General features: G+C 44.0%; 2 protein-coding genes and 1 long non-coding RNA gene across 6 annotated transcripts; all 3 read right to left on the reverse strand.

Annotated features, from left to right (window-relative positions):
• Window positions 1-9,886: 9,886 nt before the first annotated feature.
• On the reverse strand, window positions 9,887-36,650 carry LOC130520174 (ribonuclease inhibitor-like). Of its 4 annotated transcripts, none has more exons than XM_057023751.1 (8): window positions 36,513-36,650; window positions 35,574-35,747; window positions 35,096-35,269; window positions 31,221-31,394; window positions 30,898-31,071; window positions 29,082-29,255; window positions 28,702-28,875; window positions 9,887-10,154 (listed from the first exon to the last, which is right to left on the reverse strand). In XM_057023751.1, exons 1-8 carry the CDS (start codon window positions 36,635-36,637, stop codon window positions 10,013-10,015), a joined length of 1,311 nt encoding a protein of 436 aa, XP_056879731.1. In that variant the 5' UTR covers window positions 36,638-36,650; the 3' UTR covers window positions 9,887-10,012. The 4 variants fall into 4 exon arrangements, with proteins under 4 accessions (XP_056879731.1, XP_056879730.1, XP_056879732.1 ...); XM_057023750.1 differs by lacking the exon at window positions 9,887-10,154 and adding an exon at window positions 27,697-28,173; XM_057023752.1 differs by lacking the exons at window positions 9,887-10,154; window positions 30,898-31,071 and adding an exon at window positions 27,697-28,173.
• A 9,284-nt stretch (window positions 36,651-45,934) lies between these two features.
• LOC130520177 (uncharacterized) lies at window positions 45,935-48,407 on the reverse strand. Its single transcript, XR_008948692.1, has 3 exons — window positions 48,300-48,407; window positions 48,017-48,190; window positions 45,935-47,714 (listed from the first exon to the last, which is right to left on the reverse strand). It is a non-coding gene; the product is annotated as an uncharacterized LOC130520177 (long non-coding RNA).
• Window positions 48,408-49,602: 1,195 nt separating this feature from the next.
• LOC130520176 (protein NLRC3-like) lies at window positions 49,603-52,909 on the reverse strand. Its single transcript, XM_057023754.1, has 3 exons — window positions 52,595-52,909; window positions 51,646-51,749; window positions 49,603-51,225 (listed from the first exon to the last, which is right to left on the reverse strand). Exons 1-3 carry the CDS (start codon window positions 52,804-52,806, stop codon window positions 50,216-50,218), a joined length of 1,326 nt encoding a protein of 441 aa, XP_056879734.1. The 5' UTR covers window positions 52,807-52,909; the 3' UTR covers window positions 49,603-50,215.
• Between the last annotated feature and the right edge of the window lie 1,089 nt (window positions 52,910-53,998).

Genomic DNA, 53,998 nt, shown 5'->3' on the forward strand with positions numbered 1-53,998 from the left:
GCTTCAGGTCTTCTGAGTAGAACATGATGTTTCCTTTCTCCAGATGTTCAAACGCCAGCCGACCCAACTTCAGAAGGAGTTCTTTGTCAGCCTCAGTCAGTTCCTCTGGTCTCTGCTTTCCTCCATACTTCTGCTTCTTCCTCTTTATCTGAACCCTCAGGAAGTGTGAGTAGAGGTCAGTCAGGGTTTTGGCAGCTCTCCTCTCTGGTCTCTGGTCTTCATGTCCTCCAGAACTATAGCAGTGATCCAGCAGAAAACTGGGATCAGACACATGATGTGGAGGCTCTTGGAGGCCTTGATGTGTGAGATGATTCTCTTGGACAGATCTTCATCACTGAACCTCCTCCTGAAGTACTCCTCCTTCTGGGAGTCAGTGAAGCCTCGTACTTCTGTGATCCTGTCAACACACGAGGGAGGAATCTGATAGGCTGCTGCAGGTCTGGAGGTGATCCAGATGAGAGCTGAGGGAAGCAGGTTCCCCTGGATGAGGTTCACCAGGAGCATGCCAACGGACGATACTTGTGTGACCTCAGAGATGACCCGATGCTTGTTGAAACCCAGTGAAAATCTGCTTTCATCCAGGCCATCAAAGATGAACAGAAGTTTCCAGACAGTCAGATCTTCTGCTCTGATCTTCTGTAATGTTGGATGGAAAACATGAAGCAGTGAGAGAAGACTGTGCTGCTCATCTCTGATCAAGTTCAGCTCCCTCCATGAGAGCGGAAGCACCAGACTGATGTCTTGGTTCTCCAAACCTTCTGCCCAGTCCAGACTGAACTTCTGCACTGAGAAGGTTTTTCCAACGCCGGCGACACCGTTGGTCAGAACCACTCTGATGTGTCTCTGTTGCTCAGATAAGACTTTGAAGATGTCCTGGCACTTGATTGGAGTGTCCTGGATGTTCTTCTTGGAGGTTCTCTCAAGCTGTCTCACCTCATGTTGTGTGTCCACCTCCACTTTGTCCCTCAGTGATGTAGAGCTCCGTGTAGATCTTGTTCAGCAGGGTTCCACTTCCTGCTTCATTAGTTCCTTCAGTCACATGTTTCACATCTTCTCTTCAGACTGATCGTATGACCTTCTATCACCTCCTGCAGATCACCTCCTGAAAATAAGTAAACCAATGATTTCCATCTCTCATAAATCATCAACACAACTACAAATTCATGACATCACAAATTAAATCTCATATTGAACAATTTTACTTTGTTTGGGCTTCATTTCAGCATCTCCAGATCTGCTTCCAGATTGTGAACAAGAGGACTCTCCTGGTGGAGCAGACTGGTCCCAGTTTGATAGGATGTGCTCCCCCCTCTCACTATGAAACACATCTCTATTAGTCCTTTGATTTATAGGATGAAAGAACCTGATCAAGACTCAATATTGTTCCAGCATTTATGTCTGAATTCATCGATCCTTGTTTCTAATCAACAATATTCACATTGAGTATGTAACTATATGACTGTCTGAGGTTTAAGTGTTAAACATCTCCAATAATAAACTCACACCTGCTGCTGTTAATGTGACTAACAGCTGGCACACAAACACATCATCACGCTTTAGTTTTCTTACATTTGGTCTGAACTTCTGAAGTTTATTTCCCCTCCTTTGGAGTGGTCACTCTTCAGGGACACACAGCTGGGCACTGTGGACTCTGCTCTGTCCTCGTCCATCCTGAGGAAACATCAGAAATAGTGATGAGACTGATGAAGGTGAATAATCTGTAGAGGTTGTAGTTAAATAATCCCATTCACTGCATTTTTATCAAACAGGAACATTTCTAATACATTCTGGCTAATAACTGAATCAATAAATCAATGATGTATATGTATAATCTTCATGTTTTCAGAGTTTTAGCTGCTTTTTTTAACTGTTCCCTGCAGTGAGAAAAGAACTGGCACCTTTCCAGCCCCTCATCCTGCAGCACTGACTGTGCTCTAAAGTTCTTTCCAGAGCAAACGTCTCTGCACTTGCAGCAACATGTTGTAGTCATGGATCCGTGAGGAGAACCGGATATTCAACTAGAGGACTATTCAACTATAACTAAAGCCAGACTATAAGAAAGTTAAATAAGACCGATTCATTTATAATGTATAACGATGTTTTGTGCTAAAACTTAATATAACGTCTAGTTGATTCAAATCTTGATTTTATCTCCAAACACAAATGTCAATTCTTTTCAATAATGCTCTTCGTTTACTCACCTTGTCGGTCTTCAGTCTTCCTGCTTAGTCTGAAGGAATACTTTGAAAAACTCGTTTGTTGGGTTCCCAGTTTCTGGGAACGTTGTTGCTGGTGTCTACCTGCAGGGGGCGTGGAGGAGCCGCTCATCAGCCGCAGCTGGCCCCGCAGACACACGCACCTGCGGTCTCTCTTCAATCTCCCGTTAGATTTAAGGACAGAACTCCCGTCTGCCAGCGGCGGAGTGTTTTCGGCCTCATCGCCAAACCCTGACTTCTGTGGCTTGACTATTAGTTTTCCTTGCGGACTTGTTTTGGACTCTCTCGAGGTCTCTCTCCGCCTCTCTGTGAACGCGGAACTGTTCTTGTTCACTTTAAATAAAGACGCTTTTCGGACACCATTCTCCACCGTTATTCAACCAAGTTAAATAAATAAGATTTATGATGCCTCACAGATTTTGAAAGACTTGTTAAAGCAGCATTTCTGCAGCCCTGGAGTCCAGGAGGAGCAGAGGTCAGAATGTGTCGGAGCACGTTTAAACATTGTCTGCAGTTCCACGCGTGTCCACCGAGCGGCGGTAAAGCACCACATGATATTTCTCCTTTTTGGAACTTCTTCAGCTGCGTTGAGCTTTAAATCTTCACCTGTCGCTCCCTTTAAGCTCTAAACTTTGCGGTTCTGTGTGTAGTTTGTTGGTTTAAATATTTTTGATGCATTCTGATGACGATGAGTGAAACTGTCAATGACCAATAGAAAGTTCGTCCATTTTTCTTTTTCTACTGTGTCACACATTTTCATTATTTATTGTCATTTTTGGGTCTAAACTGGGCCAGTTCTGTGAGCTGTTTTGCTTTTTCTGTGGACCAGATGTTCCAGGCAGGTTCCATCATGGGACAGACGGATACAGGTCACGTGACAACAGTCAGCCTTTAGTTCTTTATTACAGGAGGATCTGGTTTATATACAGACACGAATCTGCAAAATACTAAAAAGTATACATACACGCACACACGTGTATTAAGTGTTTATACACACGTTTGCGCGTACATGCACACTGTATATTCATCTAATAACTGTTAGTTTCTAAACACCAAAGTAGAGTCACTGAGGCACGGCTTCACCTCCTTTACGCCGAGGTTTCACTGAGCAGGTGTGATGAACTGTTGCAGAAGGAAAAGCATGGAACATGTTAATAATCGGACACAAAAACACTCAGGTTTATTGTCTGGACCTCGCCATCCCTTTGGGGAGGATCATCTCATTCTTCAGCTTTGAACTGTCAGAGTTAAAAGGTTTCATCTTCCTTCACAGACAAGAAAACTTCCGCCCAACCTTCTGACCTCTAGTGTCGTATTTTCATCTCTTCAAAAATTATCATGTTGAACATTTTGTCTTCCAAATGAAAAAGAAAAAAAATTTCACTGCAGACTTTTAAAGCAGCGACAGGAAAACCAGCAGGATCACTAGGAAGAGAGACGGAACCAGGCGCCTGGAGATGAGCTCATCTGAACATCTACCCTTTAACAGCCATCGCTAGTAAATGGTCCTTCAGCCTCATCACTTCGAGGGTGGAAACGTGTTTAGGCCGTCAATAACAGCTTTGTGAAACTACCTGTAGCTGAGGAGGCCTCATCCCAAAGCAGCAGGTCCAGATGGAGTTTCGCTCGACTCCTGAGAGTCGGTGCAATGGGCTTCTGCAGCACATCATGCTGAATCAGAGGGTCTGTGGAAACCATCTTATAGTCTCCCAGTCTGCTAAATGCCACATGTGATGAAGACCATGGAGGGGCTGCTGCTGAACCACCGGAGACCACAGATTTAGAGTCCATTCCAAGAAAGGAAGAAGGTGGCAGACTCTTATGAGCTGGTGATAAACAGGGTGGAAACTGCAGAAATCCTCTGAGGATATGAGATATGCTGCACTGCCAACACGGAGGCTCCGTGGAAGAAAATGGTCACTTAAGTCAACGACCTGGCAGGTGGTGCAAAACCAGCAAAGGTGCAAGTGGCAGATCTTGAGGAAGCTACTCATCACCTGAGGACTTGCATCTAAAGACTACTTTTTCCTCACCATCTGAGGCACAGATAAATACACAATGAATTAATTATTTACTTCTTGATCAGAAGATTTTTTTTTAAAGTGTGCATAGCTCGGGAAAGGGATGTAAAGTCCAAACCGCAGGGCTGCAGCGAAATAGAGGGAAAGTCCGCCCACTAGTGGTGACAAAGGTCACTGCACCCTCAAATACTAACGATACTAATGCAAACCGGTCAAATAAAAAACAACCACATGTCTATGTACAAGCTCATTGGGCCTCCGCAATAACTGCCGTACTAACCTACGGGTCAGAAGGCTCCGCGGGCAGGTCAGGGTGTAAGTTAAACGCAACCGAACCACCGAAATGTCTGAGAAACGCAGAATTAAAAACACACCAGCAGAAAAGAAAACCAACGAAACCAAGAGGCACGACAGGGCAAACAGCGGCCTATGAGAAGCCTTAAAAGAAACGAAGCCAACATGAGCAGTAACAGGCAAACGGCACTAAAACCGCAGCAGTTTACCTGGTTAATTGGCTGCAGCCCGCACGCGTCAACTCCCTCCCCCGATAGCAGTTGCGGGAGCCAACCGGCAGGGGGCGCAGCGACACACCGCCGTAATCCAGCAGACCAACCTGGGACACCAGGGCTGTGTGTGTGTGTGCTGTGTGTGTAAGCATCCCAAATTTAAGACCTATATATAATTATGTATAAATGATAATAGTTTTTATTTCTGTTCCTGGTTGGTAGGGATAAACTGCAGTAGCGGTCCTGCTTTGGGTTTTCCACGCTCCGTTGCCATAGTTACGGGTAAACGGACGCGAGTCGCGTTCGATTTTTGGGGCGTTTTGAACGAAACTGAGTTACCGAATCATCTTCATCCAGGTATGAAGTGATAAAGCTCCAACTCAGCGCTGCCCTATTCAAAATGAGGCTGTAATCTGCGCGTCTCGGGCTTCATAGACCTCAAAGAGGGACGTAAATATGTAACATTTCTACAATTTTGTGGCCAAAAGAGTTTTGCATTGACTTGATTGTGCTTTATCAGGTGGTTTAGGACCGAACCTGGAGCCCCTCCTGTAGCTCCTCTTCAGTACTGGACAGCGGTGGGCTGGAGGTTCTTGGTTCTACCAAACAATCCAGGTGAGGTTTTTCAGGGATGAAAGATCAAAGAAGCTTTGATGGAAAGCAACACATTACAAAGGCGTTAGATTCTATTACAACTGATGTTGCTGGTACGCATTGCCTTCAGCCGCAGCAGCAACTATAGAACTAGAACCCACTGAACTCTTCTCATTGATGTGTCCTGACCGACACCCATCCAGAACCCGGCTAATCTAAAGAATCAGCACCTTCTGCCCCCTCCTCAAACACAATGAAACACAATCAGTGAGGGCAAAACTAGAAAATTCCCATGCAACAACTCCTCAAAAGTACAGACGTCAGCACCGGTTCCTTTGACTTCCACAGGGATCCACCAGCGCAGTGTCATGGTGCTCAGACCGACCCTCCAGTTCCAGCCCTGAGGTTCTGCGGTCAACTGGCTCAATGGACAGGAAACTCAACCAACTACCAGGTCCGGGCCGCGCACGCCACCCTTGTCGTGAGCTTTAGACCGTCTCTTTAAACTAGTTCCACCTTGATGAATGTCCGCTGTGCAAAGTTGGTCCGTTCCAAATGGACTCAAACCCATCAGGACTAAGAAACGTCCAAAGTTTTGCAACAGCACTGAAGCGTGCGGCAGGTTGTAAATATAGTCCGGTTCTGTCTGTTAAATGTTAAATACATCTTATTGCTAAACAGGAGCGATCCACATAATAAGTTAAATATGATCGAAGGGCTTTTGTCTGTGTGGAAGGGGGACGTGGGGATCAACTCCCACCATCTTCTTTGAAGCCTCGCCGGGAGAAGTGGCCTCATCCCGCCTGGAGCTGCGCAACGAGGGCAACACGTCCATCTTCTACAGCTGGCAGCAGCTGGACGTCTCCTCCAGCCTGTCGCACCTGCTCTCACACAGAAGCGCAGCTGCTTCTACTTCAACCAGTCCTCAGGTACGTGCGGCCCCGACCAGCGTCCTGAGTCCCCCCCCCCCGTCCCCCCGTCATGCCGTGTCCCTCCCGTCACAGGTGTGATCCTTCCGGGCGTCACCCAACAATAGACCTGATGTTTAAATCCGGGGTGCCGGGCCTCCACACGGAGTTGTGGCAGCTCCAACCCAACCCGGTGCTGTTGCAGGGGCCTCGGTGCAGGTGACGCTCATGGGGTTCGCTGTGTCCGAGGACAGGACGGCAGAGCTCCGGCGCCACCTGGAGGTGTCGTATGATCAAAGCCTTTGAGCCTTTCAGGTTTTTCCCATCCCGCCGGTCCATTTTACCCCGTTCTTGTCGCACAAACAGACAAGGCTGGAAAGACAGTGACGGAAAAGTTCTGCCGGTCGATGGTGTATAAGATCCTGGAGGGGGTCCAGACCCGAGAGAGATCCAGCTCCCTCGTAGAGTTTTTAATGGGAAGCCCCGAGGTGAGGTGGTCAACAAGTTCTCTTGGCTCAGCAGCAAATTTCTTCTATTCTCACTCTTCACCTTCATCCCTCACAGGAGGAGCGAGAAAGACAAGAAGTGGGGAATGGACGGGCCGACCAAAGCCTGGGCCGCGACTTCGCCCATGACCAGACATTTACGGATTTCACCCCATTTGAGGAGGAAGCCTATTCCGCAGCGTTTGGATCCTTCTCTGGTTCCACATCTCCAATGTGAAATGTATTTTTCCTGTTGCGAAGGAAACAAGAGCAAACACTTGATTAGATCAATAAATTATTCAATGTCACTCATTCAACCGATAAAGCAGAACCGTGTCAAATTCATTGTGCACCGACTGATATATTTAATGTATTTTTATTTATTTTGAACATTGTCAGACCAGTAAGGTCCAGTTGTGCACCAGCATTAGCTTCGTCCTGAGCTTGTGTTTTAGAAATCCCGGTCGGACTGAGGCCCTAATGGACTGGATCCACCGTATTGGCCCGAATATAAGACGACCCTGATTATAAGACGACCCCCTCTTTTTCAGTCTTATTTCAATGCAAAAAACCCGTCTTATATTCAGGCCAATATGGTATTTATAATGACATTTAGTTAAAGTAAATTGAGCAAATTGGCTATTTCAGAAGTGTGTATCAAACTGGTAGCCCTTCACATTATTCAGTACCCAGGAAGTAGCTCTCGGTTTCAAAAAGGTTGGTGACCCCTGCACTAGACTATATCCGGTAATTTTAAAATTTTTCAATGAACATTGGATCAGTCTGGCCCTCAGCTTGGAGCTACATTTTTATTTGGCCCTCCATCCATTTGACTTTGAACACCCCTGATTTAAATGAATCAATATGTTTCCATCAGTGGTTAAAATCCAATTAATGTGATCATCGAAATGCACAAATTCTGTCTTAAATCAGTATCAGCTGTCTTTGTTCATTTAAAATATCGAGCAGTGATCCAGGATTAAACGTTGCTGTTGTCCCAGATTACTGACTGATCCATGATGTAACAGATTTCCTATTATATCGATTAATGTGAATGTTTTGCATTGAAATTTGACAGAATCTGCAGAATGTAGTTCCCGTTTCTGTCATCCTCGCAAAAACGGACTAAAAGGACGCTTCTCCGGGTCATCCAGCTCACCTTGTCCAGGCAGCCGCGTCCGGCTGGAGACTCGCTGATGCTGCGCTGACACCACCGTCAGTGACAAGCTAGCGAGAGTTAGCTCACGGGACCGGAAACTAGAGACAGTAACCGGAAGTAAACAAAGGAGCAGACAACTGCGTTCAAGTTTCATTCAAATATGCAAATAAGAGTAAAATAACAAATACATTTAAACTTAACAGAAAATATAAGGACTCATCAACTTATTTCTACCCAAAATGTAGTTTCTGTCATTACATAAACTTCCTCATGCAAATATTTCGACAGTATGATATTAACTATTAGCATTACCAAATGTATTTTTAACTTTTGCCAAAATGTACATGTAAAAATGTTTTGATCCTCAGCCACATAACACAAAGCAGATAAACACATAAGCAAACACAGTAAAGTTTCAAATTAAGAAAATATCAAATCTAAGATCACAAAAAAGCGCATAAAAATTAAATTGAGAATCTGTGACTGCGCAATCCCTTGCTTATTCTAAGCTTATTTCTTTTTATTTTAATGATTTCGTTTGCTATTAACTATTGTCTTCCTGATTTAGGCGTAACGAGCTGCAGGTGCGCTGGAGGCTCCGCGCTCTTTGGAGATCGGCCCCCCCTGAATGCCGTTCCTGCAGGTAGGGGGGAGTGTGAGAAGTCCGAATGCCGACCAGAAACCGAACCACAAAAAATAACATATTAAAGAGGATATATGAACATGTGACTTAATAACATATGAAAGAGGGTATATGAACATGTGACTTAATAACATATGAAAGAGGATATATGAACATGTGGTTTTTCCACTATAACACACCGACATACACACACTTCAGCATCAGTGTTTCCAAATCCTGTTTTCTTTTTTCTGCCAGCTCTTCCTCGAGCGATTACCCCACATCTTGTCCGCCCTGCTGAGGCAGAGCCGTACGGGATGGAGCATTACCGCCGCCGATCCAGCTCAGTGGGCTACATTGCCTCGGCTGAGGAGTACGACAGTGTGAAGTCCCGCAGTGAGCTGATGTTTGAGAAACAGTCTGGGAGACACGGACTGGTGACCCGAGTCACACACGCTGCGAGTACGTTTCCAGAAACATTTAAACACATGAGATATAGAAGCATAAGTAGCTTCATTTGAGTTCTGAGCTTTGGTGTCTGTGAGTAGCTGTGAAACCACAAGAAGAGGGAGGAGCGAGCCATCAGCTGTACGCAGAGATCAAGCCGGCTGTGGATGGAGCCACTACATCATTAAACACATGCGCAACAAGAACGACTACATGAGGTCAGATGTTCAACAAGTCCTCAACCCAAAGTCTGATTTAAAAAGATCAAAAGTGGGCGTAAATGTCTCGTCCTTACAGGAGAAGGATAACTGGAGCGGCATCGCTCGTACAGTAGACCGACTCTGGCCTCTTCCTGGTTACCCCCGTGATGATCTTTGGCACCGTAATCATCTTTCTGGGGGAATCTGTAACCAACCAACCTCCTCATCTCCCTTCAAAGGAGACCCGCATGACTACAGAGAGAGAACCCCACGCCTGCTGTGATGCACACACACAGCCAGGGCTCTTTCCATTGCCATCGTTTCTCTTGGGGAATGTTGCATTTCTTTATCTTAATAACAACAAATCTTTAGTTTGTTCTATAGGAGCTCGATATTTTTAGTGTCAAAGACTTCTTAGATTGTGCTAATGCTGGCACATAAAGAAAAATGCTTTGATTTTACTAAAGTGACACAAACCCTAAAGATTCTGAAGGCATGATGTAAAATAGTAACGTATAATACAGACATTTGAAGAGACAATTAAGAGAATGTTTTCATGCTTATAAGAGTGGCCGAGGAGCCATTTAGAACTTTATAAAGATGCATTGTGTGATACCAGGAACTAATTTAACTTCAAGGCAAAGCTGCTTCTGCTTTGTCGACCATCGACTGATCTCCTGAAAGTCCACCACCACCGCTTTTTAAATTTTTTTTCATCTATGGACGGAGTAGACGGCAGATGTTTCCACAGATGCTCTTCACCAGTGGTCAGTGAGTGATGCAGCAGATGAGCGGGAGTTGACTGGCTTCAACCAGCTACTGTCTCAATGTCTCCAGCCCATAGTGTGGATTCTCTAGAGATCAGACAGCAGCTTCAGCTCTGAATCCTGGAGATTGTTCAAGCTGAGGTCCAGTTCTCTGAGATGGGAGGGATTGGACCTCAGCGCCGAGGCCAGAGAGCCACAGCTGATCTCTGATAAACTGCAGTAACACAATCTGAAAATGCAGGATAAGGTTATACGGTGCAGGTCTGCATGTTATCTGCGTCAGTACTAAACCTACGTTAGTTCTTAGTTGGGTCAGACCTGAATTCACGATATTACAAGGAATTTTTTTAATGTCGTGCATCACAGCAGTGTTGAGAACAGCCTCACTTCACCATCTTAGCAGCTGGTATATAGGTAGGAAAATGAAGACTGACCCGAGCCTCTCCAGTTTACAGTTTGGACTCTCCAGTCCAGAACAGAGCAGCTTCACTCCTGGATCCTGCAACGTGTTGTAGCTCAGGTCCAGAACCCTCAGATGGGAGAGGTTGGACTTCAGAGCTGAGGCCACAGAGTCACAGCTGGTCTTGGATAACTGCAGCCTCTTAGTCTAAAATAACAATTATTTTGAGAGAAGACAAATAAAAATCAACATGTACCAGAGCAAAACAGCTTACAAGCAACAAACCTCTCGTCCTGCACCGGCTTATCTGCTGTATGTTCGTATTTTGGGTTCTTTCAGGGCGGTTGGACAAGATCTACACCGTATGTAAAGTGTGTGTAGGTCAAAATACCTTCCACGTTTGTGAAACCACATTTCTCAATAGCACTCAACTCTTGTCAGGAGTTGGGACAAAGCGACCCACTCCTGATAGCTTGTGGGCGATGCTGCACCGACCCTGCAATCCCTACACTCTCTGGTGAAACCAAATCAAAGGTTTTAGACACTGCTGGATGCTGGAAGGGTGGCTATAGTCTGGACGCATAGTTCCCCTGACTGCACAGTTCTCACAATGAGTTGGCAGCTGGGTCACTTGTCTTAGATGTTGTTGACTAAGAGCAGGTTTTTCTTTAATAACATAGAAAGATTCGATGAGAAGAGCAAATGTATTATTTTATGAACTACTTCCACTACTATTATATACACATACTTCCATATTGTCTTAGATTGCAAGCTGCATTTATTGTATCGTTCATAGAAAGTCATATTTGTGAGGAGAAAACCTCAAATAAGGTCATTTTCTTTAATGATCATTAAAAAAGAAGGAGGCGATGAACAAACAGATTTATCTAAAAATGTGTGAAAACTTATGCATGGAAACCTTTTTAAAATGGTTGCATTGTGTAGAATCGGTGTAGAATCAACTTGTTGACTTCTGATTTGGACTCCAATCGAAGTGAGGTGCAACAATTGTGGATGCTGAAAGCTTCAGAGGTTCATGAAGGTTTCTGTGGTTGGACTGACCTGCTGCCCCTTTAAGAGGGAGGCAGGTTTAGGCTTCTGGCTGTAATGAAGCCACCTAAGATGAGAACGATTGCGGGCTTTCGGTACCAAGGTTTAACAGGGTGCTCACTTCACACTTGGGCTTTTCTCTTTTTTGGGATGGGTTTTCTCAGTAGAGAAGGGGCATGGCACACTGCAGCAGCTTTCTTTTGGGGTTTTCTAGTTTTCCTTCTGATCTTTAAAAGACAGGAAGAACCATTTTTGATTGGTCTGAATGTTTGGGCGGTTTTGTGGCCAGCCTAAAATAAAACAAGACAAATCTACAACTGATACTTCCTTTCTAGTCATTGATGACCATCCTCACATGGGGCAGATTTCCACAACCAATTTAATACTGCAAATCTATCCTGTGTGGTCTTTTTTCCGAGAACTGTAACACTACGTTTATAACAAAGATCAAACATGGAAACATTTATTGTCTAACTAGTTACACCTGGGAAAGTACTGGATCATCTCTGACTGACCTGAGAGTCTCCAGCTCACAGAGAGGATCCTGGAGAAAACCACAGAGCAGCTTCACTGCTGGATCCTGCAGCTGGTTGTAGCTCAGGTCCAGAACCCTCAAATGGGAGGGATTGGACCTCAGCGCCGAGCCCAGAGAGTCACAGCTGATCTCTGATAAACTGCAGTACTTTAATCTGAATGACAGATAAAAGATGCCATTTTACAGTTCTTGCACACACAGTCATCATTTCGTGTTGGTTTAGAAAAGCCGGCAGTTCCTTCTGCCACCATAAACCAGATCAGCTTTCAGTCTTTTTCATTTCAGTATTTAATTTACTGCATACCTGAGAGTCTCCAGCTTACAGAGAGGATCCTGGAGAAAACCACAGAGCCGCTTCACTCCTGGATCCTTCAGCTGGTTCCAACTCAGGTCCAGAACCCTCAGATGGGAGGGATTGGACCTCAGCGCCGAGGCCAGAGAGTCACAGCTGATCTCTGATAAACTGCATCGTGACAACCTAGAAAACCAATAAATGGGGCAAATAAAAACACATTTCTAAATATTAAAGTGAAGAGAAAAGCAGAAAATGTAAAGAAACTTAGAAAAGACCAACAGAGGCCTCCTGACCTGAGCGTCTCCAGTCTGCAGTTTGGATGCATCATTGCAGAACACAGTAACTTTACTCCAGCATCTGTCAGGCTTTTGTTCTTGCTTAAGCTCAGCTCCCGTAGATGAGAAGGGTTTGACGTCATTGCTGAGGCCACAACTTCCCAATGACTCGTTAAAAGAAAACTATCAGATAGTCTGTTGTGTATGAAACAAAAATAGTGAGTCAAACTTTGGGATTTCTAATCAACTTATCTGAGAATCTACCTAAACACAAATGTAGCTCATTTCCTGGAAAAGCTAAATTCAACACCGTAGAGCAACAGTTTGAACGACCATCAGATCTGAAATGCAACTGAATTATTCTCAACATTTGTCTTATTTTAGAACAGCTCATAATTACTCAATATTTAAAATGATTAAAGCAAATGGTTTAAAGAAACGTGCATCTTTTTTCTATCTATCGGCTCTTTGGATATTTTGCATTTCATCCAATTTGTACGATCGTGCGTCAAGTCTTAATTCAGCGATCCGATCGATGACATCAGTGTCTCTGGTTGCATCGATTGCCCTCAGCTTCTGTTACATCTGCCTGTTTTCCTTCAAATCATTTTCACTGCACCTTTTGTTGCTAGTGATGAAGTTGCCACCTAACGGGTGTGGAAAGGGTCAAACAACTTTGTGGGTCACATAAAGGCTCCAAACGGAACCGCCCAAAGACCTAAAACACCCATTTAAACCAATGAGGCCGGCTGTTTTTACGTTGAACAAATGAAGCAAAATAGTCACGTGTCATTAGTTAAAATGTGTTTTTCTGTTGTTTGAATACGATGTACACAAACAAACAAAAGTTATTAATGACATGACAGTAATTTCATGATAGTCAGTTAACTTGTGGCTCCTATTATTCCTGCCTTATGTTGGTTTGTCTGGATTGAACTTTGAACTTATATCCAGCCAGTGTTGAACATTTCTGAATGAATTGTTTTTCTTTTTTAATTTATGGACGCTGCAATGGAAATAAAGAATTGAAGGAATGACCACTGGAGGGGGTATTGCTACCTGACATGATCGACTCGGTTGATTTAAACGCCCCAAAAATCTTTACTTACTCTTCCTTCCTGCAGTTCCTCACAGCTGGAATCAGGCGACGTCGTCCCTTCTCTGAGGTGTTGTACTGCTGCAGGTTCAGCTCATCCAGAACCTCCTCTGACATCTGCAGCAGGTAGGCCAGAGCTGAACAGTGGATCTCTGACAGTCTCCTCTCTGATTTCTTCTCTGACTTCAGGAACTCTTGGATCTCCTGATGGACTGACTGATCCTTCATCTCCATCAGACAGTGGAAGATGTTGATGCTTCTGTCTGGGGAGATTTGATCACTGTTCACCTCCTTCAGGTTGTTGAGGACCTTCTGGATGGTTCTGGGTGGTTCTCCATCTGATCCAACAGTCCACCCAAGATCCTCTGATTGGACTCCAGAGAGAGACCATGAAGGAAGCGAACAAACAAGTCCAGGTGGCCATTTTTACTTTTGAGAGATTCCATTAGTGCTCTCCTGAGGAAGTCATCAAGAGATGTGGCTGGATCCTTATTCAACAACCCAGCAAACCCGAAAAAAACGGTTTGGTTTCGAATATTTTAGGAACTGATTTATAACCGCTGTGTCTTTCTGGTGGTGTAACAGTGGAACATGTAGACGGCAGCCAGAAACTCCTGAATGCTCAGATGAACAAAGCAGTAGACTGATTTCTGGAAGATCACACTCTCTCTTTTGAAGATCTCTGTACAAACTCCTGAGTACACCGACACCTCGGAGACATCCAGTCCACATTGCTTCAGGTCTTTTGAGTAGAACATGATGTTTCCTTTCTCCAGATGTTTAAACGCCAGCCGACCCAACTTCAGAAGGAGTTCTTTATCAGCCTCAGTCAGTTCCTCTGGTCTCTGCTTTCCTCCATACTTTTGCTTCTTCCTCTTTATCTGAACCCTCAGGAAGTGTGAGTAGAGGTCAGTCAGGGTTTTGGGCAGCTCTCCTCTCTGGTCTCTGGTCATCATGTCCTCCAGAACTATAGCAGTGATCCAGCAGAAAACTGGGATCAGACACATGATGTGGAGGCTCATGGAGGCCTTGATGTGTGAGATGATTCTCTTGGACAGATCTTCATCACTGAACCTCCTCCTGAAGTACTCCTCCTTCTGGGAGTCAGTGAAGCCTCGTACTTCTGTGATCCTGTCAACACACGAGGGAGGAATCTGATAGGCTGCTGCAGGTCTGGAGGTGATCCAGATGAGAGCTGAGGGAAGCAGGTTCCCCTGGATGAGGTTCACCAGGAGCACGTCAACGGACGATACTTGTGTGACATCAGAGATGACCCGATGCTTGTTGAAACCCAGTGAAAATCTGCTTTCATCCAGGCCATCAAAGATGAACAGAAGTTTCCAGACAGTCAGATCTTCTGCTCTGATCTTCTGTAATGTTGGATGGAAAACATGAAGCAGTGAGAGAAGACTGTGCTGCTCATCTCTGATCAAGTTCAGCTCCCTGCATGAGAGCGGAAGCACCAGACTGATGTCTTGGTTCTCCAAACCTTCTGCCCAGTCCAGACTGAACTTCTGCACTGAGAAGGTTTTTCCAACGCCGGCGACACCGTTGGTCAGAACCACTCTGATGTGTCTCTCTGTTGCTCAGATAAGACTTTGAAGATGTCCTGGCACTTGATTGGAGTGTCCTGGATGTTCTTCTTGGAGGTTCTCTCAAGCTGTCTCACCTCATGTTGTGTGTCCACCTCCTCACTTTGTCCCTCAGTGATGTAGAGCTCAGTGTAGATCTTGTTCAGCAGGGTTCCACTTCCTGCTTCATGAGTTCCTTCAGTCACATGTTCACATCTTCTCTTCAGACTGATCTTATGACCTTCTATCACCTCCTGCAGATCACCTCCTGAAAATAAGTAAACCAATGATTTCCATCTATCATAAATCATCAACACAACTACAAATTCATGACATCACAAGTTCAATTTTATATTTAACAATTTTACTTTGTTTGGGCTTCATTTCAGCATCTCCAGATCTGCTTCCAGATTGTGAACAAGAGGACTCTCCTGGTGGAGCTGACTGGTCCCAGTTTGATAGGATGTGCTCCCCCCTCTCACTATGAAACACATCTCTATTAGTCCTTTGATTTATAGGATGAAAAAACCTGATCAAGACTCAATATTGTTCCAGCATTTATGTCTGAATTCATCTTTCAGTTTTAAACATGATTCTTGTTTCTAATCAACAATATTCACATTAAGTATGTAACTATATGACTGTCTGAGGTTTAAGTGTTAAACATCTCCAATAATAAACTCACAACCTGCTGCTGTTAATGTGACTAACAGCTGGCACACAAACACATCATCACACTTTAGTTTTCTTACATTTCCTCTGAACTTCTGAAGTTTATTTCCCCTCCTTTGGAGTGGTCACTCTTCAGGGACACACAGCTGGGCACTGTGGACTCTGCTCTGTCCTCGTCCATCCTGAGGAAACATCAGAAATTGTGATGAGACTGATGAAGGTAAATAATCTGTAGAGGTTGTAGTGAAATTATCCCAATTCACTGCATTTTTATCAAACAGGAACATTTCTAATACATTCTGGCTAACAACTGAATCACTAAATCAATGATGTATCTGTATAATTTTCATGTTTTCAGAGTTTAAGCTGCTTTTTTTTTATACAAACTTTCTTTATTGATGTTTTTCACAGATAGGGAATCAAAAACATTGGTATAGCAGTATAAAAATTTCCAATAGTAAAAAATTAAAAAAAATAAAAATATATATGTATATATACACACATACACAGACGCACATATACATACCCATATATAGAAAAATAAATAACAAAATGATAAAGGTGAAAATGAAGGAAAACCACATACGAGACTGTTCAAAAGTAAATGGTTAAATAAATTAAATAAAATTAATGGGGAGGGGGGGGGTTGGGGCTCAGTCAGGTTCTGCTACAATGGTCAGAGAGTCGATGTGCATGATGAAGGGCTGCCATATCTTATAAAAACTGCTCAGGGACCCTTTGAGGGAGAACCTCATTTTCTCCAGTGTAAGACATTGCAGCACATCCTGAATCCATTTATTATGGGTTGGGGGGGAACCGTGGGACCATTTTAAAAGAATAAGTCTTCGGGCAAGCAATGTAGTGAATGCAATGATCTTATTTGTGGACTTAGGCACAGTGTGTGGCGAGTATAATCCAAAGAGGGCAGTGAGGGGTTCGAACAGGATGGTTTGACCTGTTATTTTACTAATTGTTTCAAATATTGCTGTCCAGAATTCTGATAATTTAGGGCACGACAAAAGCATATGAACGAGATCGGCAGGGGCCTGCCCACATCTGTTGCATGAATCTGTTCTGTCAGGATAGATTTTGGCCAGCTTGGCATTAGTGAGATAGGCTCTATGCAAAATTTTACATTGTAGAAGGCTATGCCTCGCACAAATAGAGGACGAGTGGATATTTTTTAATATCTTTTCCCATTGCTCATCATGCAAGGGAGCTCCAAGGTCCTGGCCCCAAGCGACTCTTAGCGAAGTCAGTTGATGGGGAGACAGAGTATAAATTTGCTTGTATGTGATCCCTATGAGTCCTTTCGTCCTGGTGTTAAGGGTTAAGAATTGGTCAATAAGAGAGTTCGGGGGTCCGTTGGGAAACTGGGGAAAACAAGATTTCACAAAATGTCTTATTTGAAAAAAACGAAAGAGGTGAGAGTTTGGTAATTTAAACTTTGCTGCCAAATCGGTAAATGAAGCAAAAACACCATTAATAAAAAGGTCATTAAGCGTTGCTAGGCCCCTCTCAGACCAGGTACGAAAGGCAAGATCAGAGCATGAAGGAACGAAAAGGTGGTTACGAAATATAGGGGATAAACTTGATTGGGTGTGGAGGCCAAAAGTTTTAAAAACTGGTTCCAAATCATCAGTGTGTTGGTTACAATTGGATTGGGGCTGACCTGTTTAACTAACAGTGGTAGTTGGGAGCATACTACAGACCAGAGGCAAAAACATGAGGAGGAAATTTCAAGCAGGGCCCATTGTGGGCATTCAGATACAGCTTTACCAGTGTTCCAGTGAAGAAGATTATTGATGTTACAAGCCCAGTAATAATAACGGAAGTCTGGGAGCGCTAAACCTCCCAGGGGTTTAGGAAGGCGGAGAGCTGAGCGACCAATTCGTGCCCGTTTATTGCACCAGAGAAAGGAACTAATCAACTGGTCAAGTTTTGAAAAGAATGATTTCCTGATAAAGACTGGTATATGTTGAAAAAGATAGAGGAACTGAGGGAGTATTGACATTTTTATTAGGTTGACACGGCCGATCAAAGAGAGGGGGAGAGAGGACCATCTGGCAAGGTCTGATTTGCAATGTTCGATTAATGGGATATAATTTTTGGCAAATAGTTCAGAAAATGATCTTGTCACTAAAATTCCCAAGTATTTAAAACCGTCTGAGTCCTTCCTAAAGGGTAGGAGACCTTGTGGTAAAAGGTCGGCAGCTGAATTAATTGGTATGTAGTCACTTTTTCCAAAATTGAGTTTGTAACCAGAGTATTTGCCAAATTTTTCAAAAATATCTAAAGTTACAGGGAGACTGGAGGTAGGGTTGGACATGTACAGTAAAAGATCATCAGCATAAAAAGAGATTTTGTGAAGCTGTCCATGACGAGTGATACCCTCAAACCCGTTCTCGCTACGCAACCATATGGCCAGAGGTTCGACTGCCAGGGCGAACAAAAGCGGGGAAAGGGGGCAACCCTGTCGAGTACCCCTGTGCAGGGAGAATTGGCGTGATCTAACCCCATTAGTGCTGACAGAGGCAAGGGGAGAAGTGTAAAGTAGTTTAATCCAATCAACAAAGTCAGGGCTGAGGCCAAATTTGTTAAGGGTAAAAAAGAGGTATTTCCACTCTACGCGGTCGAACGCTTTTTCAGCGTCTAAGGACAAAACTAGTTCAGGAGAGTCAGTAGGGGGAGAGTAGAGAACATTAAGTAATCTGCGTGTGTTTGAGGATGAATGCCTCCCTAAAATAAAGCCAGTCTGGTCAGGATTGATTAGGGCCGAAATTACTCTCTGGAGACGGCTGGCTAAGACTTTCGCCAGTATCTTAAAATCTACATTTAAAAGGGAAATTGGTCTATAACTGCTACATAGAAGTGGATCTTTGTCCTTTTTCAATAGGAGTGTGATTGAAGCCTCTGACATTGTGGGAGGTAGGAGTCCTTTTGCCCAAGCATCATTGAAAACCCTAACTAGAGTTGGGGCAATAGCTTTGGAGTAGGTTTTGTAGAACTCCGTAGTGAAACCATCAGGTCCTGGTGACTTATTACTCTGTAGAGAACTTATTGCATCTTTGACCTCAGAGATCGTGATTGGAGCACCTAACTTGGTCGCAGTCGTTGGGTCAAGTTGAGGGTATGCGAGCATGTCGAGAGGGTTTGGGTCATCCCAATCGCATAGAGAGGTTTCGGAAGAGTACAGTTTAGCGTAGTAATCCACAAATGCATTATTAATGGCGATAGGATTGGACGTGATGTTGTCAGGGGCTGACCTGATCCGAGGAATAAGTCTAGAAGCGGCCTCAGTTCGTGCTTGGTAAGCCAGGAGTTTGCCTGCTTTATCACCTTGCTCGAAAAAGCGCTGTTTAGTGTGTAAAAGTTGTTTCTCAATCCGACCGGAGGTTAACAAGTTATATTGTGACTGGAGCTGTACTCGTTTTTTATATAGCACATCTGAGGGGTTAACTGAATACTGGGCATCTAACAGTTGTATTTCATCTGATATTTGTTTCAATTTGGTGCGCTCCTCCCTCCTAAGCCAGAGATGAAAGAAATAATTTGACCAAAAGCTGCTTTTTTTAACTGTTCCCTGCAGTGAGAAAAGAACTGGCACCTTTTCCAGCCCCTCATCCTGCAGCACTGAATGTGCTCTAAAGTTCTTTCCAGAGCAAACATCTCTGCACTTGCAGCAACATGTTGTAGTCATGGATCCGTGAGGAGAACCGGATACAGGAAACGCCCCGACTTTGATCCCAAAAAACCAACGGTGGTCCGGCAACGACGGGGACGCTGGTCCATCGGGCCCGACAACACTGGTTTTCCACAGGCCAACATGGTGAAAGGACTGTCTTCAGCTCAGCCAATAATTATTTGGTGCTACATAACATACTAGTCAGGACTTTTTAACTCCCCTCATTTGTTCCCCTCTTCAATTATTTCTATGATCCAAGTTCTCCAAGATCACTGCTCTATTTAAAATAGATGAAAGAAATGACACCCACTCCTGCATTTCTTTCACAGTGGTTCCACAACATAGAACAATAAACCACTGTGAGAAAACCTGCAACATGAACCAAAAATCCTGTTGGCTGCCCTGTGATCCTGTGTTGATTTATTTATTTAGTTATTTTGAAAGTTTATTGTCTTAAATTGGTCCGGCTGAGAGATGTTAATTTGCACACGATTAGATGTTGTTTGACAGGTAATAACAAAATATCCAGCTGTAACCTGGACTGTTGAACAACTCTAATAACTCTCAGAGCTTCTCACCTGTCACAAAAATGTCGCTCTTCCAGCTTCGTCTGAAGAGAATACTTTCACTTTAAAACCTAATGAACAGCTTTATGGCGTATATATTACTACCGTTAAAGCATTCTGGGAGGGTTTAAAGTTCTTTTAGGATCAGTAGCAAAGAGCAGAACATAAACTAAACTTCACTTAGAAAGACTATTCAACTATAACTAAAGCCAGACTATAAGAAAGTTAAATAAGACCGATTCATTTATAATGTATAATGATGTTTTGTGCTAAAACTAAATATAACGTCTAGTTGATTCAAATCTTGATTTTATCTCCAAACACAAATGTCAATTCTTTTCAATAATGCTCTTCGTTTACTCACCTTGTCGGTCTTCAGTCTTCCTGCTTAGTCTGAAAGGAATACTTTTAAAAACTGGTTTGTTGGGTTCCCAGTTTCTGGGAACGTTGTTGCTGGTGTCTACCTGCAGGGGGCGTGGAGGAGCCGCTCATCAGCCACCGCTGGCCCCGCAGACACACGCACCTGCGGTCTCTCTTCAATCTCCCGTTAGATTTAAGGACAGAACTCCCGTCTGCCAGCGGCGGAGTGTTTTCGGCCTCATCGTCAAACCCTGACTTCTGTGGCTTGACTATTAGTTTTCCTTGCGGACTGTTTTGGACTCTCTCGAGGTCTCTCCGCCTCTCTGTGAACGCGGACCGAACTGTTCTTGTTCACTTTAAAATAAAGACGCTTTTCGGACACCATTCTCCACCGTTATTCAACCAAGCTAAATAAATAAGATTTATGATGCTTCACAGATTTTGAAAGACTTGTAAAAGCAGCATATTTCTGCAGCCCTGGAGTCCAGGAGGAGCAGCAGAGGTCAGAATGTGTCGGAGCGCGTTTACTATTGTCTGCAGTTCCACGCGTGTCCACCGGGTGGCGGTAAAGCACCACATGATATTTCTCCTTTTTGGAACTTCTTCAGCTGCGTTGAGCTTTAAATCTTCACCTGTCGCTCCCTTTAGCTCTAAACTTTGCGGTTCTGTGTGTAGTTTGTTGGTTTAAATATTTTTGATGCATTCTGATGACGATGAGTGAAACTGTCAATGACCAATAGAAAGTTCGTCCATTTTTCTACTGTGTCACACATTTTCATTATTTATTGTCATTTTTGGGTCTAAACTGGACCAGTTCTGTGAGCTGTTTTTGCTTTTTCTGTAGACCAGATGTTCCAGGCAGGTTCCATCACGGGACAGACGGATACAGGTCACGTGACAACAGTCAGCCTTTAGTTCTTTATTACAGGAGGATCTGGTTTATATACAGACACGTATCTGCAAAATACTAAAAAGTATATGAACCCAAAGTACTAAAAAGTCTACATACACGCACACACGTGTATTAAGTGTTTATACACACGTTTGCGCGTACGTGCGCACTGTATATTCATCTAATAACTGTTAGTTTCTAAAACACCAAGTAGAGTCACTGAGGCACGGCTTCACCTCCTTTACGCCGAGGTTTCACTGAGCAGGTGTGATGAACTGTTGCAGAAGGAAAAGCATGGAACATGTTAATAACCGGACACAAAAACACTCAGGTTTATTGTCTGGACCTCGCCATCCCTTTGGGGAGGATCATCTCATTCTTCAGCGTTGAACTGTCAGAGTTAAAAGGTTTCATCCTTCCACAGAAAGAAAACTTCCGCCCAACCTTCTGACCTCTAGTGTCGTATTTTCATCTCTTCAAAAATTATCATGTTGACATTTTGTCTTCCAAAGAAAAGAAAAAAAATTCACTGCAGACTTTTAAAGCAGCGACAGGAAAACCAGCAGGATCACTAGGAAGAGAGACGAACCAGGCGCCTGGAGATGAGCTCATCTGAACATCTACCCTTTAACAGCCATCGCTAGTAAATGGTCCTTCAGCCTCATCGCTTCGAGGGTGGAAACGTGTTTAGGCCGTCAATAACAGCTTTGTGAAACTACCTGTAGCTGAGGAGGCCTCATCCCAAAGCAGCAGGTCCAGATGGAGTTTCGCTCGACTCCTGAGAGTCGGTGCAATGGGCTTCTGCAGCACATCATGCTGAATCAGAGGGTCTGTGGAAACCATCTTATAGTCTCCCAGTCTGCTAATGCCACATGTGATGAAGACCATGGAGGGGCTGCTGCTGAACCACCGGAGACCACAGATTTAGAGTCCATTCCAAGAAAGGAAGAAGGTGGCAGACTCTTACGAGCTGGTGATAAACAGGGTGGAAACTGCAGAAATCCTCTGAGGATATGAGATATGCTGCACTGCCAACACGGAGGCTCGGTGGAAGAAAATGGTCACTTAAGTCACGACCTGCAGGTGGCAAAACCAGCAAAGGTGCAAGTGGCAGATCTTGAGGAAGCTACTCATCACCTGAGGACTTGCATCTAAAGACTACTTTTTCCTCACCATCTGAGGCACAGATAAATACACAATGAATTAATTATTTACTTCTTGATAAAGAAGCGTGCATAGCTCGGGAAAGGGATGTACAGTAAAGTCCAAACTTCAGGGCTGCAGCTAAATAGAGGGAAAGTCCGCCCACTAGTGGTAACAACGGTCACTGCACCCTTAAATACTAACGATACTAATAATGCAAACCGGTCAAATAAAAACCAACCACATGTCTATGTACAAGCTCATTGGGCCTCCGCAATAACTGCCGTACTGACCTACGGGTCAGAAGGCTCCGCGGGCAGGTCAGGGTGTAAGTTAAACGCAACCGAACCGCTGTTTACGAAATGTCTGAGAAACGCAGAATTAAAAACACACCAGCAGAAAAGAAAACAACGAAACCAAGAGGCACGACAGCCAAACAGCGCCTATGAGAAGCCTTAAAAGAAACAAAGCCAACATGAGCAGTAACAGGAAAACGGCACTAAAACCGCAGCAGTTTTTACCTGGTTAATTGGCTGCAGCCCAGCCCGCACGCGTCAACTCCCTCCCCCGATAGCAGTTGCGGGAGCCAACCGGCAGGGGGCGCACCGACACACCGCCGTAATCCAGCAGGCCAACCTGGGACACCAGGCTGTGTGTGGTGTGTGTGTGTGTGTGTGTGTGTGTAAGCATCCCAAATTTAAGACCTATATATAATCATGTATAAATGATAATAGTTTTTTTTCTGTTCCTCGTTGGTAGGAATAAACTGCAGTAGCGGGCTTCCTGCTTTGGGTTTTTTCCACGCTCCGTTGCCATAGTTACGGGTAAACGGACGCTGAGCGCGGCGCTCTGACGCGAGTCGCGTTCGATTTCTGGGGTGTTTTGAACGAAACTGAGTTACCGAATCATCTTCATCCAGGTATGAAGTGATAAAGCTCCAACTCAGCGCTGCCCTGTTCAAAATGAGGCTGTAATCTGCGCGTCTCGGGCTTCATAGACCTCAAAGAGGGACGTAAATATGTAACATTCTACAATTTTGTGGCCAAAATGAGTTTGCATTGACTTGATGGTGCTTTTATCAGGTGGTTTAGGACCGAACATGGACCACTCCTGTAGCTCCTCTTCAGTACTGGACAGCGGTGGGCTGGAGGTTCTTGGTTCTACCAAACAATCCAGGTGAGGTTTTTCAGGGATGAAAGATCAAAGAAGCTTTGATGGAAAGCAACAGACATTACAAGCGCGTTAGATTCTATTACAACTGATGTTGCTGGTACGCATTGCCTTCAGCCGCAGCAGCAACTACAGAACTAGAACCCACTGAACTCTTCACATTGATGTGTCCTGACCGACACCCCCTCCATCCAGAACCCGGCTAATCTAAAGAATCAGCACACTTCTGCTCCCTCCTCAAACACAATGAACACAATCAGTGAGGGCAAAACTAGAAAATTCCCATGCAACAACTCCTCAAAAGTACAGACGTCAGCACCGGTTCCTTTGACTTCCACAGGATCCACCAGCGCAGTGTCATGGTGCTCAGACCGACCCTCCAGTTCCAGCCCTGAGGTTCTGCGGTCAACTGGCTCAATGGACAGGAAACTCAACCAACTACCAGGTCCGGGCCGCGCACGCCACCCTTGTCGTGAGCTTTAGACCGTCTCTTTAAACTAGTTCCACCTCGATGATGTCTGCCTGTGCAAAGTTGGTCCGTTCCAAATGGACTCAAACCCATCAGGACTAAGAAACGTCCAAAGTTTAGCAACAGCACTGAAGCGTGCGGCAGGTTGTAAATATAGTCCGGTTCTGTCTGTTAATGTTAAATACATCTTATTGCTAAACAGGAGCGATCCACGTCCACATCTGGGGAATAAGTTAAATATGATCGAAGGGCTTTTGTCTGTGTGGAAGGGGGACGTGGGGATCAACTCCACCATCTTCTTTGAAGCCTCGCCGGGAGAAGTGGCCTCATCCCGCCTGGAGCTGCGCAACGAGGGCAACACGTCCATCTTCTACAGCTGGCAGCAGCTGGACGTCTCCCTAGCCTGTCGCACCTGCTCTCACACAGAAGGCGCAGCTGCTTCTACTTCAACCAGTCCTCAGGTACGTGCGGCCCCCGACCAGGCGTCCCGAGTCCCCCCGTCCCCCCGTCATGCCGTGTCCTCCCGTCACAGGTGTGATCCTTCCGGGCGTCACCCAACAAATAGACCTGATGTTTAAATCCGGGGTGCCGGGCCTCCACACGGAGTCGTGGCAGCTCCAAACCAACCCGGTGCTGTTGCAGGGGGCCTCGGTGCAGGTGACGCTCATGGGCTTCGCTGTGTCCGAGGACAGGACGGCAGAGCTCCGGCGCCACCTGGAGGTGTCGTATGATCAAAGCCTTTGAGCCTTTCAGGGTTTTTCCCATCCCGCCGGTCCATTTTCACCCCGTTCTTGTCGCACAAACAGACAAGGCTGGAAAAGAGTGACGGAAAAGTTCTGCCGGTCGATGGTGTATAAGATCCTGGAGGGGGTCCAGACCCGAGAGAGATCCAGCTCCCTCGTAGAGTTTTTAATGGGAAGCCCCGAGGTGAGGTGGTCAACAAGTTCTCTTGGCTCAGCAGAATTTCTTCGATTCTCACTCTTCACCTTCATCCCTCACAGGAGGAGCGAGAAAGACAAGACAGTGGGGAAATGGACCCGGCCGACCAAAGCCTGGGCCGCGACTTCACCGATGACCAGACATTTACGGATTTCACCCCATTTGAGGAGGAAGCCTATTCCGCAGCGTTTGGATCCTTCTCTGGTTCCACATCTCCAAAGTGAAATGTATTTTTCCTGTTCCGAAGGTGCTGGAAACAAAGAGTAACACTTGATTAGATCAATAAATTATTCAATGTCACTCATTCAATCGATAAAGCAAAACCTGCGTCAAATTCATTGTGCACCGACTGATATATTTAATGTATTTTTAATTTATTTTGAACATTCAGACCAGTAAGGTCCAGTTGTGCACCAGCATTAGCTTCGTCCTGAGCTTGTGTTTTAGGAAATCCCGGTCAGACTGAGGCCCTAATGGACTGGATCCACCGTATTGGACCGTCTTATATTCGGGCCAATACGGTATTAATAATGACATTTAGTTAAAGGTAAATTGAGCAAATTGGCTATTTCAGAAGTGTGTATCAAACTGGTAGCCCTTCACATTATTCAGTACCCAGGAAGTAGCTCTCGGTTTCAAAAAGGTTGGTGACCCCTGCACTAGACTATAGCGGTCATTTTAAAATTTTTCAATGAGCATTCGATCAGTCTGGCCCTCGGCTTGGAGCTACATTTTTATTTGGCCCTCCATCCATTTGACTTTGACACCCCTGATTTAAATGAATCAATATGTTTCCATCAGTGGTTAAAAATCCGATGAATGTGATCATCAAAATGCACAAATTCTGTCTTAAATCAGTATCAGCTGTCTTTGTTCATTTAAATATATGGAGCAGTGATCCAGGATTAACGTTGCTGTTGTCCAAGATTACTGACTGATCCATGATGTGTAACAGATTTCTATTATATCGATTAACGTGAATGTTTGCATTGGAATTTGACAGAAATCTGCAGAATGTAAACTGTATAAAAGTTCACTTTGACAGAAACAGTTGCAGTCTCATTATGGGCTGTAACTGTAGGAGCTCCAGCTTATGTCATTAGAATCTACATGATTCAGTTTATTCATGCTTTTAGTGCTCTTTTGACTGAATATTACCAGATAAAAATGTACCTTTTCTGCCCCCAATACAAGAGTTCCTCTGTGTTCTAAGAGTTTAAAGAAATGCATTTAAAAAACTTAAAACGAGGCCAGATTTCCTGCAAAAGCCTGGTTTGACCAGCAAGTCTGGCTCATTTACAGTTATTGATGAGCTCTTTTTCTGTGATATCTGTCATTTAAGTCCTAAAAGCTATTTAAGGGGCGTTTTGCTTCACTTCTCAATCACCGACGTGTCCAACTTCACAGGACCTGCCAAAGGTTCCCGTTTCTGTCATCCTCGCAAAAACGGACTAAAAGGACGCTTCTCCCGGTCATCCAGCTCACCTTGTCCAGGCAGCCGCGTCCGGGCTGGAGACTCGCTGATGCTGCGCTGACAACCACCGTCAGTGACAAGCTAGCGAGAGTTAGCTCACGGGACCGGAAACTAGCGACAGTAACCGGAAGTAAACAAAGGAGCAGACAACTGCGTTCAAGTTTCATTCAAATATGCAAATAAAGAGTAAAATAAAAAATACATTTAAACTTAACAGAAAATATAAGGACTCATCAACTTTATTTCTACCCAAAATGTAGTTTCTGTCATTACATAAACTTCCTCATGCAAATATTTCGACAGTATGATATTAAACTATTAGCATTACACAAATGTATTTTTAACTTTTGCCAAAATGTACATGTAAAAATGTTTTGATCCTCAGTCACATAACACAAAGCAGATAAACACATAAGCAAACACAGTAACATTTCAAATTAAGAAAATATCAAATCTAACATCACAAAAATGAATGCCGTTCCTGCAGGTAGAGGGGGAGGTGAGAGTCCGAGTACCGACCAGAAACCGAACCAAACAAATAACATTTGAAAGAGGATATATGAACATGTGACTTAATAACATATGAAAGATATGAACATGTGATTAATAAATATGAAAGAGGATATATGAACATGTGACTTAATAAGATATGAAAGAGGATATATGAACATGTGACTTCATAAGATATGAAAGAGGATATATGAACATGTGACTTAATAAGATATGAAAGAGGATATATGAACATGTGACTTAATAACATATGAAAGAGGACAAATGAACATGTGACTTAATAACATATGAAAGAGGATATATGAACATGTGATTTTTCCACTATCACACACAGACATACACACATCAGTATCAGTACCTATGGTTGCGAAAATACGGTATATAGAACATAGGGCATGTTTGTGCGTGATATCACTCCGCGTCTGTGCAACAACCACAACCTCCTATCTTTAGTATTGCTGCGCCAACTGGTGGTCTTTTGGGTTGAGGATAACGGTGATCTATATGTACCTATATGTAGCTATAGCGTCATTGGCCTCCACTCCAGCCACTCCTGGTAGTTCCTCAAAAACACAGAGTTTTTAGTGATGCACAATCTGTGGAAGCCAACATAGAAATTTCTGAAGAGCCAAAGTTCTTGCAACAAAAATTAGTTTAGTCCCCAATTAGTTTGGTTTGTTATCAGGTGACCTCACGGTGTTCTTTTATTTAAAATAAACAACTTGAGATTGTGTTATTAAATATACACACAACCCCGATGATACCAGGAACTATTTTAACTTCAAGGCGAAGCTGCTTCTGCTTTGTCGACCATCGACTGATCTCCTGAAAGTCCACCACCGCTTTTTAAAAACTGAATTTTTCATCTATGGACGGAGTAGACGGCAGATGTTTCCACAGATGTTCTTCACCAGTGGTCAGTGAGTGATGCAGCAGATGAGCGGGAGTTGACTGGCTTCAACCAGCTACTGACTCAATGTCTCCAGCCCATAGTGTGGATTCTCTACGAGATCAGACAGCAGCTTCACTCCTGGCTCCTTCAGCTGGTTCTGACTCAGGTCCAGTTCTCTGAGATGGGAGGGATTGGACCTCAGCGCCGAGGCCAGAGAGTCACAGCTGATCTTTGATAAGCTGCAGCGCTCTAATCTAAATAAAGAAGGGAAACTTTTATAAGGTTATAAGTGAAACCAGTATTAATCTGAAAGGTTAATCAAAGCATGATCTGTAAATATTTAATTTAGTTACAGGTTAAAAAATGATAGTAATATGTAATGACCACAATTCCAACCTGTCAGGTTTGCACTGTTCCAGAGGAGAATATATGTTATGGCCCTCACTCTTCCCAGGTTCTCCCGACCTCTTTCCCTCCCATCTCATCATGGAGATCCATCTCACCTGTGGCTCATCTTTAAAGGCACAACCTGTCTTAGATGACTTCCTGTCTCCCTCACCATCTCCCTCCTCGTTGGCTGGTGTCTACCAGGCACCCTCACCTAGTTTTGTCTAATTTTGGTTACGATCTGTCGGCTTTTTCATTGTCCTTAAATCAATTTATCATGAATAAGTGGTCCCCGTGTGGCCCTCCCTCCTGAAGGAACTGGGCACAACACACACACTCAGAAAGTGTGAGGACCCTCGGATGGAATAATGGACATTTTTGAGAATGGTGTTTACCTCAGAGTTTCCAGTCGGCAGTTTGGAAAGTGGAGAAAACCACAGAGCAGCTTCACTCCTGAATCCTGCAGCAGGTTCCAACTCAGGTCCAGTTCTCTGAGATGGGAGGGATTGGACCTCAGCGCCGAGGCCAGAGAGTCACAGCTGATCTCTGATAAACTGCAGTAACGCAATCTGAAAAATGCAGGATAAGGTTATACGGTGCAGGTCTGCATGTGATCTGCGTCAGTACTAAACCTACGTTAGTTCTTAGTTGGGTCGTACCTGAATTCACGATATTACAAGGAATTTTTTTAATGTCGTGCATCACAGCAGTGTTGAGAACAGCCTCACTTCACCATCTTAGCAGCTGGTATATAGGTAGAAAAATGAAGACTGACCCGAGCCTCTCCAGTTTACAGTTTGGACTCTCCAGTCCAGAACAGAGCCGCTTCACTCCTGAATCCTGCAACGTGTTGGCGCTCAGGTCCAGAACCCTCAGATGGGAGAGGTTGGACTTCAGAGCTGAGGCCACAGAATCACAGCTGGTCTCGGATAAACTGCAGCCACTTAGTCTAAAATAACAATTATTTTGAGAGAAGACAAATAAAAATCAACATGTACCAGAGCAAACACAGCTTACAAGCAACAAACCTCTCGTCCTGCACCGGCTTATCTGCCGTATGTTCGTATTTTGGGTTCTTTCAGGGCGGTTGGACAAGATCTACACCGTATGTAAAGTGTGTGTGGGTCAAAATACCTTCCAAGTTTGTGAGACCACATTTCTCAATAGCACTCAACTCTTGTCAGGAGTTGGGACAAAGCGACCCACTCCTGATAGCTTGTGGGTGATGCTGCAGCGACCCTGCAATCCCTACACTCTCTGGTGAAACCAAATCAAAGGTTTTAGACACTGCTGGATGCTGGAAGGGTGGCTATAGTCTGGACGCATAGTTCCCCTGACTGCACAGTTCTCAACAATGATTGGCAGCTGGTGTCACTTGTTCTCCAGATGAGAAAAGGAAAGAGAGCCACCCCACAGTGTGTTTGATTGCCCCACTGCAAGCTCAATGCTGCCAGAAAACATTGCAGGAGCATCAATTACCCTCAGGGCATCAACAAGGACCTCAGGAAAAGGTGCAGCTGCGACCTACTAGAGACAAGCACACTGAGCTGAGATTCAAAGCCCTCTCCTCCCAAGAGAAGAGCTTGTTTGTTGGAGGCTCTTCTGGGCGATACCTGGTGCCACAGCTACAGCTCAGCTGATTGGCACTGGTGTCACTTGTCTTAGATGTTGTTGACTAATTGCAGGTTTTTCTTTAATAACATAGAAAGATTCGATGAGAAGAGAAAATGTATTATTTTATGAGCTACTTCCACTACTATTATATACACATACTTCCATATTGTCTTAGATTGGAAGCTGCATTTATTGCATCGTTCATAGAAAGTCATATTTGTGAGGAGAAAAACTCAAATAAGGTCATTTTCTTTAATGACCATTACAAAAGAAGGAGGCGATGAACAAACAGATTTATATAAAAATGTGTGAAAACTTATGCATGGAAACCTTTTTTAAATGGTTGCATTGTGTAGAATCGGGTAGAAAATCAACTTGTTGACTTCTGATTTGGACTCCAATCGAAGTGAGGTGCAACAATTGTGGATGCTGAAAGCTTCAGATCTTCATGAAGGTTTCTGTGGTTGGACTGACCTGCTGCCCCTTTAAGAGGGAGGCAGGTTTGGGCTTCTGGCTGGAATGAAGCCACCTAAGATGAGAATGATTGCAGGCTTTCGGTACCAAGGTTCAACAGGGTGCTCACTTCACACTTGGGCTTTTATCTTTTTTGGGATGGTTTTCTCAGTAGAGAAGGGGCATGGCACACTGCAGCAGCTTTCTTTTGGGGTTTTCTAGTTTTCCTTCTGATCTTTAAAAGACAGGAAGAACCATTTTTGATTGGTCTGAATGTTTGGGCGGTTTTGTGGCCAGCCTAAAATAAAACAAGACAAATCTACAACCTGATACTTCCTTTCTAGTCATTGATGACCATCCTCACATGGGACAGATTTCCACAACCAATTTAATACTGCAAATCTATCCTGTGTGGTCTTTTTTCTGAGAACTGTAACACTACGTTTATAACAAAGATCAAACATGTAAACAACATTTGTCTAACTAGTTACACCTGGGAAAGTACTGGATCATCTCTGACTGACCTGAGAGTCTCCAGCTCACAGAGAGGATCCTGGAGAAAACCACAGAGCAGCTTCACTCCTGGATCCTTCAGCTGGTTCTGACTCAGCTCCAGAACCCTCAGATGGGAGGGATTGGACCTCAGCGCCGAGCCCAGAGAGTCACAGCTGGTCTCTGATAAACTGCAGTACTTTAATCTGAATGACAGATAAAAGATGCCATTTTACAGTTCTTGCACACACAGTCATCATTTAGTGTTGGTTCATAAAAGCCGGCAGTTCCTTCTGCCACCATAAACCAGATCAGCTTTCAGTCTTTTTCATTTCAGTATTAATTTACTGCAGACCTGAGAGTCTCCAGCTTACAGAGAGGATCCTGGAGAAAACCACAGAGCAGCTTCACTCCTGGATCCTTCAGCTGGTTCCCACTCAGGTCCAGAACCCTCAGATGGGAGGGATTGGACCTCAGCGCCGAGGCCAGAGAGTCACAGCTGATCTCTGATAAACTGCAGTCACTCAGTCTGGATAAGGAATCATGGCAAGAAATGATCTCTTATTGGAGGAAAAGTCATATTACACTTGCTCAAAATCATTATTTCATTTTATTCATTATTAATCAGGGCCCTTGGAGTCAGGAGAGCTCTGCCCCCCCACTGATAAACTGGGATATTACAGCAACAACATAGTTAAAAAGTATCTATAAAATTGACTTTCAATGGCTCATTTAAATTCATACTACACTTCTCTTCTCCAAAAGTCAATGGAGTTTATCTTGAAGCCTTTCATTGTTTAGTTGTTATGTCGAAGATAAAAGAAAGCTGACCTGAGAGTCTCCAGCTTACAGTTTAGACTCTCCAGTCCAGAACAGAGCAGCTTCACTGCTGGATCCTGCAGCTTGGTCTCAGTCAGCTCCAGAACCCTCAGATGGGAGGGACTGGACCTCAGCACCGAGGCCAGAGAGTCATAGCTGATCTCTGATAAACTGCAGTGTGACAACCTAGAAAACCAATAAATGGGGCAAATAAAAACACATTTCTGTGACGGGTGCAGTTTGGACCCAAATGCAGCACTCTGGAAAGCTGGACCGTAGTAATGACTTTTATTAACACACGGGCAAACAGGAACTCAGGCAGACCAGGAAACACAGGAAATAGTCCGTTCTTCAGGCTCTGGGCCCACACAAAGTCTATGGGTTGCAGGCTCGGGGAGTGGGACGAGCAGCAGCGAAATCCGAGGCCGGGCGGAGAAGTCTAAACCAGGTGAGCAGACAGAAACCAGAGACGCCGAGGCAGAAGTCGTAGTCAGGGGCAGAAAGCAGGTAGGTTGTCCGGGGAACAGGCAAGGCAGGCAGAACGAAGACAGGCAGGGTCGGTAACGGGTAATCCGGCAGGGAAAGAACGCTGGAAAGTCTTGCATGGACGCAGAGGAACAATCTGGCACTGAGTGAGTGTGAGGCTGGAGAATATATACACTGGTAGGTGAGCTGATTGATGAGTGAGGGCAGGTGTGTGATCAGAGGGTGAGGGCAGGTGTGTGATCAGTGACTGAGAGCAGGTGTGTGATCAGTGACTGAGAGCAGGTGTGTGATCAGTGACTGAGAGCAGGTGTGGTGATCAGAGGGTGTGGTGTGAGCAGGGCAGTGGAAAAGTACTGGGACAGGAGGGAACTGGGGAAAAGGGGCTGTGACACATTTCTAAATCTGAAAGTGAAGAGAAAAGCAGAAAATGTAAAGAAACTTAGAAAAGACCAACAGAGGCCTCCTGACCTGAGCGTCTCCAGTCTGCAGTTTGGATGCATCATTGCAGAAGACAGTAACTTTACTCCGGCATCTGTCAGGCTTTTGTTCTCTCTTAAGCTCAGCTCCCGTAGATGAGAAGGATTTGACGTCATTGCGGAGGCCACAACTTCCAAATGACTCGTTGAAAGAACACTACCAGACAGTCTGTTGTGTATGAAACAAAAATAGTGAGTCAAACTTTGGGATTTCTAATCAACTTATCTGAGAATCTACCTCAACACAAATGTAGCTCATTTCCTGGAAAAGCTAAATTCAACACCGTAGAGCAACAGTTTGAACGACCATCAGATCTGAAATGCAACTGAATTATTCTTAACATTTGTCTTATTTTAGAACAGCTCATAATTACTCAATATTTAAAATGATTATAGCAAATGGTTTAAAGAAACGTGCATCTTTTTATCTATCTATCGGCTCTTTGGATATTTTGCATTTCATCCAATTTGTAGGATCGTGCGTCAAGTCTTAATTCAGCGATCCGATCGATGACATCAGAGTCTCTGGTTGCATCGATTGCCCTCAGCTTCTGTTACATCTGCCTATTTCCCTTCAAATCATTTTCACTGCACCTTTTGTTGCTAGTGATGAAGTTGCCACCTAACGGGTGTGGAAAGGGTCAAACAACTTTGTGGGTCACATAAAGGCTCCAAACGGAACCGCCAAAAAGACGTAAAACACCCATTTAAACCAACGAGGCCGGCTGTTTTTACGTTGAACAAATGAAGCAAAATAGTCACGTGTCATTAATTAAAATGTGTTTTTCTGTCGTTTGAATACGATGTATACAAACAAACAAAAGTTATTTAATGACATGACAGTAATTTCATGATAGTAAGTTAACTTGTGGCTCCTATTATTCCTGCCTTATGTTGGTTTGTCTGGATTGAACTTTGAACATATATCCAGATGAGAAAAGGAAAGAGAGCCACCCCACAGTGTGTTGATTGCCCCACTGCAAGCTCAATGCTGCCAGAAAACATTGCAGGAGCATCAATTACCCTCAGGGCATCAACAAGGACCTCAGGAAAAGGTGCAGCTGCGACCTACTAGAGACAAGCACACTGAGCTGAGATTCAAAGCCCTCTCCTCCCAAGAGAAGAGCTTGTTTGTTGGAGGCTCTTCTGGGCGATACCTGGTGCCACAGCTACAGCTCAGCTGATTGGCAGCTGGTGTCACTTGTCTTAGATGTTGTTGACTAAGAGCAGGTTTTTCTTTAATAACATAGAAAGATCGATGAGAAGAGAAAATGTATTATTTTATGAGCTACTTCCACTACTATTATATACACATACTTCCATATTGTCTTAGATTGGAAGCTGCATTTATTGCATCGTTCATAGAAAGTCATATTTGTGAGGAGAAAAACTCAAATAAGGTCATTTTCTTTAATGACCATACAAAAGAAGGAGGCGATGAACAAACAGATTATATAAAAATGTGTGAAAACTTATGCATGGAAACATTTTAAAATGGTTGCATTGTGTAGAATCGGTGTAGAATCAACTTGTTGACTTCTGATTTGGACTCCAATCGAAGTGAGGTGCAACAATTGTGGATGCTGAAAGCTTCAGATCTTCATGAAGGTTTCTGTGGTTGGACTGACCTGCTGCCCCTTTAAGAGGGAGGCAGTTTGGGCTTCTGGCTGGAATGAAGCCACCTAAGATGAGAATGATTGCAGGCTTTCGGTACCAAGGTTCAACAGGGTGCTCACTTCACACTTGGGCTTTTATCTTTTTGGGATGGTTTTCTCAGTAGAGAAGGGGCATGGCACACTGCAGCAGCTTTCTTTTGGGGTTTTCTAGTTTTCCTTCTGATCTTTAAAAGACAGGAAGAGCCATTTTTGATTGGTCTGAATGTTTGGGCGGTTTTGTGGCCAGCCTAAAATAAAACAAGACAAATCTACAACTGATACTTCCTTTCTAGTCATTGATGACCATCCTCACATGGGACAGATTTCCACAACCAATTTAATACTGCAAATCTATCCTGTGTGGTCTTTTTCTGAGAACTGTAACACTACGTTTATAACAAAGATCAAACATGTAAACAACATTTGTCTAACTAGTTACACCTGGGAAAGTACTGGATCATCTCTGACTGACCTGAGAGTCTCCAGCTCACAGAGAGGATCCTGGAGAAAACCACAGAGCAGCTTCATTCCTGGATCCTTCAGCTGGTTCTGACTCAGCTCCAGAACCCTCAGATGGGAGGGATTGGACCTCAGCGCCGAGCCCAGAGAGTCACAGCTGGTCTCTGATAAACTGCAGTACTTTAATCTGAATGACAGAAAAGATGCCATTTTACAGTTCTTGCACACACAGTCATCATTTAGTGTTGGTTCATAAAAGCCGGCAGTTCCTTCTGCCACCATAAACCAGATCAGCTTTCAGTCTTTTTCATTTCAGTATTTAATTTACTGCATACCTGAGAGTCTCCAGCTTACAGAGAGGATCCTGGAGAAAACCACAGAGCAGCTTCACTCCTGGATCCTTCAGCTGGTTCCCACTCAGGTCCAGAACCCTCAGATGGGAGGGATTGGACCTCAGCGCCGAGGCCAGAGAGTCACAGCTGATCTCTGATAAACTGCAGTCACTCAGTCTGGATAAGGAATCATGGCAAGAAATGATCTCTTATTGGAGGAAAAGTCATATTACACTTGCTCAAAATCATTATTTCATTTTATTTCATTATTTAATCAGGGCCCTTGGAGTCAGGAGAGCTCTGCCCCCCCACTGATAAACTGGGATATTACAGCAACAACATAGTTAAAAAGTATCTATAAAATTGACTTTCAATGGCTCATTTAAATTCATACTACACTTCTCTTCTCCAAAAGTCAATGGAGTTTATCTTGAAGCCTTTCATTGTTTAGTTGTTATGTCGAAGATAAAAGAAAGCTGACCTGAGAGTCTCCAGCTTACAGTTTAGACTCTCCAGTCCAGAACAGAGCAGCTTCACTGCTGGATCCTGCAGCTTGGTCTCAGTCAGCTCCAGAACCCTCAGATGGGAGGGACTGGACCTCAGCACCGAGGCCAGAGAGTCACAGCTGATCTCTGATAAACTGCATCGTGACAACCTAGAAAACCAATAAATGGGGCAAATAAAAACACATTTCTGTGACGGGTGCAGTTTGGACCCAAATGCAGCACTCTGGAAAGCTGGACCGTAGTAATGACTTTTATTAACACACGGGCAAACAGGAACTCAGGCAGACCAGGAGGAAACACAGGAAATAGTCCGTTCTTCAGGCTCTGGGCCCACACAAAGTCTATGGGTTGCAGGCTCGGGGAGTGGGACGAGCAGCAGCGAAATCCGAGCCGGGCGGAGAAGTCTAAACCAGGTGAGCAGACAGAAACCAGAGACGCCGAGGCAGAAGTCGTAGTCAGGGCAGAAAGCAGGTAGGTTGTCGGGGAACAGGCAAGGCAGGCAGAACGAAGACAGGCAGGGTCGGTAACGGGTAATCCGGCAGGGAAAGAACGCTGGAAAGTCTTGCATGGACGCAGAGGAACAATCTGGCACTGAGTGAGAGTGTGAGGCTGGAGAATATATACACTGGTAGGTGCTGATTGATGAGTGAGGGCAGGTGTGTGATCAGAGGGTGAGGGCAGGGTGTGATCAGTGACTGAGAGCAGGTGTGATCAGTGACTGAGAGCAGGTGTGTGATCAGGACTGAGAGCAGGTGTGGTGATCAGAGGGTGTGGGTGTGAGCAGGGCAGTGGAAAAGTACTGGGACAGGAGGGAACTGGGGAAAAGGGGCTGTGACACATTTCTAAATCTGAAAGTGAAGAGAAAAGCAGAAAATGTAAAGAAACTTAGAAAAGACCAACAGAGGCCTCCTGACCTGAGCGTCTCCAGTCTGCAGTTTGGATGCATCATTGCAGAAGACAGTAACTTTACTCCGGCATCTGTCAGGCTTTTGTTCTCTCTTAAGCTCAGCTCCCGTAGATGAGAAGGATTTGACGTCATTGCGGAGGCCACAACTTCCAATGACTCGTTGAAAGAACACTACCAGACAGTCTGTTGTGTATGAAACAAAAATAGTGAGTCAAACTTTGGGATTTCTAATCAACTTATCTGAGAATCTACCTCAACACAAATGTAGCTCATTTCCTGGAAAAGCTAAATTCAACACCGTAGAGCAACAGTTTGAACGACCATCAGATCTGAAATGCAACTGAATTATTCTTAACATTTGTCTTATTTTAGAACAGCTCATAATTACTCAATATTTAAAATGATTATAGCAAATGGTTTAAAGAAACGTGCATCTTTTTATCTATCTATCGGCTCTTTGGATATTTTGCATTTCATCCAATTTGTAGGATCGTGCGTCAAGTCTTAATTCAGCGATCCGATCGATGACATCAGAGTCTCTGGTTGCATCGATTGCCCTCAGCTTCTGTTACATCTGCCTATTTCCCTTCAAATCATTTTCACTGCACCTTTTGTTGCTAGTGATGAAGTTGCCACCTAACGGGTGTGGAAAGGGTCAAACAACTTTGTGGGTCACATAAAGGCTCCAAACGGAACCGCCAAAAAGACGTAAAACACCCATTTAAACCAACGAGGCCGGCTGTTTTTACGTTGAACAAATGAAGCAAAATAGTCACGTGTCATTAATTAAAATGTGTTTTTCTGTCGTTAGAATACGATGTATACAAACAAACAAAAGTTATTTAATGACATGACAGTAATTTCATGATAGTAAGTTAACTTGTGGCTCCTATTATCCTGCCTTATGTTGGTTTGTCTGGATTGAACTTTGAACATATATCCAGCCAGTGTTGAACATTTCTGAATGAATTGTTTTTCTTTTTTAATTTATGGACGCTGCAATGGAAATAAGAATTGAAGGAATGACCACTGGAGGGGGTATTGCTACCTGACATGATCGACTCGGTTGATTTAAACGCCGATGTCTGGCCCCAAAAATCTTGACTTACACGACCTTCCTGCAGTTCCTCACAGCTGGAATCAAGCGACGTCGTCCTCCTCTGAGGTGTTGTACTGCTGCAGGTTCAGCTCATCCAGAACCTCCTCTGACATCTGCAGCAGGTAGGCCAGAGCTGAACAGTGGATCTCTGACAGTCTCCTCTCTGATTTCTTCTCTGACTTCAGGAACTCTTGGATCTCCTGATGGACTGACTGATCCTTCATCTCCATCAGACAGTGGAAGATGTTGATGCTTCTGTCTGGGGAGATTTTATAACTGTTCACCTCCTTCAGGTTGTTGAGGACCTTCTGGATGGTTTCTGGGTGGTTCTCCATCTGATCCAACAGTCCACCCAAGATCCTCTGATTGGACTCCAGAGAGAGACCATGAAGGAAGCGAACAAACAAGTCCAGGTGGCCATTTTTACTTTTGAGAGATTTCATTAGTGCTCTCCTGAGGAAGTCATCAAGAGATGTGCTGGATCGTAATTAACATCAAGCAAACCAGGAAAAGGGGTTTGGTTTTGAATATTTTAGGAACTTATTTATAACCGCTGTGTCTTTCCTGGGTGTAACGGTGGAACATGTAGACGGCAGCCAGAAACTCCTGAATGCTCAGATGAACAAAGCAGTAGACTGATTTCTGGAAGATCACACTCTCTCTTTTGAAGATCTCTGTACAAACTCCTGAGTACGCCGACACCTCGGAGACGTCCAGTCCACATTGCTTCAGGTCTTTTGAGTAGAACATGATGTTTCCTTTCTCCAGATGTTCAAACGCCAGCCGACCCAACTTCCGAAGGAGTTCTTTGTCAGCCTCAGTCAGTTCCTCTGGTCTCTGCTTTCCTCCATACTTCTGCTTCTTCCTCTTTATCTGAACCCTCAGGAAGTGTGAGTAGAGGTCAGTCAGGGTTTTGGGCAGCTCTCCTCTCTGGTCTCTGGTCATCATGTCCTCCAGAACTATAGCAGTGATCCAGCAGAAAACTGGGATCAGACACATGATGTGGAGGCTTCTGGAGGCCTTGATGTGTGAGATGATTCTCTTGGACAGATCTTCATCACTGAACCTCCTCCTGAAGTACTCCTCCTTCTGGGAGTCAGTGAAGCCTCGTACTTCTGTGATCCTGTCAACACACGAGGGAGGAATCTGATAGGCTGCTGCAGGTCTGGAGGTGATCCAGATGAGAGCTGAGGGAAGCAGGTTCCCCTGGATGAGGTTCACCAGGAGCACCTCAACTGACGATACTTGTGTGACATCAGAGATGACCTGATGCTTGTTGAAACCCAGTGAAAATCTGCTTTCATCCAGGCCATCAAAGATGAACAGAAGTTTCCAGACAGTCAGATCTTCTGCTCTGATCTTCTGTAATGTTGGATGGAAAACATGAAGCAGTGAGAGAAGACTGTGCTGCTCATCTCTGATCAAGTTCAGCTCCCTCCATGAGAGCGGAAGCACCAGACTGATGTCTTGGTTCTCCAAACCTTCTGCCCAGTCCAGACTGAACTTCTGCACTGAGAAGGTTTTTCCAACGCCGGCGACACGTTGGTCAGAACCACTCTGATGTGTCTCTGTTGCTCAGATAAGACTTTGAAGATGTCCTGGCACTTGATTGGAGTGTCCTGGATGTTCTTCTTGGAGGTTCTCTCAAGCTGTCTCACCTCATGTTGTGTGTCCACCTCCTCACTTTGTCCCTCAGTGATGTAGAGCTCAGTGTAGATCTTGTTCAGCAGGGTCCACTTCCTGCTTCATTAGTTCCTTCAGTCACATGTTCACATCTTCTCTTCAGACTGATCTTATGACCTTCTATCACCTCCTGCAGATCACCTCCTGAAAATAAGTAAACCAATGATTTCCATCTATAATAAATCATCAACACAACTACAAATTCATGACATCACAAGTTCAATTTTATATTGAACAGTTTTACTTTGTTTGGGCTTCATTTCAGCATCTCCAGATCTGCTTCCAGATTGTGAACAAGAGGACTCTCCTGGTGGAGCTGACTGGTCCCAGTTTGATAGGATGTGCTCCCCCTCTCACTATGAAACACATCTCTATTAGTCCTTTGATTTATAGGATGAAAGAACCTGATCAAGACTCAATATTGTTCCAGCATTTATGTCTGAATTCATCGATCCTTGTTTCTAATCAACAATATTCACATTAAGTATGTAACTATATGACTGTCTGAGGTTTAAGTGTTAAACATCTCCAATAATAAACTCACAACTGCTGCTGTTAATGTGACTAACAGCTGCCACACAAACACATCATCACACTTTAGTTTTCTTACATTTTGTCTGAACTTCTGAAGGTTATTGGTGCATCTTTGGACCGGTCACTCTTCAGGGACACACAGCTGGGCAATGTGGACTCTGCTCTGTCCTCGTCCATCCTGAGGAAACATCAGAAATATCATGAGACTGATGAAGGTAAATAATCTGTAGAGGTTGTAGATAAATAATCCCAATTCACTGCATTTTTATCAAACAGGAACATTTCTAATACATTCTGGCTAATAACTGAATCAATAAATCAATGATGTATCTGTATAATTTTCATGTTTTCAGAGTTTAAGCTGCTTTTTTTAACTGTTCCCTGCAGTGAGAAAAGAACTGGCACCTTTTCCAGCCCCTCATCCTGCAGCACTGAATGTGCTCTAAAGTTCTTTCCAGAGCAAACGTCTCTGCACTTGCAGCAACATGTTGTAGTCATGGATCCGTGAGGAGAACCGGATACAGGAAACGCCCCCACTTTGATCCCAAAAACCAACGGTGGTCCGGCAACGACGGGGACGCTGGTCCATCGGGCCCGACAACACTGGTTTTCCACAGGCCAACATGGTGAAAGGACTGTCTTCAGCTCAGCCAATAAATTATTTGGTGCTACATAAACATACTAGTCAGGACTTTTTAACTTCCCTCCTTTGTTCCCCTCTTCAATTATTTCTAGAATCCAAGTTCTCCAAGATCACTGCTCTATTTAAAATAGATGAAAGAAATGACACCCACTCCTGCATTTCTTTCACAGTGGTTCCACAACATAGACAATAAACCACTGTGAGAAAACGTGCAACATGAACCAAAAATCCTGTTGGCTGTCCTGTGATCCTGTGTTGATTTATTTATTTAGTTATTTTGAAAGTTTATTGTCTTAAATTGGTCCGGCTGAGAGATGTTAATTTGCACACGATTAGATTTTGTTTGACAGGTAATAACAAAATATCCAGCTGTAACCTGGATGTTGAACAACTCTAATAACTCTCAGAGCTTTTCACCTGTCACAAAAATGTCGCTCTTCCAGCTTCGTCTGAACAAATACTTTCACTTTTAAAACCTAATCAACAGCTTTATGGCGTATATATTACTACCATTAAAGCATTCTGGGAGGGTTTAAAGTTCTTTTAGGATCAGTAGCAAAGAGCAGAAACATAAACTAAACTTCACTTAGAAAGACTATTCAACTATAACTAAAGCCAGACTATAAGAAAGTTAAATAAGACCGATTCATTTATAATGTATAATGATGTTTGTGCTAAAACTAAATATAACGTCTAGTTGATTCAAATCTTGATTTTATCTCCAAACACAACTGTCAATTCTTTTCAATAATGCTCTTCGTTTACTCACCTTGTCGGTCTTCAGTCTTCCTGCTTAGTATGAAAGGAATACTTTGAAAACTCGTTTGTTGGGTTCCCAGTTTCTGGGAACGTTGTTGCGGTGTCTACCTGCAGGGGGCGTGGAGGAGCCGCTCATCAGCCACAGTGGCCCCGCAGACACACGCACCTGCGGTCTCTCTTCAATCTCCCGTTAGATTTAAGGACAGAACTCCCGTCTGCCAGCGGCGGAGTGTTTTCGGCCTCATCGCCAAACCCTGACTTCTGTGGCTTGACTATTAGTTTCCTTGCGGACTTGTTTTGGACTCTCTCGAGGTCTCTCCGCCTCTCTGTGAACGCGGACCGAACTGTTCTTGTTCACTTTAAAATAAAGACGCTTTTTGGACACCATTCTCCACGATTATTCAACCAAGCTAAATAAATAAGATTTATGATGCCTCACAGATTTTGAAAGACTTGTAAAGCAGCATATTTCTGCAGCCCTGGAGTCCAGGAGGAGCAGCAGAGGTCAGAATGTGTCGGAGCGCGTTTAACTATTGTCTGCAGTTCCACTGTGTCCACCGGGTGGCGGTAAAGCACCACATGATATTTCTCCTTTTTGGAACTTCTTCAGCTGCGTTGAGCTTTAAATCTTCACCTGTCGCTCCCTTTAAGCTCTAAACTTTGCGGTTCTGTGTGTTGTTTGTTGGTTTAACTATTTTTGATGCATTCTGATGACGATGAGTGAAACTGTCAATGACCAATAGAAAGTTCGTCCATTTTTTACTGTGTCACACATTTTCATTATTTATTGTCATTTTTGGGTCTAAACTGGGCCAGTTCTGTGAGCTGTTTTGCTTTTTCTGTGGACCAGATGTTCCAGGCAGGTTCCATCATGGGACAGACGGATACAGGTCACGTGACAACAGTCAGCCTTTAGTTCTTTATTACAGGAGGATCTGGTTTATATACAGACACGAATCTGCAAAATACTAAAAAGTATATGAACCCAAAGTACTAAAAAGTCTACATACATGCACACACGTGTATTAAGTGTTTATACACACGTTTGCGCGTACGTGTGCACTGTATATTCATCTAATAACTGTTCGTTTCTAAAACACCAAAGTAGAGTCACTGAGGCACGGCTTCACCTCCTTTACACCGAGGTTTCACTGAGCAGGTGTGATGAACTGTTGCAGAAGGAAAAGCATGGAACATGTTAATAATCGGACACAAAAACACTCAGGTTTATTGTCTGGACCTCGCCATCCCTTTGGGGAGGATCATCTCATTCTTCAGCTTTGAACTGTCAGAGTTAAAAGGTTTCATCCTTCCACAAGACAAGAAAACTTCCGCCCAACCTTCTGACCTCTAGTGTCGTATTTTCATCTCTTCAAAATTATCATGTTGAACATTTTGTCTTCCAAATGAAAAAGAAAAAAAAATTCACTGCAGACTTTTAAAGCAGCGACAGGAAAACCAGCAGGATCACTAGGAGAGAGACGGAACCAGGCGCCTGGAGATGAGCTCATCTGAACATCTACCCTTTAACAGCCATCGCTAGTAAATGGTCCTTCAGCCTCATCGCTTCGAGGGTGGAAACGTGTTTAGGCCGTCAATAATAGCTTTGTGAAACTACCTGTAGCTGAGGAGGCCTCATCCCAAAGCAGCAGGTCCAGATGGAGTTTCGCTCGACTCCTGAGAGTCGGTGCAATGGGCTTCTGCAGCACATCATGCTGAATCAGAGGGTCTGTGGAAACCATCTTATCGTCTCCCAGTCTGCTAAATGCCACATGTGATGAAGACCATGGAGGGGCTGCTGCTGAACCACCGGAGACCACAGATTTAGAGTCCATTCCAAGAAAGGAAGAAGGTGGCAGACTCTTACGAGCTGGTGATAAACAGGGTGGAAACTGCAGAAATCCTCTGAGGATATGAGATATGCTGCACTGCCAACACGGAGGCTCCGTGGAAGAAAATGGTCACTTAAGTCAACGACCTGGCAGGTGGCAAAACCAGCAAAGGTGCAAGTGGCAGATCTTGAGGAAGCTACTCATCACCCGAGGACTTGCATCTAAAGACTACTTTTTCCTCACCATCTGAGGCACAGATAAATACACAATGAATTAATTATTTACTTCTTGATAAAGAAAGTGTGTATAGCTCGGGAAAGGGGATAAAGTCCAAACCGCAGGGCTGCAGGAAAATAGAGAGGGAAAGTCCGCCCACTAGTGGTGACAAAGGTCACCGCACCTTAAATACTAACGATACTAATGCAAACTGGTCAAATAAAAACAACCACATGTCTATGTTCAAGCTCATTGGGCCTCTGCAATAACTGCCGTACTAACCTACGGGTCAGAAGGCTCCGCGGGGCAGGTCAGGGTGTAAGTTAAACGCAACCGAACCACTGTTTACGAAATGTCTGAGAAACGCAGAATTAAAAACACACCAGCAGAAAAGAAAACCAACGAAACCAAGAGGCACGACAGGGCAAACAGCGGCCTATGAGAAGCCTTAAAAAGAAACGAAGCCAACATGAGCAGTAACAGGAAAACGGCACTAAAACCGCAGCAGTTTACCTGGTTAATTGGCTGCAGCCCGCACGCCTCAACTCCCTCCCCCGATAGCAGTTGCGGGAGCCAACCGGCAGGGGGCGCACCGACACACCGCCGTAATCCAGCAGGCCAACCTGGGACACCAGGGCTGTGTGTGTGTGTGTGTGTGTAATAGTTTTTATTTCTGTTCCTGGTTGGTAGGGATAAACTGCAGTAGCGGTTCCTGCTTTGGGTTTTCCACGCTCCGTTGCCATAGTTACGGGTAAACGGACGCTGAGCGCGGCGCTCTGACGCGAGTCGCGTTCGATTTCTGGGGCGTTTTGAACGAAACTGAGTTACCGAATCATCTTCATCCAGGTATGAAGTGATAAAGCTCCAACTCAGCGCTGCCCTGTTCAAAATGAGGCTGTAATCTGCGCGTCTCGGGCTTCATAGACCTCAAAGAGGGACGTAAATATGTAACATTTCTACAATTTAGTGGCCAAAATGAGTTTGCATTGACTTGATTGTGCTTTTATCAGGTGGTTTAGGACCGAACATGGACCACTCCTGTAGCTCCTCTTCAGTACTGGACAGCGGTGGGCTGGAGGTTCTTGGTTCTACCAAACAATCCAGGTGAGTTTTTTCAGGGATGAAAGATCAAAGAAGCTTTGATGGAAAGCAACAGACATTACAAACGCGTTAGATTCTATTACAACTGATGTTGCTGGTACGCATTGCCTTCAGCCGCAGCAGCAACTATAGAACTAGAACCCACTGAACTCTTCTCATTGATGTGTCCTGACCGACACCCCATCCAGAACCCGGCTAATCTAAAGAATCAGCACCTTCTGCTCCCTCCTCAAACACAATGAAACACAATCAGTGAGGGCAAAACTAGAAGATTCCCATGCAACAACTCCTCAAAAGTACAGACGTCAGCACCGGTTCCTTTGACTTCCACAGGGATCCACCAGCGCAGTGTCATGGTGCTCAGACCGACCCTCCAGTTCCAGCCCTGAGGTTCTGCGGTCAACTGGCTCAATGGACAGGAAACTCAACCAACTACCAGGTCCGGGCCCGCGCACGCCACCCTGAGTGACGGGGCGCTTGTCAACCAACCCGGTGTTGTTGCAGGGGGCCTCGGTGCAGGTGACGCTCATGGGCTTCGCTGTGTCCGAGGACAGGACGGCAGAGCTCTGGCGCCACCTGGAGGTGTCGTATGATCAAAGCCTTTGAGCCTTTCAGGGTTTTTCCCATCCCGCCGGTCCATTTTCACCCCGTTCTTGTCGCACAAACAGACAAGGCTGGAAAAGACAGTGACGGAAAAGTTCTCTGCCGGTCGATGGTGTATAAGATCCTGGAGGGGGTCCAGACCCGAGAGAGATCCAGCTCCCTCGTAGAGTTTTTAATGGGAAGCCCCGAGGTGAGGTGGTCAACAAGTTCTCTTGGCTCAGCAGAATTTCTTCTATTCCCACTCTTCACCTTCATCCCTCACAGGAGGAGCGAGAAAGACAAGACAGTGGGGAAATGGACCCGGCCGACCAAAGCTGGGCGCGACTTCGCCCATGACCAGACATTTACGGATTTCACCCCATTTGAGGAGGAAGCCTATCCGCAGCGTTTGGATCCTTCTCTGGTTCCACATCTCCAATGTGAAATGTATTTTTTCCTGTTGCGAAGGTGCTGGAAACAAAGAGTAACACTTGATTAGATCAATAAATTATTCAATGTCACTCATTCAACCGATAAAGCAGAACCGTGTCAAATTCATTGTGCACCGACTGATATATTTAATGTATTTTTATATTTATTTTGAACATTGTCAGACCAGTAAGGTCCAGTTCTGCACCAGCATTAGCTTCGTCCTGAGCTCCCGGTCGGACTGAGGCCCGAATGGACTGGATCCACCGTATTGGCCCGAATATAAGACGACCCTGATTATAAGACGACCCCCTCTTTTCAGTCTTATTTCAATGCAAAAAACAGCGTCTTATATTCGGGCCAATATGGTATTAATAATGACATTTAGTTAAAGGTAAATTGAGCAAATTGGCTATTTCAGAAGTGTGTATCAAACTGGTAGCCCTTCACATTTTTCAGTACCCAGGAAGTAAGTCTCGGTTTCAAAAAGGTTGGTGACCCCTGCACTAGTCATTTTAAAATTTTAAATGAACATTCGATCAGTCTGGCCCTCGGCTTGGAGCTACATTTTTTATTTGGCCCTCCGTCCATTTGACTTTGACACCCCTGATTTAAATGAATCAATATGTTTCCATCAGTGGTTAAAAATCCGATGAATGTGATCATCAAAATGCACAAATCTGCCTTAAATCAGTATCAGCTGTCTTTGTTCATTTAAATATATCGAGCAGTGATCCAGGATTAAACGTTGCTGTTGTCCAAGATTACTGACTGATCCATGATGTAACAGATTTCTATTATATCGATTAACGTGAATGTTTGCATTGAAATTTGACAAAAATCTGCAGAATGTAAACTGTATAAAAGTTCACTTTCACAGAAACAGTTGCAGTCTCATTATGGGCTGTAAATGTAGGAGCTCCAGCTTATGTCATTAGAATCTACATGATTCAGTTTATTCATGCTTTTAATGCTCTTTTGACTGAATTTTACCAGATAAAAATGTACCTTTTCTGCCCCCAATACAAGAGTTCCTCTGTGTTCTAAGAGTTTAAAGAAATGCATTTAAAAAACTTAAAAGGAGGCCAGATTTCCTACAAAAGCCTGGTTTGACCAGCAAGTCTGGCTCATTTACAGTTATTGATGAGCTCTTTTTCTGTGATATCTGTCATTTAAGTGCAAACACAGCTTACAAGCAACAAACCTCTCGTCCTGCACCGGCTTATCTGCCGTATGTTCGTATTTTGGGTTCTTTCAGGGCGGTTGGACAAGATCTACACCGTATGTAAAGTGTGTGTGGGTCAAAATACCTTCCAAGTTTGTGAGACCACATTTCTCAATAACTCAACTCTTGTCAGGAGTTGGGACAAAGCGACCCACTCCTGATAGCTTGTGGGCGATGCTGCAGCGACCCTGCAATCCCTACACTCTGGTGTGAACCAAATCAAAGGTTTTAGACACTGCTGGATGCTGGAAGGGTGGCTATAGTCTGGACGCATAGTTCCCCTGACTGCACATTTCTCCAACAATGATTGGCAGCTGGTGTCACTTGTTCTCCAGGTGAGAAAAGGAAAGAGAGCCACCCCACAGTGTGTTTGATTGCCCCACTGCAAGCTCAGTGCTGCCATAAAACATTGGTTTCTGTGGTTGGACTGACCTGCTGCCCCTTTAAGAGGGAGGCAGGTTGGGCTTCTGGCTGGAATGAAGCCACCTAAGAAGAGAACGATTGCAGGCTTTCGGTACCAAGGTTTAACAGGGTGCTCACTTCACACTTGGGCTTTTCTCTTTTTTGGGATGGGTTTTCTCAGTAGAGAAGGGGCATGGCACACTGCAGCAGCTTTCTTTTGGGGTTTTCTAGTTTTCCTTCTGATCTTAAAAGACAGGAAGAACCATTTTTGATTGGTCTGAATGTTTGGGCGGTTTTGTGGCCAGCCTAAAATAAAACAAGACAAATCTACAACTGGTACTTCCTTTCTAGTCATTGATGACCATCCTCATGGGGCAGATTTCCACAACCAATTTAATACTGCAAATCTATCCTGTGTGGTCTTTTTTCCAAAAACTGTAACACTACGTTTATAACAAAGATCAAACATGTAAACAGTTATTGTCTAACTAGTTACCCCTGGGAAAGTACTGGATCATCTCTGACTGACCTGAGAGTCTCCAGCTTACAGAGAGGATCCTGGAGAAAAACCACAGAGCAGCTTCACTCCTGGATCCTTTAGCTGGTTGTAGCTCAGCTCCAGAACCCTCAGATGGGAGGGATTGGACCTCAGCGCCGAGGCCAGAGAGTCACAGCTGATCTCTGATAAACTGCAGTCACTCAGTCTGGATAAGGAATCATGGCAAGAAATGATCTCTTATTGGAGGAAAAGTCATATTACACTTGCTCAAAATCATTATTTCATTTTATTTCATTATTTAATCAGGGCCCTTGGAGTCAGGAGAGATCTGGCCCCCACTGATAAACTGGATATTACAGCAACAACATAGTTAAAAAGTATCTATAAAATTGACTTTCAATGGCTCATTTAAATTCATACTACACTTCTCTTCTCCAAAAGTCAATGGAGTTTATCTTGAAGCCTTTTATTGTTTAGTTGTTATGTCGAAGATAAAAGAAAGCTGACCTGAGAGTCTCCAGCTTACAGAGAGGATCCTGCAGAAAACCACAGAGCTGCTTTACTGCTGGATCCTTCAGCTGGTTCCTACTCAGGTCCAGTTCTCTCAGATGGGAGGGATTGGACCTCAGCGCCGAGGCCAGAGAGTCACAGCTGATCTCTGATAAACTGCAGCTGCTCAACCTGGAAAACCAATCAATGGGGCAAATAAAAACACATTTCTAAATCTGAAAGTGAAGAGAAAAGCAGAAAATGTAAAGAAATTTAGGAAAGACCAACAGAGGCCTCTGACCTGAGCGTCTCCAGTCTGCAGTTTGGAGCATCATTGCAGAAGACAGTAACTTTACTGCGGCATCTGTCAGGCTTTGGGTCCAGCTTAAGCTCAGCTCCCGTAGATGAGAAGGGTTGACGTCATTGCTGAGGCCAAAACTTCCCAATGACTCTTTGAAAGAAAACTATCAGACAGTCTGTTGTGTATGAAACAAAAATAGTGAGTCAAACTTTGGGATTTCTAATCAACTTATCTGAGAATCTACCTCAACACAAATGTAGCTCATTTCCTGGAAAAGCTAAATTCAACATCGTAGAGCAACAGTTTGAACGACCATCAGATCTGAAATGCAACTGAATTATTCTTATATTTGTCTTATTTTAGAACAGCTCATAATTACTCAATATTTAAATGATTATAGAAAATGGTTTAAAGAAACGTGCATCTTTTTATCTGTCTATCAGCTTTGGATATTTTGCATTTCATACAATTTGTACGATCGTGCGTCAAGTCTTAATTCAGCGATCCGATCGATGACATCAGAGTCTCTGGTTGCATCGATTGCCCTCAGCTTCTGTTATATCTGCCTTTTCCTTCAAATCATTTTCACTGCAACTTTTTTAGCTAGTGATGAAGTTGCCACCTAACGGGCGTGGGGAAGGGTCAAACAACTTTGTGGGTCACATAAAGGCTCAAACGTAACCGCCACAAAGACCTAAAACACCCATTTAAACCAACGAGGCCGGCTGTTTTTACGTTGAACAAATGAAGCAAAATAGTCACGTGTCATTAGTTAAAATGTGTTTTTCTGTCGTTTGAATACGATGTATACAAACAAACAAAAGTTATTTAATTACATGACAGTAATTTCATGATAGTAAGTTAACTCTTGGCTCCTATTATTCCTGCCTTATGTTGGTTTGTCTGGATTGAACTTTGAACTTATATCCAGCCAGTTTGAACATTTCTGAATGAATTGTTTATCTTTTTTAATTTATGGACGCTGCAATGGAAACAAAGAATTGAAGGAATGACCACTGGAGGGGGGGTATTGCTACCTGACATGATCGACTCGGTTGATTTAAACGCCGATGTCCGGCCCCAAAAATCTTTACTTACACGGCCTTCCTGCAGTTCCTCACAGCTGGAATCAGGCGACGTCGTCCCTCATCTGAGGTGTTGTACTGCTGCAGGTTCAGCTCATCCAGAACCTCCTCTGACATCTGCAGCAGCAGGTAGGCCAGAGCTGAACAGTGGAGCACTGACAGTCTCCTCTCTGATTTCTTCTCTGACTTCAGGAACTCTTGGATCTCCTGAGGACTGACTGATCCTTCATCTCCGTCAGACAGTGGAAGATGTTGATGCTTCTGTCTGGGGAGATTTCATCACTGTTCACCTCCTTCAGGTTGTTGAGGACCTTCTGGATGGTTTTTGGATGGTTCTCCGTCTGATCCAACAGTCCACCCAAGATCCTCTGATTGGACTCCAGAGAGAGACCATGAAGGAAGCGAACAAACAAGTCCAGGTGGCCATTTTTACTTTCAAGAGATTCCATTAGTGCTCTCATGAGGAAGTCATCAAGAGATGTGACTGGATCGTAATTTGTCAACAACCATGTAATCCTGGAAAAGTTGTTTGGTTTCGAATATTTTAGGAACTGATTTATAACCACTGTGTCTTTCCTGGTGTAACGGTGGAACATGTAGACGGCAGCCAGAAACTCCTGAATGCTCAGATGAACAAAGCAGTAGACTGATTTCTGGAAGATCACACTCTCTCTTTGAAGATCTCTGTACAAACTCCTGAGTACACCAACACTTCGGAGACATCCAGTCCACATCGCTCCAGGTCTTCTGAGTAGAACATGATGTTTCCTTTCTCCAGATGTTCAAACGCCAGCCGACCCAACTTCAGAAGGAGTTCTTTATCAGCCTCAGTCAGTTCCTCTGGTCTCTGCTTTCCTCCATACTTCTGCTTCTTCCTCTTATCTGAACCATCAGGAAGTGTGAGTAGAGGTCAGTCAGGGTTTGGGGCAGCTCTCCTCTCTGGTCTCTGGTCATCATGTCCTCCAGAACTATAGCAGTGATCCAGCAGAAAACTGGGATCAGACACATGATGTGGAGGCTCCTGGAGGCCTTGATGTGTGAGATGATTCTCTTGGACAGATCTTCATCACTGAACCTCCTCCTGAAGTACTCCTCCTTCTGGGAGTCAGTGAAACCTCGTACTTCTGTGATCCTGTCAACACACGAGGGAGGAATCTGATAGGCTGCTGCAGGTCTGGAGGTGATCCAGATGAGAGCTGAGGGAAGCAGGTTCCCCTGGATGAGGTTCACCAGGAGCACGCCAACTGACGATACTTGTGTGACATCAGAGATGACCTGATGCTTGTTGAAACCCAGTGAAAACCTGCTTTCATCCAGGCCATCAAAGATGAACAGAAGTTTCCAGACAGTCAGATCTTCTGCTCTGATCTTCTGTAATGTTGGATGGAAAACATGAAGCAGTGAGAGAAGACTGTGCTGCTCATCTCTGATCAAGTTCAGCTCCCTGCATGAGAGCGGAAGCACCAGACTGATGTCTTGGTTCTCCAAACCTTCTGCCCAGTCCAGACTGAACTTCTGCACTGAGAAGGTTTTTCCAACGCCGGCGACACCGTTGGTCAGAACCACTCTGATGTGTCTCTGCTGCTCAGATAAGACTTTGAAGATGTCCTGGCACTTGATTGGAGTGTCCTGGATGTTCTTCTTGGAGGTTCTCTCAAGCTGTCTCACCTCATGTTGTGTGTCCACCTCCTCACTTTGTCCCTCAGTGATGTAGAGCTCAGTGTAGATCTTGTTCAGCAGGGTTCCACTTCCTGCTTCATGAGTTCCTTCAGTCACATCTTCACATCTTCTCTTCAGACTGATCTTATGGCCTTCTATCACCTCCTGCAGTTCACCACCCTCTAAAATAAACAATCTTTTAAATCATTTTACAATTGTCATCTACAGCAGTAACACAGATGTCCTCAACTGGAAAATATTCTGTCATGTTCCATGTCTTCCAAGAGTTTGCTTGGACTAAACAGCTGGTAAAAGCTGGATGATATTTAGAAAAACACATCAAACCTTCTCCAAACACATCATACTCAGCAGACCCATTGTCCTGTAAAGGTCACCTGCCTTCAACTCTTTAACACTTTCCAGAACTAAATGACTAAATGCTGCTAAATACTGTCTAAGCATTTAGGAAGGTCTTAAGAGGGTTTGGTTCCAGTGGAACCAAACAAGAGCTCTCTGGATCTTCTCTTGCACATTGTAAATACACAAGTTGTTCCTTTATTCCGACCCAAAAGTATCTTAGAAATACAAATGTACGAGCTTACGTGAGACGCTGTTGTTAAGGTCGGCGGTCTGCAGTTCAGTTCTCCGTTTCTTTTCACCCTCGGGACAGGAGGAATCTCCAATGGAAGCAGACCGTTTATGATACCTGTCAAAAATGGGAATAGTGGTTATACATGTCTACTGGGCGTTAGCAACGCCTAAGAAAGGCTGCGTTCACTTCTACTTTCAGTTTGCTCTGACAGTTGAAGATTGAATGAACACTGAGCAAAAAATATAAAGTTATTTACGTTCTAACAAGCTCGTTTAGTTGGAGAAAAGTGTATTTGACCTAAGTGTTTAGTGGCTTTTCTTCATTGTGAATTTATGTTAAAAATAAAAGTGCCAAATCAGGAACATAAACTCATACAATAGAACAAAAGTTCTACATTTATGCTCCAAATACAGTAGTCTGGTCTCTGAAACTGATCATTAAATAGCACAGAGGTCACGCGTATTCAAAAGCTTATTTCAACCATTTAGAAATGACTGATATTGTTGTCTATGGGTTTATTAGAACCAGGAGCCTTATAAATAGACTTTTTAATGAATTTTCATGACATGTGGTGGAACAGTGTGGCAGAACAAGCTGCACAGACCTGCCATGTCTTACCCATCCGTATCTAAATGGAGAGCTGTAGCACTCTGCAATGATGGATATTGTTGGGAAACTTTAAAATATATGCCTATGAATTTTTGTGAGATGATGTTAACCCATGTAGGAGAAATGACCAGTTAAAAACGGAAGCAATTTTCAGTTTTAAAAGATTTAGCACACTAAAATTAACATGGGAGTTAATGGGAGCGAACGCCTGACATGTTGGTGCACCGTTTCATTTTAAGGACCTGATGAATTTCATTTTTCACGATAGTAGAGGCTAATACCCACAAAATGATGTTTTGTATGGTTGTGAAATGTTCGAAGGCAGAGTTATGTGGTTCAGAAAACCTTACTTTAAAGGTGAGCCTTGAGGTCCAATACTGAAGTTTTCAGGGTGCTCTTTGGACCTGTCGCTCTTCATGGACACACAGCTGGACACTACGGACTTTGCTCTCTTTTCCTCTTCCATCAGACATTCGCTCATTTTTAAATGTGAGTCTAAATGGTTAAGCAGGAACAGTCTGCTGACACAGAAAATAAGATTAAAGAACACGATTTTCAGCATGAAGACAAGCAGAGGTCTGTCCAATGACGTATTGTCGGCTCATTCACATCAAAATCTATTATATGATGTAACCCTGTACATCATACATGCCACATATATATTGGAAAAAAGTTTTGGGACATCTTAAAAGTTACACCATGTTAAATATAAAATAGTTGTGGAAAAAGGTTTCTCTGGGTGTTTCAAAAGGTGCGGTGGCATTAGACGGACGCACACAAATACAAATTAAAGAATTTTTTATCTGGTTATGGTTCTCAACATTAAATTCAACAATAAGATGAGAATGCATTCAAACTAAACAGAAATACGTCATCACATCATCAAAGTGGGTCAATTGCAGCATCATCTTCTGTCATCTCAGACAGGATTCCAAGAAGAGGATCTTAATTTTCAACAACGCACCTTGACATCTCATCAGGCTCGTCTGTCAGATTACAAGCAGCTTTTTTTGATCAGGTGCATCATGTTTCTCACGAACACATGATGGTGCTGGAAAAAACAATTGTAGCCTGACCTAGAGGTCAAAACTCTGCATGGCGTGCACAGCTACTAGTTGCAGCTGGTGGTTGTGGTGGAGGAGATACCAAACATATCTAGCAAGCTTGTTTTGGAGCAGAGCTTGTCCACCACCTCTTACCCCACTCATCACAGAAGTCCCACCATACCATGCCAGGTGTGTTGGCAGCATTGGAGCCAGCCTCAGGAAAAAGGTGTGTCAATATCTCAGAAGTGATGCATCAAGTTGACACAACCCAACAGAAGTCAAGCAACCCAACATGCTTCTCTGGCATGGAATTGCTGACAAAGCCACTCATCACAGACCAATTTTCCACATTACACCTGCGCCTGGTGCCATCATTTTGGAGGCATTTTGATATTTTTCTTGACCTCTCCAAGATCCACGCAGAAATCTGACACTACATTGTTGAGCTTCGTCTTGGCTCATTTGCACACTAACAGTGACTGGAGGTTGTGAATAGATGACACACAGCAAAGGGCAAAAAAAACTGCTCAGACTAATCTTATCTGATCACATGTTCATAAATCCATAATAACAAATTCATATTCCACAAAGAACCAGTTGTCAAAACAATAAAATGGAATGCCTTGATCTCTACATACTCTCCTTTTTTAAATAAAGGATTGATTGTCCCCCTGGTGGAGGGACAAAGAGAGGAGGCTAAAACTTTCG

The sequence above is a fragment of the Takifugu flavidus genome, unplaced genomic scaffold (assembly GCF_003711565.1).
Source record: "Takifugu flavidus isolate HTHZ2018 unplaced genomic scaffold, ASM371156v2 ctg298, whole genome shotgun sequence".
Lineage (NCBI taxonomy): Eukaryota > Metazoa > Chordata > Actinopteri > Tetraodontiformes > Tetraodontidae > Takifugu > Takifugu flavidus.

Coding starts and splice junctions, on each gene's coding strand:
- LOC130520174 (XM_057023750.1), bottom strand. CDS start 36,637: ATGACGTCAAATCCTTCTCATCTACGGGAGCTGAGCTTAAGAGAGAAC. Junction 31,395..35,095: donor TGTAAGCTGGAGACTCTCAG/GTATGCAGTAAA, acceptor TTCCTTATCCAG/ACTGAGTGACTGCAGTTTAT. Junction 31,072..31,220: donor TGTAAGCTGGAGACTCTCAG/GTCTGCAGTAAA, acceptor TCTGTCATTCAG/ATTAAAGTACTGCAGTTTAT.
- LOC130520176 (XM_057023754.1), bottom strand. CDS start 52,806: ATGCTGAAAATCGTGTTCTTTAATCTTATTTTCTGTGTCAGCAGACTG. Junction 51,750..52,594: donor CCTCAAGGCTCACCTTTAAA/GTAAGGTTTTCT, acceptor CATTTTTGACAG/GTATCATAAACGGTCTGCTT. Junction 51,226..51,645: donor CCTTAACAACAGCGTCTCAC/GTAAGCTCGTAC, acceptor TGTTTATTTTAG/AGGGTGGTGAACTGCAGGAG.